The following is a 72,089-nucleotide window of genomic DNA, read 5'->3' as shown; positions in this document are numbered from 1 at the left end:
ATCCGTTTGAATTCATTACAGTCTTTTGCACATCTTTTGCACACACTTTGATAGTTCTAAGGAGAGATCTAGAATGGTTTTTGCCACTATTTATGCTAATTTGAGTGGTTGTCTTTGCTTTTTCTTCTGGAATTTTATCCAGTTTATTTCTGACAAGGAAGCAAACCGTTCATTTACTTGTGGATGCGTAATATGTGTCACAACATCACATCACAAGGTTGAGGTTCATTTGCAAGTTATATCAAAGGATTGCCATTAAATAAAAAAATAATAATGTAACTTATAAATGGACTTCAATCTTTTGATGTGATATTAAGACACATATCATGCATCCTCAAGCAAATGTTAGAAATGAACTAGATATCAGTCTAATAAACAAAGATTTACATAATACTCACTAACAGTGTGGGCTTCCAACTTCTTTGACTGAAACCTGGGATCAAAATTTTTAAATTAGAAAAATTCACCAGCTGATTAGAATTTTAAAATTTTTTTTACTCAATATGATATATTTTTTTAAAAGTTTTACTCAAATGGACTCTACTTTTGAAAATAATTACAAAATCTTAAATTTTATGATTTTATTCCGTCTAACTAATATTTTACCATGAACTATCCAAATTACCCTTAATCTTTAAAAGAAGATGTTGTCGGTCCTAGAATTGCCAAGACTAGAGATTAAAGGAATTGATAAATGTTTCTCATAAGTTTTTATTTAAAAAACTTGAAGATAATTTATGTGGTTAATGCAGAATATTAGTTGGGCGGAACAAATGATCACAAATTTTTGTATTTGATAATTATTTTAAAAAATAAAATCAATTTTATTAATATTTTTATAAAAATACTTATTAAGTAACTTTTTTTAAATTTGACCATCTAAACAAATTTGCCTTTTAAATATATCTCTTATGCTAAAGCATTGCTACGTTGACAATTCAATATGCTACTCTCTCTTTTGTAGCTTTAATAAATTATTACAATTACTAAAGCTGTTTTTGGTATCAATTCTCATTATCTATTATGCCTTTTTAAAAGAAATAAGTATAAGAATTCATTATTGATCAATAATGAAAAATGGTTTGGTGAATTTTGTCGAAAATAAATTATGAAATGAAAAATAAGTTTCATGTCTAAATAAAAAATTGTTAGAAAATGATAGTGAGCAAGTGAGAAAAGAGGAGAAAAGTATGGTTTGTATAAAATAATGTGTATTGACTATTAACTATAAAAACTTTAAGTAAACTATTGTAATTTTATTTATTTAAAAAATTCAAAAAATCTCATTTTGATTAATCAATTGTATCTTTTCTTAATGGACACCTAAATTGCTAATAGGTGTTTCTCTTGAGAGGCTAGTTTGGTATCTAACAAACAAGCCTTAAGGGAGGGGATGTGTTTCTTGGAGACAACCCTTAATGTTGTCTTTTACTTTCTTATATAAAGATGAAAGGGGTCGTTTATTCAGGAGGTAGACGTTGTTTGAAGTTGTTTTTAAAAATATGTCAATAATGGATTGGTGAATATAGCTTTCAAATCCCTTAGTTTATCGTTACGGAGTGCACCGTCTACGATGGAGGGGTTGATTGAGCTTGGGGTGAAAACCCGCTGAACCCGTGTGCACTATTCGAGGAGTTTAAATACCTTAAAGAAAGTGTTGGACACCATCGACACGTCTCAACTCCGCCAACTTCGTTCGAGTATCACTTGATGGATGTGTGCAACAGTGTTTTCAATAAGAAGACTATTCATGCCATTTGAAAGAGATAAGTTTCATATATAATACTTGTTATTCTGTTTTGTCTTATATGGTGGCCCTTGACATCATATTTTCAACAGTTTTAAGGTATTTAAAAATCGTATAAGATGGCTCTTTGTATAGTGGTTGTCAATGTTGTTAATGCTTCCACAAGTGGACACAGGTGAAAAGAATCGAGGAAGAGACACTTTGGCACTCTGGCCGAATTACTAAATCCCTCTATTATTATTAGTTTTTATCTATTTCTTCACTTTGTCTTCTTCAAAGTCAAAGTTCAAACCCTCGCTTGGTGTTTTACAACCATGGAAAAAAAACTTGTGGAATGAATGAAGAGAACAAAATTTCACCATAATCCATAATAGACAAAAAGTGTATTATGAATTTTGGAGGTTTTTTTATTATTTAAAATAAAAATATAATGGGATAATTACTTTTGCCCCCTTGTACTTTGATTTTATTACTACTTTATCCCTTGTACTTTTTAAAATTACTATTCCAACCTTTAACTTTGTCAACAATTACTAATGCCCCCCTACCATTAAGCTCCGTCAGTTTAGTGATGATGTGGCATCTATATATTTTTTCAATATCCCAAAAATTAACCCTGCAATTATCTTTTTTCAAATTATAATACTACCCTTAATAGGAAAAAAATTAACTTTAATTTCACTTTTCTTTTTTAAAAAGAAACCACCAAATAAAGGAAAGATGTAATTAAATAGAAATTAAAATATTAAGAAATTATCAAATTTAATTCAAAGCTGAAAATTGAAAATCACCTAATATATGCTTACCATTATGTATGTTACCAAATTTTCTATCAATTAGATCTTATATGCTAATTTGTTTGTAAAACTTCCATCATGGTGATTATGAAAAATTTAAGTGGAATGTGAAAGTTTCAACAATCATAAGTATGTCGTCCCACCAAATCCAAAACTAATTCTAAAATATAAGATTTTAAGGATATAATTGACATGCAATATAGTTTCTATAAATGAGGGTAATGCCATATTTTTTACTTCTTAATTTTAAGGGCAAAATAGACATTTTATATTTGATGTTAACAACCACTTAACACCTTTAAAAGTGAGGGGGCAATAGTAATTTCACAAAGAAGGGGGGTTTGATTAGTAATAGAACCAAAGTATAAGGGGGCAATAGTAATTATCCCAAATATAATTTATAATAAATGCCAAACAATTTAAAATAATAAAAAAATTTTCATAATTGATAATGATAATTGATACCAAAAAGAGCCTAAGTGCCAATAAGGTTTTCGTGGGTGGGGTTTGAATTGGAAGTCCAAGTCTCTCAGCGTGACCCATCAAAGAGATGATAAGTTGAGTGGTGCATGGGTTGTTAATATTAGTTTTGTTTAAAAACAAAAACGCAAGATATACAGCTCTTGACCATGAATGATAGTTTAAAATCCTACTTTTTACATGAAAATTTCGAGAAAATACATAGTTTTTATGATTTCTTCTTATATATAATTGATTTATCAATAATCCAATCTTACAAAATATCAATTCCGTCTTCTGCCTTTACAATTGTCTGTCACTCTGTCTCTTGAATCTTTTACAACCTTTACTTTGTTGAATCCTTCTTGTGAATTCGTGTAGGAAAAATCAAATTCAAATGTGCGTGTAATGGCTATAGTGACCTAAGATATTATTTATAGCAGGTTCCCTAACCCTAATTAGTTCAATGATAGTAAGGCCAGTAATACCCTTAGCCTAAGTGTCCCTAAATGAATATGGACTTAAGTATTGGAGTAGTGTTAGGTAAGCGCACAACCTAACATGTTCATATTGCATATACGCTCCGTCAGTTACCTAATAAAAAGCCCCCTAGTTTGTGTCCGATGGTTAAATGAAGTTCCTGCTAGGGACAAAGATACGTTAGAAAGTGGCCATGTGAAATCCAGTCAAGAAAGTTCCATTTGATTGAAACTTTTAAGAGACATCTCAGAGGAAAAAGGTATCATATAGTTTCGACGAAGAAGCCCAGCATTGTATTTCAAACAAAATATTGTTAGATTGGAGAGGCTTATTAGACTATTTTACTAATGACTACGTTCTGGCATTTGGATAAAATTATAAAGAAAAACCATTTCGAAGGGTTGGTTGCTTAGGGAACCATTTCAATGATGCGTTCAATAAATGGAATGCTCAAAAGTCCTGCATACAAAATATGATTGGACGAAGAACATTCATAACATAGGTGTTATTCAATTTCCTTATTTTGGTGGAAAAAAATCATAAATAATAAATGTAGATTGTTTGTTAGTATTATAATGGCTACATTTCTATCATACTACTATTATAAAAGCACAAATAACAGGGGATGACCACATTTTCTTACCTAACAAATACTTACTCATTCACTTTATTAGACATGATTAAATGATGTCTAAAAATGTAATTTTATATTTTACATTAATATGAATGAATTGAATTAGAATTAATTACATCATTTTTTTAAATATCATAATTAATAAATTCATTTTGTAAAGCTTTGAAGGTAAGAATCAATATCTTTTTACTTTCCTTAGTCATTGTACTACTCTTACTTTTTTAATAATTATATATACTCACTCTACATATTTTAAAAGAATAGTTACCATCTTAACTCCCTTATTTATCTTCAATCAGTTCTTAACAAATCTAACTCTTTGTATTTTAAAAGTCCTTAACCATTTGTTATTTTGACTTTAAATCTTGTATTTGATTTGGAAGATGGACCTACACCGATATATATTTGGTGGATGATTTGAATGATTTGTTTGCGGAGATTTGTAATGAAAATAGAGGTATATTGGAACCCATCATTGATCTTGGTTTGTAGAGGGGGTGCAGGAGAGTAGCCCCCGCGGTACGGTAGGACCCATGTGAATCACGTTAAATTTTTGTGTGTTTTCGTTTTTGCTTATTTTTCAATTCGCTATTTTATGGTGTTTGTTCTAGTACCATTCAATTTGCATACCATAGTAAATAAAACCTACAGCTGTAATTTTGTTTTATAATATAATAATAATAAATATTAATTGCATTCTCATTTTTAGTAATATGTAATTAATTGATAATTAATTGTTCTTTCTATATTTTTTTTTTCTTCCTGAAAATTGATAGCTTATATCATTAGGGGGTGGGGATTATTACATACATTACAATGAGTATGAAATCCATAACTTCTTCACCAAGGGGTATCCGTCATTACTTACTGAGGAACCTTCAATGATTAATTTAACTAAATTTGATTTTTTAAACCAAAACTAAAATACCAATAAACATTGAAAAACCATCTAAATTTATTAAAGTCCTCTTATGAGGTTAACCAAATGCCACAATAATTCCAATATAGATTCACTCCACAACAATTATAGAATTATAATTTTAATTTTCAATTAATTCTAATAAAATAATACTTCAAATTTGTAATTTATGTAAAAGAAATAACATGTTAAAAACCAACTAATATGTATATTAAAATATATACGATTTTGTAATTGAAGGGCTTGCATAATCATTCAACTCATAAAAAACATATAATCAAATTTAGTTTATATATTATGAATTAGAAGGAAAAAATACCTGCAATTTTCTTTTTGTAAGTTATTAATATTTCAAATGCCTCCAGTATATCAAACTCATTCTTTAAAAAAGAAGATTGATTATTGAAAATCATTATGGTAACTATATCCAAATGCATACATAACTAGAGAAAGTGACAATAGTTACAAACATTCTCAATTGTCTATGCAAATTTTGTGTGACTATTTATTATCCTCTATCATGCACAATGTGTTGAAGAGAAATGAAATGCCCTTAAAATGCCTCACCTAATTAGCATTTTTAGTATTATAATTCAAAATATTATTTACCTCTATGGTACATCCAAAACCTTATAACTAATGGTAGCTAACCTAGGAATATCATTTGAGTTGAGATTTGGCCCAACTTAATTTTAACAACTTTTGCTTTCTTTATCAAGATTAATTAGGATATACCTCGAACAAAGTATTATGAGATCTACTAGTTTTTTTTTTTTAATTCAAAACTAAAAACTAATTAATTACTGAATCATATACAACTCTTTTTTTTGGTCAACTATCATATACAACTCACCTCATTTGTTTGATACTTTTTCTGCAGTCTAGATATAGCAACACATGTATATATGAGTGGAAACTTATTGTACAAATGGAAAAACATATTTACAAGTAGGCCTGTAAATGGATCAGATTTGGCTTGGATACACCACTATCCAAATTCAAATCCGATATCCAAATTCGATCCGATAACCGGCGGATATTTTTCAAGGGTATCTGAATTCGAATCCATGACTCTATCAGATATCCGTTTATTATACGATCCGCAAAACTATCCGATTGCTGTGCCATTTTCTGAGTTGCGGTGACTGCGATTGGAGAACCTGAGTTTTGGTAAAGTGGTGAAGATCATCCGCTTTGAGGGCTGACCCATCAAGCACAGCCAGACTATCGTCGGCCATTTTCGATGTGTTCAAAGAGCATCTAATAGAGGAAGATCGCCGGCTTTGAGATCATCCAACAAACACAGTCAGGCCATCACCGTCGGCCATTTAAGATGATTCAAAGACAGCCACAGCCACGTTCTCACCGGCGCCATAAGATGAACAAGAGCCCATGAAACGGGAGAACAGTAAGGGTTTGATTAGAATCACCAATATAGGTACCTAAAGATGCAAAGCCAAGTTCTTACCGCTGCCGTAAGCTGGTTGCTGTTACTTGCCGGCTACTGCTGCTGGTTGACGGGAAGAGTTGAAACATGAGGTTTAACCATTTCGATTTTTTGAGCAACGCCGTCTGGATTGTTCCCAAGCCAAAAAAGCTAAAAGGAGAAGAAAAGAGAGACGACAAGTCTACAGCCCACACAAGTCTCCTTAAACAATGTTTCTGGCTTTCTGCTAGTGGTTATCTTGAAACTTTATTTTTTTAAACTTTTCAAAATTCAGCCATTGATGCTCGTGAAGTCACTCGAGATTATCCAAAAGTATCAAATTTTTAATTTAAGTTATTTATTAATGTGACAAGTGATTGTCGGTAATGGTTATGATGAAAAATTGTTTTTAAAAACACAGCCCTTAGATGCTCGTGAAGTTAGTCGACCTTATAGAAAAATATTAATTTTTAAATTTAAGTCATTTAATGATGTGACAAGTGATTGTATACAAAACTTTTAAAATGCGTGAAGAAATTGGTAGGAACTTTTTGCAATTCATAATCATCTTTATTAATTAAACTCATCAAAAATATTTTTTTATTATAAACGGATAATATACTATCCGGTCCGTTTAGTAAATATCCGAATCCGAATCCGTTTAGTAATCGGACGGATACGGATATTTTCCGATAAGAAAAAATTCGGATTCGGACATTCTTAAACGAATACGAACACCAATTCGGAGACGGATTTCGGTTATCCATTTACAGGTCTATTTACAAGTGCATGCACACTTTTGATTTAGACCGTTGAAAATAATATCAATGACATGACAAGCATCTAACGGTCGCAAAGTTGCAAACCAGGCTGCTACAAAACATAAATAATACGATAGTAATACTTACACACGAAATTTATATAGTTGCAAGCCTAGCTAGGGCAGAACAAAAATTAATTCATGAAATCAAGTATGACAATAATACTTATACAAAAAATTTACCTTATAATTACCATCAATCTACCTACCCTAACTTTCTACTTGAAGAAATGGTAGGACCCAGGCCTAGTACAAATTCGGAATTATCTATGAATGGAACATAATTGGTTTGACTGATTATCAATTAATAACAAACTACAATAAATGACCTTAACTCAACTCAATTCTATGAAATAATCGCCTAGAAAATTTCTCTGAGTGAATGGACGACGATTTATAATCAATTATAAATTATTCAATATTCACATCTGTAAAAATCAAGTGTGCCAAAGACGAATCTTCATTTTTAAGATTTTATTTGAAAATGACTTTTGTTTTGAATACCCTAATACTTTTTGGCACCATAAATAACACATTGTTAAATTACCTTACATTAAAGGATTTTATGAGAATCAAATTCCAACTAAAAAGCTTATCCGCCCTAGTAAATCCCTCTTGAACTATACTGCCTTTTATGTCAATAAAAGTGCCAAAATTGAATGTAAAAAAAAATCTTTTGCAAAGAATTCGTAAACAATAAAATTATCAAAATTTGATACGAAAACTGCCTTCTAGTAAATCTAAATTCATGGAAAAGATAGTAATAGGACTGCCTTTACTATTCCTTTTGGATATTATAGATGAAAGTCAAGCCCTTTATTGTTTGAAAAATGCCCTAATAAATTCTAAAACATAATGAACAACATTATAAATCTCTATCAACATTTTACATTAGTTTATATTAACGATATACTTGTCTACTTCCAAATCTTACTAACTATAAACATTTTATTCACAAATCACAATACAAAATTAAATAACAAAATTTGCAAAAGAAATAAAGAAACAGAGAATATAAAATCAAATAAAAAGAATAATAAAAAAAGGAGAAAGAGAGAAACGATAAATAAATTGAAAAACAGAAAGACTACCTAATTGTGGAGTATATTTTTTTTTCAAATTTTCTTAACCCACTCTTATAGAAAAGGAAAAGAATAAATAGAAAGAAAAGAAGGAGAGAGGAGATGGGCTCATGGGAGAGAATAAATAGGGAATCAAGAGTTACTAAGTTAGCTTTAATTAGAAATGAAATTTTGAATACCTAATAAGATTTTTTCCAAAAATTTCTTTAACCCACATTTATAAGAAGAAATGACACTAAATAGAAAGAAAAGATGAGAGAGAAGAGAGGAGAAAATAAATAGGATTTGATGAAGTAGTTTTTAATTAGGAATGACATTTATACCCATTAGTTTACCTTATAAAATTGTTCTCAATATTTGGGGGGGCAAATTGTGACAATTCACATATGAGAAAAGAAAAAACTGAAAAATTAAGGAAATTTATATAAAAAATATATAAAAAAAGAAAATAATATTATTTTTTAAAAATCCTGGGGGCTATGGTCCCGGCCCCTTCATAGATCCGCCTCTGGATCTAGGTCCATTTTTTTGTGGATGTGTAATATGTGTCCAAACATCATATCAAAGGGTTGAAGTTCATTTGCAAGTCACATAAAAAGATTGTGATTAAATTAAAAAATTAATTTGATGTTATTTACAAATGGACCTCAACCCTTTGATAGTTTGATGTGATGTGAAGATACATGTCATGCATCTTCTTTGTCAAAAATGAATTGGATATCAGTCCAATAAACGAAAATTTACATATTACTCCTTAACAGTTTGGGCTTTCAATTTCTTTGATTGAAACTCAAGATCAGAATTTTTAAATGGGGAAAAATTTACTAGATGGTTAGAATTTAAAAATGATTTATTCAATAAGATAATTTTTTTTACTCAAATGGATTATACTTTTTAAAAATAATTACTAAATCTTAAATTTTATGAATTTTCCTGCCTAACTAATATTCTACTACGGATTATTGAAATTACTCCCAAGTTTTTCATTGTAAACAATGAAACTAATGAATTATAAGAGTACTAACAAGATGTTGTTGATCCTAGAATTACCAAGACTAGTGATTGAAAGAATTGATAAGTGATTCTCACAAGTTTTTATTTAAAAGACTTGAGGATAATTTAGATAATTCATGGTAGAATATTAGTTGGGCAAAAAATATCACAAAGGATTTGATAATTATTTTAAAAAATAAAATTCATTTAAGTATAATTTTTATAAAAATACTTATTGAGTAAATATTTTTTAGATCATCTAAGAAATTTTTTGTTTAAATATTCCTCTTATGAGAAGGGCGATTGGATCTATGTTGACAATTCTTTTGTGGCTTTAATAAATTATTACAATTAGCAAGTGCAATCAAGGTTTGCCAAGTCTATGGGTGGGGGTTTGAATTGAAAGTCCAAATCTATCATCAAAGAGATAATAAGTTGAGTGGATGTGTTGTTAATATTAGCTTTGTTTAAACACAAAAACTAAAGATATATAGAGCTTGACCATGACACTTTAAAATTCCATTTTTTACATTAAAATTTTGAGAACTCATAGTAGAGAGAAAGAGCTTGAGATAAGAAAAGTTCCCCAATGGAAAATACATAGTTTTCATGATTTTTTCTTAAATAGAGTTGATATATCAATAATCCAATCATACAAATATCGATCTCTCATGAATCTTTTATAGCCTGTATTTTCTTGGAATCCTTCATTTGATTTTGCGTTGAAAAAAGATGGCCCAAGATGTTACTTATATCAAAAAACTCTAATCCAAACTATTCCAACGATAGTAAGGCCAGTAATATTCTTAGTATCCTGAATGAATAGAACTTAAGTGGTGGACCGGTATCAGTTAAGCCCACAACCCAACATGTCCATATTGTGTACATGCTCCATGTTAGGGTTAGGGTTTAAGCACGAGGTTGCTTAAAGCATTACACCTTGAGTATCTAGATTGGAATACCCAAACCGCTGCTTCCAGCTAGTTTTTATAGAATAAATACTAAGTTCTATTGGTAATTGGACTCTCCTACAAAATCCCATTACACCGTTAGATCGTAACTAATTTGATGGCTCATATTAGAACATAAGTTGAGTATGACTCAAATACTTCAACAATAAGTTGGGTATAACTTGTGTACCTCAATATAAGTTGAGTATGACTCAAATACCTCAAAAGTCTCCTCTTATATTCTAGATATGGCTCTAGCGTTAGTCCCAGAAATGTAATGTTTAAATTCAATACATAATTATTCATAACTTTTCAAAAGAGAATATTATTCAATAAAATCCAAAAGAACACTTTGAATCAAACATTAGTTTTTAGAATAAATCTAAACCCAATCTAATTAGAATTTCTTTCTTGGATTGAATTACTTATTACAAAGAACAATACAATTATTCCTTGCATCATTGAATGATTTACTCTTAAAGTGAATCTTTCCTATCGAGATCCATCATGACAGCTTTTAGTGATTTTACTTGTCAAGTAAATCTTTCCATCAATCCAGAGGATTGGATTCGTTACTCCATTTTCGCCATCCATTGCAAATTTATCAAAATATGAATTTCATAATATATGAATTCAATCATTTGCATAAGTATCTAGCTCAATCAAAAGAACTTAGTACAAAGCCCCCCGATCTGCTTTAGTTGGTCATATGAAATTCATGCTAGCGACTGAACAGGTACCTTAGGAAGTGGCCATGTGAAATTCAGTTGAGAAAGTTCCATTTAATTTGGAAAATTTAAAACACATCTCAGGGGGAAAAGGTATCATATAGCTTCAAGAAAGAAGCCCAATATTGTATTTTAAACAGAAAATTGTTAGATTGAAGAGGTTTATCAGTAATGACTTAGTTTTTGGCATTCCAAATGCAGTAGCAATTTATTAAAATTATAGAGAAAAACCATTTTCAAAAGGCTGGTTGCTTAGGGAACCATTTGAATGATGGCATAGAACTTCCTGGTAGAAAGGAAAGAGTGTAAATGGAATGTGCCAAATATGAATGGACGAAGAACATTCATAAAATAGGTGTCATTCGATTTCATTATTCTGGAGGAAAAAATCATAAATTTTAAAATTATTAAATATAATTTAGTGTTTATTGTTATTATAATGATTATATTTATATGATAATATCATATTATTACTCTTATAAAAGTACGAACTAAAAGGGGATGACCACATTTTCTTAACTAACATATATGCTTATTCATTCACTTATTAGATATGATTAAATGATGTCCAAAAATGTAATTTTATATTTTATATTAATAAGAATGAATTGAATTAATTAGAATTATAATTAATTACATCCTTTTTTTTTTTTTGAAAATCATAATTTATAAATTCAATTCATACTTAACCATAAGTTTTAATTAAATATTATTAATAAATTCATTTTGCAAAGCCTTGAAAGTAGGAATCAATATCTCTTCACCTTCCTTAGTCTTTGTACTGTTCTTATTTTTTTAATTTTTTTTAATAGTTATATAAATTCACTCAACATATTCTAAAGGAATAGTTATCATATTAACTCCTTTCTTTTTCTTCAATTAGTTCTTGCAAATCTAACTCTTAACTATGCCAATGATGGGTTAGTCAAGTGGTTAAAGACCCGCCCTCCCATGGGTAGATCCTGGGTTTGCACCCACTCAGCAACTTATATTAGTAATTTAATTCCTACCTCATAGTAACAAGTTACCTTTCAAAAAAAAAAAAAAAAAAAACATTAACCATTCAATTTGCATAGTAAGTAAATGCCTAAATCTGATTTTTTAAACCAAAATTAAAATTGTATATATTATAATATACATAGTAATTTTGATTTAAAATTTAATATTCTTTCAGTGATCAATTTGACTAAATCTGATTTTTCTTAACCAAAATTAGAAATACCAATAAATATTGAAAAACCATCTAAATGTGTTAATGTTGTCTTATGAGTTAACCCTAATGCCACAATAATTCCAATACAGTTTCACTCTAAAACAATACTTCAAATTTGTAATATATATATATATATATATATATATAGAAACCACCTAACATGTGTATTAAAATATGTACAATTTTATAATTAAAATGTTTGGATAATCATTCAACTCATGAAAAATTAATAATCAAATTTAGTTAATATTGTTGTGAAATGATAAGAAAGAAATACCTGTAATTTTTTTTCTTAGAAGTTAGTAATATTTCAATTGCCTCCAGTATATCAAACTCATTCTTTAAAAAACATGATTGATAATTTGAAAATCATTGTGGTAACTAAATCCAAATGCATAGATAATTAGAGAATGTGATAATAGCTATAAATATTATCAATTGTCTATGCAAATTTTGTATGATTATTTATTATCCTCTATCATGCACAATGTGTTGATGAATAAAGTAGTTTTAAATCACTAAATGCCAAATAGAGAGAGAAATGAAGTACTGTTAAAATGCCTCACTTGATTAGCATTTTTAGTATTATAGTTCAAAATATTATTTACCCCTATGATATGTACATCCAAAAACCTTATAAATAATGGTAGGTAACCTAAGAATATGACTTAAGATGAATTTATCTAGTTGAGATTTGGCCCAACTTAATTTTAACTTTTGCCTTCTTTAGCAAGAATTAGGATATACTTCGAATATAGTATTATGAGAGTTTTTTAAATACAAATCTGAAAACTAATTAATTATCGAATCATATACGACTTGCTTCTTTGTTTGATACTTTTTCTGCACCCTCAAATATAGCTACACGTGCATAAATGCATGGAAGCTTACTAGTATAAATGGGAAAACATATTACATGATTTAGACCATTGGGAATAATATCAATGACATGACAAGCATCTAATGACAACACAGTTGCAAACCAGGCTGCTGCAAATAAACAATATGACAATAATACTTATACAAAAAATTTTGGATAGTTGCAAGCCAAACTAGGGCAAAACAGAAATTTAATTCATAAAATCAAGTATTACAATAATACTCATACAAAAAAAATTTACTTCATAATTACCGTCAATCCATCCACCCTTCCTTTCTACTCGAAGAAAACGGTAATACCCAGGCCTAGAACCTTCGGAGTTATTTATGGATGAAACATAAATGGTTTGACTGATTATTAAATTAATAACAAACTATAACAAATGACCATGGTAGTCAATGCTTACCAACTCCGTAGAACAAATGGCCAAGCCATTTATATGTTGTTCGTAACAAAGTTTACTGGTCAATTAATAGGATAGTGGGATTATATTTTCACTACTGATCAACAATGGAGGTTCTTAAGATTGTCCAAAACATTTTATTAAAGATCCGTCTTGTCTGAAGGATAGATTTCTGAACAATTATCCAATTTATAATGTTAACAATTTTATTAAATCAAATCTCGAGATAATGCGAATTCTATATTTCGGAAAGAAAATTTTCTTATAAGATTACCAAGTGTTTTTTTTTTTTTTTGAAAAAATCAAACACAGATCAAGAAAAAACAACAATAGAGAAATACCTTACAGAAATCTCACTAATCTAATACATGAAAAAGCCTTTGCTTTTAGGTGTCAACATGAGATTATCAAAACAAATCCACAAAGAATCCAAAATATATAAAAAAGAATTAGGAAGATTATGTGAACAATTTAGTTTTGACCCAATAAAATAAAAAAATAAAAAAAAAAGAAAAAAAAAAAAAAAAAAGAAAAAGAAAAAGAAAAAACGAAACAATTTCCTAGATATAAAGATAAAATTAAATCGTTAGAACCCTACTACAACAAATCCCAAAAAAAAAATCAATAAAAAGGAAAAAAATAATAATAGCCAGAATAAACTGTGAACAATCAGAGATACTGTTCTCCAATTGTTCACTGATACAAACAGTTTTTTTTTGCGTTAGAAAATGAAATGAATACAAATTTAAGAAAAAAAAAATAATAGCCAAAATAAACTGTTTAATGGAAATCTTTCAGATGTAACAAATTTAACCATCTAGTAAAATATTATTGAGTTGCCCAAAAGGTCAATCTTGTAATTGATGATGAACAAATCAGAGACACTGTTTCTCCAATTGTTCACTGATACAAACAGTTACTACCCTAAGAGAGAGGATGATGAAATGAAAATTTGAAATATGGAATAATGAACAATACAAATCTCAAAAGTCTATCAAATAACCCTAAAGCTATATTATTTGTGTGTAATTGTAGGAATAGAAATATGTGTGAATTATAACCAAAAAAAGAAGAAAATAAATATGTGTGAATATTATAATGCCAATAACATCAAAATGATCCAGAATGAAAGTGTTCCAATCTTTCGTGAATTCATTGACAAGGTTAATGTTCCAAATCTTAAAACACAATATTTGGAACAAGCCAGAGAATCTTTATTATCCAAACCTATCCCAAATCCCAACAAAGAAAACAAATTATGACACAAATAGTATTTGTGACAAATTTACAAGATCTACCTCCTAGTCCTCCCTAATCTCCACCCAAGATTCTAAAATCCAACAATCAGAAGTAACAACTTCTAACATACAAAGAGAAGTTGAACAAATCAAGCAATAACTCACTCTCCTTAAAGAAACAAGTCCCTAGTACATCTAATCCAAATCTCCTAACTGAATCCTTATATCCAGAGAGTCCAGATTCACTTTGATTCATTGAGTGATATTGCGATGATTTTAGGTCGGTTTACCATACCATGGTATGCAACAGAGGATGTCTGTGACATCCGAGACTCATTGAGACGGTTAGGCCAATATGGACTTCATCATGTTGTCCATGAGTTTAATGTTGGAACAGATTTTTTGGCTGGGCTTTACCCATCTGTACATGAAATTTATTTCTCTCTTCATTCTTTACCTGAAGCATTGTCTCATATTATAAAAAATAATGCTAAAGGGAAGACTTATTTCAAACTGTAACTTTTTGTTTTCTTTCTAATACACATCTACCTTTTTAAAAAAAAAAAACACTAATTTTGTTTAGTTAATAAATAAAAATACATTGTCAACAATGGTACCTTTGAATAAATCTTGTCATAAGTGAAAGTTTTCCAACCTCCACGATTGCTTAATAGATTCAGATGCCTCTTTTAACTGCATAAAAGGACTTATCTAAACTCAATTCTATGAAATAATCACCTGGAAACTTTCTCAGAGTTAATGGACAAAGATTAAAAATCAATTATAAATTATTCAATGTTCACATCTGTAAAAATCAAGTGTGCCTAAGACAATTCTTCAATTTTATCAGCTTCATCCTAAGACAACCATTCTTAGAGATGATTAAGCCCTTCACCATCTTTTGACCAAGGCATCACTAAGCTCCAAGGAAAAGAAATTTTTTTTTGAATTTCTAGAAAAACCCCAAAGCAAGGGAATAAATCAATTAAAAAAAAAAAAACTATCAAACAAAGAACAACATCCTCAATTCTTAAAAGAACAAATAAGTTATAAACGTACAGAAGAACGTTAAACTGAAACAAAAATTTAACATTTTGAGATTTGATTTGAAAAGGAATTTTGTTTTGGGTTTCTTAATGCTATTTGTCACCATAAACAACACGTTGTCAAATTACACTAGATCAAAGGATTTTATGAGAACCAAACTCAAAATAAAGTGCATGCTCTCCAAATGACTCGAGAATTATAGGAGACCTGCAGAAAAGAAATTGATGATCTACTAGATAAAAAGCTTATCCATCCCAGTAAATCCCTCTGGAGTTATGTAGCCTTTTATGTCAATAAAAGTGCCAAAATTGAATGTGGAACCCAATGTTTAGTCATTAATTATAAACATTTAAATGAATACAAATATAGATGGTATTGATCCTAAAACAAAGTAACATTTTGGAAATATTTTCTTTCTCAATCTCGTTTGCAAATTGATTTCATATCCTTTTGGTACCATGGCCAAAAAGTAAGGGATGAATTAGGTGAGACAAATACTAATCCCACACCTGCCCTTGGCCTTGTTTCACCCTCAGACAAAATCTTGAGTCCACTTGTACCAACTATAGAAGGGAGAGGGATTAACTTTCTCTACAATTTTGATGCATCGTAAGGTCTGCTTACCTTGTATGGATGCATTTCTCATATCGGAAGGGCAATCTAGCAAATTTGTCATCCAAGATTCTCTGTGGTGGTCTCTGTAGCCAACCAGGGACTGGGCTCCCCTATAGTCAAGTAAGGCAGGCAAATCAAATGAGATAAGTGAAAATAAAAGCAAATATTTGGCACCACAGAGCATTGAAAGAATTTCATCTTTTTATGCATAAAAATCTAGGCAGTACACAATCAGAGCAGCTAAGGAACAATAAAGGAACACCAAATGAGGTGTTAAATAAGGCAAGCACTTCCCAGCAGACAATGTGGAAGCAGGGAAGGCCGAACAATAATACATTAGATGCCATGGGTTGGTTACTTGCTGATTTGTTTCCCGCAGGTTATGAATTGTTAATTTGGGATTAATAATCTCATGTCCCTACAGCAGCTCAGTTCACTCTCTCCGTTTGGCCGTCTTTGTTCTTTTCTCTCTTCGGATCAGCATCATGATCCCCATCATGGGCTTTCAAACCCAAACTTAAATCCAGATTAGTTTCACTCAGTTCTCGTTGTGCTGAATGGTCCTTGTCCTTGTCTGATGCCTGCAATTAAATTTAGAACCAAAATTGGAAGATGCAGATTAATTGGAAAATACCTCAGGAATAAAATAGGATATTTCTTCAAAGATATTTGATACAGAAGGCAACAACATTAAGGGTGTTCTTTAGTTAAATAGGCAAAATCAACATTATAAGAAGCTACCGATCAGGACCAAGACAGTACAGTAGTTCGAATAAACAACTCCAAGGGCATGTGACTTATTACTGAAGGAATAGACTTATAATACATGAAACCCATAGGTTTTATCCGCATTCTCTTTAGTTTTATACTCTTCCACAGATGAGATGATAATGTAAAGGCAAAATTTGGCAGATGAGAGACTCAATTCCGGATCTAACACCAAAAAGTTTGTCTTGAACCCTGGGGTCAAAGCAGCCAGCACTGCTCCTGTCAATACCCTTTATCAATGCTTGCCCAATCTAGCTGCTACTAGGCTGCATTGAGATTAGCATCCAAGAACACAAGAAAATGGAAAGGAGGAGCTACAACAGAACAATTACTGGACTCATAATGGATAACTGATGGAATTTTATATACAGGTAGAAAGCAAGACAAGATGAACTGGTAACAGGGGCTGCCTAGATCTCAATCTGTATTTCTAGATCCTTGGGTTAACTCCAAAGTCAAGACAGGATATACATGAATATCCATTTCAATGGCAGTCTGATAGATACGTAAGATTTTATAATTCCAATAAAGGACAACAATTCAATCGCAATCCAGAGCAGTGTCTAGCTTGGACCATCAATCCAACTCCCATCCCTTGAATCCTGCAGGGAGGAAAACTATGAAAAAAGTTTTGGTTTGACTTTACCTGAGCTTCTTCCATTGGCACATCATTAATGTCAGGTTTTCCATTGGAACCATCACTCTTGGACTCCGCCCCAGCAGATGGATCAGTGTCGCTGGGTTCCCCCTCCTCCTTGGCCTTTTCTGCTGCTTCTCTATTCTGTTCCTCTAGTACAGCAATCTGCATTATCAAGTACCAAACAATAAACAAGAATGTCATAGTCATCACAAATTCAACTGACAAAGAGAAATTATGAGCATCAATACAAGAAACATTATCATTGTAGACATTCTAGCTTCTCACAGGAAAATCCAAATGCCATGCTCCTTTACAAAACATAATTCTTAAGGATTACCACCACTATGGAAATTGAAGAGACCACGATATACATAGGTAAAAAAACTGAAATCTGGACAAAAATTTTGAGAGTCAATCTTAGAAAAGATGCTTAGCATTACTCCAATTGGTACTGGATTTGACCTGTACTCTAAACAATAGTTCAAATACTCAATTGAAATCCAAAACTAAGACATATATTTCAGTCTTGGTACTCATTGAAACAAAATGGCGTGCATGTTGAGGTGTCTTAAATGTTTCGTTTTTTCACTGTAAGAGCCAGAAGTTCCTTTCTACCAAGACTTAATCAAAACCAAAATCTTAAACCTTGCTCAAAAGATGACATAAAAAGGCAAACCATGGAGTAGTCTAGAGGCACATGCAAACCAAGTAATGAAATAGATTTGGGAGAATAATAAATTATGTATTAAGCGAAGGCACAGCCATGTTCTATCTATAGTTAAAGGAAAAAATAGCAAATCACAAGTTTACCTCCAAAAAACAGATAGTTATGAGTAATACCAGAAATATATATTAGACCCAAATTACAACACTTCCCCTTAAGTTGGTGCATGGATGTCACACATCCCCAGCTTGCAAATGATAGAAGGAATAACCTTACTACTAAGGCCTTCAATTAAAATATCAGTCAACATAACTGGACTGAAAAAGCAGGATATAAGGATATATTTAACTCCTTGGTCTTCTTCTCCTTGATGAAATGACAGAATATCACCACATGCTTCATCTTATGTTGAAGCAAATTCTGGTAATACTGATAGTAGACTTGCTACCATAGCACAATATCATGGGAATATTGGAACCAACGCCAAGATCTAGCAAAAGACCCTTAAGCCATAAAAACTCACATATGCCATGTGCCATACACAGAACTTTGCCTTTGGGCTTGAAGGAGCAATCACATCCTATTTCTTACTACACCAGATCGCAAGGTTTACCCCTAAACACTAGCCAAATACGGATCTTCGATTATCTGGGGATCCCTACTCAGCATCTATGAAGGCCTCTCTATGCACACAATTCTGAGGAGAAAACAGAACCCCTTTCTTTGGAGCCGACTTTGGTATCTTAGAATACGACACACAACTTAATGAGTAGACTCTGAGTCATCCATATTCTAAATCACCAGACTCCAGCAAGAGCAGCGTTTGCTCGAGTATGGGGAAGATATATCAAGCTTCCTCCAAGTCATTGATAGCCTTCTTTGCCCATTGCAAGGTTCATAGTCTTGATACCAGAATCAATTCAGTGGATCCGTTGAGGATCACCCAAAATTGAGCAAAATATGACTTTTTGCCTCTCTATTTTGTTTCTGTTTTTTTGTTTTTTAGACTCTTTTTTTTTAACCTTTTTACCCTTGTCCATACAGGAGGATCAGATCTGATCGGGGATCAATATTAGCCAATACTGCTTCGATATGAGAAGAGATCATGAACCCTGGGTTACCACCAGCTTCCCAGCTAAAATATGTGGTAGCCTCAACAACCTCAATAGAGATATCAACAGGACAGCAACCAAGCATCTCAATCTCAGTAAAGATCTCAAGTATATTTCCTGTGAGAGTGGAAGATTCCCTTGAGAAAGCATGCCTTTCCATCTCTAGTATGCCATTGCATTCTCCCAAGACTGAGAAAGAAATAGAAGACAAGGAAGACACGTAGAACACAATAGGAGGACAAAGGAAATCCTAAGACAACATGAGAAATAGGGTGTTTAGTACAACTCCTCCATTTTCAGAAAAATTCAAAGATCAAAATCACTAGGAAGGACCAAAAGATTCTAGGTTCTGATGAGGTAATGGTCGGTCCTGGATCTGATAGAAGTGCTTGGCAAGGTGGAGCAGGAGTAGTAGTTATACTTGTTAAATCATCATGTGTACAGCTGCAAAGGAAGTGGTTTGCATTGCCAGCATTCAGTTGTTATCCCTCCACAGAAGGGGGTAATCAAGTTCACGGAAGAGACAACGAGTGGCTGCGATGCAGATCCAGCACCCATCTGAACTTATCTTCCTTAAATTAAGCGTAGAGTTGGTTCACATAGCGATGGCCATTTGTTCCACGGTTTTACTGTTAAGCTTATTTGTTAGCTAATTTCTAGTTTAGTTAAGGCTCAATTGTTTTATTTCTTGGTCCAGTTTAATTTAGGTCACTAAGGTTATTTTATGCCTTTATTAGCTTTTATACTTAGTCAGGTTGCATAAGGATTCACACTACCATGCAAGAGTTGGAAACGTGTCTGGTTAAAGTTGGTTTAAGTTGTTAGCCAGTTTCAGGGAGTTAGTTCCCTCAGTTTTAGCAGTGAAGTCTCCTATTTTATTTTCATTCAGGTTTTTCTATTTGTAGTTGGCTACTTAAGCCACCTATCTAATAACCACCAATGGGAGAAGTAAAAATAGAATTGTTTTGTTAAAAATGAGCTGATTGCAAGAGTTGCTACTGCTTTCCATCGTGGGATTCACCTAGTGAGTCATATCTAGGTTGAACTTGGTAATAAGATCCAAGTTGCAGCTTACGTGAGCCATATACAATCTGCTGAAGTCAGGATCTGGAAAAGTAATATCCATGACTTGTTTTGGCTGAGGAAACTGTCTTCTAATCAATCAACCAAGCTTGATGCGATTGAAGAACATCAGCTGTAGGTCCAGTTGAAGGATCCATCCTTCTCATTCCCTACCCCAAGCATCTTCTCTTTTTCATTTCACTTTGGCATATACACCAAATCATTCAAACCTAAGTTCCCCATACTTACGTTCTATTAGATTCATCAACAAGTGTAGCAAGGAATGCCCTCCAACAGCAAGCCCATTTGATCCCCATTACAGACCCTTCCTTTCAGTAAACAGAAAAACTAAGCTCCATTAAAATCCTAACAGCCCAAAACCAGCAACTTCAATTTATTGCATTCTTCCCATCAGAATCTAGTAATATCTAAAAGGAATCACTACAACCCCCCCCCCCCCCGGAAGCACCATGTAGTGGTACATTCCATTGACCAAAACCCAGCCACAAACTCCCTTGCAACCCAATTGGCAACTGTTCACTAGACTTTCACAAATGCCCCAAAACTTAGGGGTTCAGATCCAGATGTCAGAATAGATTCAGCCGTCTCCATTTGAAAGCCGAAATTCCTAAATAGTGCTGGTACTGGATAAAATGTTCTGACAAGGCTACATCAACCTGTCAAGAGGAACCATCAAAAGTATGTCGTAACTAGAAAGCTCCTCCTAAAGAGACACCAAGAAGAACAATAAGCAACAGACTCATGAAAATAGCATCCATGGTGACAAACACATGATAAGAAGGCAGATGTAGCACTTAAAGCCCTTCTGAGTGGCAGAGTAGCCAGCAAAGTTGCATCAAAGCTCCTGTCAGTCAACTCAACTCACAAGGTGATACAAAAACACACACAACCAAAGCTTAGGAAGGGACAGTAAAGGAGGAGCAGTGCCAGAGAACATCCAAGGATGACCAGGAACCTAGCACATGAGAAGGCATGCGGTTGACTAGGGAAGCAGCAGGACTGCCTCACTCCAATATTGTTTAGGGAAATGCATTCAAACATTGAGTATTGCGACCTCCAACAAGTGGTGGTTTTTGTTCCGCAACACCATTTTGTGGAGGAGTATACGTACAACCAGTGTGATGAACAATGACTGCAGCAGCAAGAAGAGACTCAGACAAACTCTCAAAACTGAGTTTCAATCACACTTTGAAAATCTGAAAAACAATGAAAAGTTTCACTATTACGGTGCATCAAATCAACCTAAGCAAAAAGAGGATAACAATCAATGACAAACAAAAACCAATGATAACCATAAGTGGAAGCAAAATGTGAAGGACCCAAATGTCATAGTTGATTAAAACAAAAAGTTCAGTAAAGAGGATAAAGCAAGAGTTTGCTTGGCACAGACACAAGCATTACAAAAGAAGTCAATAAGGATTATAATCTGAAATAGGCTGGAAAAAAACACAGATAAATTTTCATAGGTGGGTGGCCTAAACCTTGATGCCACCAATGCAGCTCGCTAAAGTGGAAACAGAAGCCATAACAAATTATTCTAATTGCTGTGCTTGTGGATGAAGAATTGAAGTTGTAACTTTTGCCCTCCTCATCAGGTCCTAAAATTATTAGAACTACCCGTTGTAATCTTATACATAATCCCCCTATTTAATAGAGATGAATATAGATGGAATACTTGGATTATTTCTCAGTTTTTTCTGCAGCACTTATGTGTTTTGCTAATCTAGGTACTATTTAGTGTAGAAGGAACCTCCAAGGTGCAAATTATGTAGGGTTCTTGGTGAATTCAAGTCTTGATCCTGGTGTGGCTGAGGATTTAGCCTTTGAAACTCCATTCCAAGTCCTCCACAATCAACTACAAGGCTGTCCCATCAATGTAAACTTGAGTTCCAGATCCCCCCCCCCCCCCCAATTTATCACTTTTTTCCCTTAAATTTTCGGATTCCCTAAAACCCCAAAAACAAGAAACTCCATATCTTTCAATTTAGCCATCCAAATCCAACCAAACTAGAAGGATCTTATCCTTGTATCATTACTTACATGAGCTCCAAGTTTCATCCCATTCTAACAACCCTAACCCTAGAATCCATAAATTGCTAGAAACCTCATTTCTAGACTTAAAAATCAAGAATAACTTCACAGTCAACCATTGAAATCCTTTAACACTTGGTGGGCTCCATCCCTACCATAAACCCCCACTCTATCCATGACTCATCAAGTTTCGAAACCCATTGGTCATCACCTCCATGTTATGTTTGCCCCAAATTCAAGTACCCATATTGAAGATTAACCCATTCCAACATATTTAGTGGTGATCCGAATTGAACCTGTGATGGAAGCAAAAGGCTTGATGCGGTATAACCTAACATGATGGAACAACCTATTTACCTGTTTGGTTAACTGTTTATATGCCTCATCGTTATCTTGTAAAGCCATTGTGATATTTTGGATTTTCCGACTCAGGGTTTTGGGTCTAAGTTCATAACACCATTTTGGGTATCTTGAGAGATCTCCATTCTAATACTAGTTGAGACATCAGATCTTTGTGTTGTCTTTGATCTGTTTTCATTTCTATTCATTATTTTGTTGGTGTTTGCATATCAAGAAACCCCCTCAACTAGCGAATAAGCCTAACCTAAACCACCCCATCTAAAAACATTTGAACCCATCCATCTCATCAATCATCATTCACATCTACATCACTAGCCACATACAACAGCCTATTTGAGATAACACAAAGAAAACCATCCATACACCATAAGTAAACCTACCTACACCAAACCTATTGTATCTTTATAAGTTGGTTTTGATCAAGATCTTTGAAGAATTGGTACCTAGTTGATGATCTATCAATTTAGGAGATACACTACATTAAAGTGTCTATTTTATCGCTTGATGAAAAAAACAAATTAGATTACAGTATTTTGGAACTCTAAACAATCCCAAGATCTGTAATCAAGTACCAGGTAGAGTAAAAAAGAAACAGAGAAATTAAGGGTGGAGAACAAGGCTGGGCGATAGAATCTGTGTGTCCTACCATACCAGCAAGCACATATTTATAATAAACTGAAATAGGATTACAAAAGGAAACTCAAATATAACTCTTAGCACTTACCTTATTAAACCTAAATCTTAATAGGAAACTTACTTAGAATAGGACACTAATAACATAGAACCAATAAGGAAACCACTAACACCAAAGACCACCAATAAGGAAACCACGATAGGGAGACTCCCCCCCCCCCCCTATTGTGTTTGTGTTACATCATATTTACTTTTTTTGGATGAATGAATAATATATTTAAAAATGAAAGAAAATACAACAAAGCCTCAATGGGGGAGACTAAAAGGAGGAAGTGAGACCCCAGGATACAACAATGTGCCTGTTCCTTGGGGTGTCATCTACCGGGGATGGGGGATAGAAGAAACTCTAGCAGAAACATCAAAATAGATGGCTTTCCAAATCATATCAATAGAAGAGGATTTGGAGGTCCATCTTCTAAGGTTGCGCTTCCACCAAAGGTGATGAATAGAAGCACTGAAGACTAGCTTACCAATGCGGTCACATATTTACTTATTATCTCTAACAAGAAAAACATGGACAGGAAGTAGAATGAGATCTTTACAGATGGGACTCTATCATGCACACTACCATATAGAAATTCCAGATATTAAAAATGCCACATAGGTGTAAGCATGGGAATCACCATATTTGTCAAGGCATTAACTAGGCATCTAGGCAGAATTTTTTTTCTTTTGGGGGGGGGGTGGGGGGCGCCTATGCCACCTTTGTGGCATTGAACACCTTGCCTTATTTATGCCAAACAACACTTAAGTAAATGCTTTTATATTTTTTTATTTCATTTGTTTCATATAATATTCATAAATATTATTTTAAAAAATAAAAAAACTAACTTGAATACAACAAAAGTTGTTAAAAACAAATTTCAGAAAGGACAAGAAGTTAACGGCCCTATTATAGGTTGAAATTCCCAAATGCTTAAGTTTTTCTCAAATTAAATCACATGTAGGTAGCTGCCAAAATGGAAGTGTGGAATATTCAGATTTGCCGCCGCCTCAAAATGACAAGCTTGCAATTCTCCTCAATTAATCAAATTTAAGCAACATTGAATATGTTGGAAAGCCGGTTAATATTCCATATAATACAAAAGGTCTCCTAAAAAAATAAAACCAACTGTCCAATCAAACTTCAAAGATAACAAAATTAATTTATCTAAATTAAGGGCAACTTAATTAATTATGGATAGATTATATGTTCTAAGAATAGTATAAGCTAAATGCAAGACTGATTATAACAAGAAAATGGCCAATTCCAAGAATAATATACACCAAATGCATGCTTCATCTTCCAATCGTTTGCTTCTTCAGTTCTGCTACCTTTTATCTGTGTTGAGGTTGCAGTATTAATATTATTGACTTAATGTTGATGATTCAATGTGGCTTCTAGTAAAACTTCACGTGCATATGCACGTAGTTTTTGTTATTTCCTGAAAATAAAAAAATTAAGATTAAGGTTAAATTATCTCTTTTTCTTTTATGGTTTTTATATTTTTAAACATTTACGATTAATTAATGTTAATTGATGTGGCAATTGTTTAGAAATTACCTTTTTTCCCTTCTTATTTTAAAGGTGATTTTTTAAAATATAATATTGGATAGACTGTTGGGGTTTGAAAAAAATACAATGAGAGTTTTTTTAGTTGTGAATAATTGTTTAGGAATTTCATTTTTAGTTGTTTTTGAAAAAAGAAAAAGGGCGGACTTTTATACGGTGCAAAATTTTTAGTTGTAAATAAAATTTATTAGAGAAAATAAGGGAGGTGGGAAGGAGACATAAGGTTTAAGGTAAGGGGGTGTTAGTTGAAGGGTGTACCTCTTGAAAGAACCTGTTAAGGATAGGTGAGAGGTTTCGTTGGTGGCATGATTCGATGAATATTAACTGGATGGTTTGAAATGATTTGTTCAATTAGGAAAATGTATATTGTTTTGGAGGAAGTTTATTTTGGTCCAATGAAAGACTAGTCATAACTAATTTGAGGTTTTACATTTATATAGTAGTATGAACAGGTATAAATTGTAGCTATAAATCAGAGAGTAGATGAAATAGAAGCAGTGCCTAGGAGGCCTTGCTAAATCGTGTAAGCCTCCTACAGCCACAATCTTTATTTACAAAATGGGATACAACAACAACAACTCTAAACAAGCGAAAGGAAAAAAAAAATGACCCTTTAAAAGATATTTAAAAAATAAAAAAATAAAACCTCTGAACAAGAAACTTAAAATAAGGAAAGAAATCCTCTAAAGCTCAACATTCTTGAGTTAGCACTAGTGTTAATTCGAGATTTCTTCTTTCTTTCCTTTTTCCAATTTTGCCCTCTAAAACTCCCCAAACATGCCTAGCTTGTTACAAATATAATCAAACCTCACAACCGATAAAGACTTTGTGAGCAAATCTGTGAAATCTCACACCAACCCTAATCTGAAAATCTATGTTGTATGTCCGAAGACCCGAAGTCAAGGTAGAAGACAGCTGTGGATCCTCTCTGTTGAATCTATTGGCTCTAACCTTGAACCAATGGAGATAGATAGTGAAGATCCCATCTTGGAAACTTTGTGTGATTTTGGAAGATGTAGCCTAAATGATGACAAACTTGGAAGATGGACCTTGAGTACAGTGTTGACATCTTCGAGAGGTCCTATGGAGTCAGGTAAGACCCTTTCTTCAATTGGTTGAGGACCCAAGTGGGGGTTTTGGGTTTTGGAAACCAAAATTCAGCAATTTGCAAGGGGGGAACCCTTTGGTCAACCCCTTTGGTCGATCCCATCGACCAAGGCTACCAACCAAAGCAACCTCGAGGCAAATTTGTCTATTTTGGGAAATTTTGGGTTTTGGAGCCCTATATTTGTATGTAACTTCGGATTAAACCTAACCACTTTGCCTCTTAGACTTTGGTGAACGTGAGAAGAACCCCAAAGCCTCCTCTTCAAGCCCAAGGTTGGTTCCAAGCATCCAAGAGAAGTTCCTCCATTGATTCTTCTTCTACAAGGTTAGTATTTCATACTATACTTCATTGATCTATTCTCTCTACTGTTTCTACTATTTGTTTTGATTGTGAGGAAGGTCTTACACTACTGTAATGGCCTAGTCTCTGATCCTCATAGTCTTAAAGTGAATTCACATTCACTATATTCTTTCCTTAGACAATAAGGTGTGTTTTAAATGTTTTGATCTAGCATGAGACCATGATTTACTCTTCTTTGTAGTTATTTGATTCTAATTTATGTTAGATCCATTCCTAGGTTGTTTTCTATGCATGATCTATTGTTTTCTTATCTTTAGAATGAATCCTCATTCATTCTAGCCTTTCTGTGAGAATCTGCGGATTAAGCCTATTAGATGATTTATTGGAATTCCATTCCAATGGCCTTGTTTGATGTTTAGATCATCATAGATAGTCTTAATTTCGAGTGTTCTTGATGTGATTCGAAGAGTTTCCGATCAAAGTTGGAAGTTACTGTCCATACATAGTAGCTTTGGTCGATCCCTTTAGTCGATACCATCAACCAAGTCCATCAACCAAGGTGTGCCTAACAACAACTTTTCTCCATTTTGCCTCCATTTCATCTCCGATCATTAAAGTTTGTTCCTTATACTCTTTACACGTTTGTTTAGGGTTATTTTGGCGATTTTGGACTTGCTCTCTGATCTCTTACTTGAAGTTTACAAAGTTGAATATAAGGTGACTATGTTCACTCACAATATGCACAAATATATGTTTTGATATGTTAGGACTTATATGCATGTGTTAGCTACTATAGTTGTACTTTTTCTACGTTGTTATACTTCTGTAATTACAATAGGCTATTCATGACATGATTTACATACTGTTATTGATTATGAATGATGTGATTATTAGTTGGACTCTATTGTAATATTTATCATGATGTGTTGTGATTGCCTAAGTTGTGATTGGGGAATGAGCAATGCTCTTTTGGCGTTTCTATCATTGGACATTAGTGGAGGTGGTATGGGACGTTTTCCTATGATGCCCCGTGGCGCTTTCCCTAATTACTAGATGACATCCTTAGGATTTGGTCTAGATGAGTTTGGCTAGGAAAACCTTATCATATCTAACCCTATCGGAAGGGGAATTGAGACCGAGTGACCCATGGTAGCAATGGAAATTCTCAAAAGACGAGCATCAGAGCCGTGAGAGGACGTAATTCACACTGTGGGGGTCATTCATTGGTAGGGTTGCACATAATAAACCTGGGCTCATGGGCGCTCAAGACCGGTAACCAACCCGTTAGAAGACATGAGAGCTTCCCGTTTATTATACATGGATGACCAATAGGGTTGAGAGTCTACGTATCCGAGAAGGCGACGGTGACTCTAGGGAGGGAGATACCAGAACGGACTGCATATGCACAGAAGGGAGGCTATCATACCATAACGTATTGTCTAGTGCACGGAAGGGAGGTATCCGACTCCGAGTAGATGTGACTTTGTAGATGACTTGCATTAAGCTAGGTATTAACCCTGACACGCGCCAGTACTCAAACCAATGATGGTGAACGATAGTGTTGACCTAAACCCCAGCCATGGAATGTCTGAGATGGATGCAGGACCCAATTACCACCGGAGAACCCAAAAGACATGCATCAGAGCCGTGAAGGAGAGTGATTTGAGACCTACCCAGAGGAGTATGGTGTTGTATCTTAATGCGTGTCTGCCAATAGAGACCAGCATACTTTGTTAGAAGCATATTTGCATTCATTGTCTCATATCATTGCATCTCGTTTTCTTTCAACCGCTTGCAATTATTTATTGTGTTTGAACTACTTACTGAGTTCTTTTGAGCTCACCCTTCCGGGAATATATTTTTAGATGACTTTACAGTTTCGGAAGAGATCCCGTACTAGTAGGTTCGGAAGAGATCCTGTGCACCGGTACAGAGGACCCTTCCCTATTTGATTCAGCTGCGGACACAATTGGACAAGATGTTAACCAGTGGTACGACTAGTACACTGGTGTGGACCACACTGATGGCTCCTATTGATAACAGCAGACATCATCTCATTCGCCGTTGGGATCTTGATTTTGATGTCGATCCAAAGTTGCAGGAGCATAAACCCAAGGTGAAGAAAATGAAGATTGAAGAAGAAAAAGAGCCTATGGAAGATTTAGAACAGTTTTATTTATTGTCCTTCTAGACTTCTGTTTCCGTTGTAATAGCTTTAGAGTTTTGATCTACTCTTCCGTGTTTGATCTATGGAGTTATTTTAGCTATACTCTATAGTTGATCTTTTGATTGGTATCAGTTTATTTTCCGCACTCTGATTATGTTCCAAGATTATCTATTTCATTTGTTTCTTAATAAAGTTAAGCATTGATTATTTGTTGCTCATGATTGTGTTAGTGAATGTGGAGCACACATGTCACTGGACGTAGTATCCTGAGAATTCTCTCTAGAAACCCGGAAAACCTACGAAAAGGTGTCAATAAGGTAGACACTTTGCCACCATTGAGGATTTGGGATGAAACTGAATCAAACTCTTCCCTGAGCCCCCCCCCCCCTAAAAAATTAATAACAGCAAGTTACTCACGCAGGTTCAGCATTTAGTAACATTAGAAGTAATTGGAAGTATGGAATTAAGCTCGTCAGACATCCTTTTGAAATCCACAAATTATTGGGTCAAATGAAAACCCCTCTGATCAACTCAATAAAACTCTTGAGATAGCTCATATATGCAGGAAAGGTTGTTTCGACCAGAATACGGAACATTCAAGTAATCCTATAGTCCCTTGACAGTATCAATATGGATAACAAGGTCCCAATATTTCCCCATAGATTCAGAATTTGACCTAAGATAAGGGCAGCCACTGTTTCCCAACTAGAGTTGTAGAATCAGGCTTTTTGGTCAAATAATCTTGTTGCCCGCTCCCAATAATTACTACCCTAAAATTTTCCTACACTGATGGAAGTCGGTAGCCCCTTCAAGTTAATCTTCAGTAAAATAATGGGAGGAAGAGAACAAAAACTCAATTCTGGTATTTTTGTTTACGTTCTCAGCTTCAAACACCAAATCTTTATTTATAGAAAGGAATACAACTAGAACTCTGAATAGGAAACTAAAAATGGGCAAGGAAATCCTATACAGCTAAGGACATCACCATTCTCAAGTTAGCACAAGATTTCTTCTTTCCTTTTTTTCTTCTCCAATTTTGCCCTCTAACAGTAGGCATACTGAATAACACCAGAAAAGAAGGGAAATAAAAGATAAACGGAATGCCTTGGTTGCCCTGGCAGCTATCTCACCATCTAGGAGTTAAATCCAGATAGTATATCCTAGGACAAGTTATCCACGTTAATGTGGATCTGACAACAGAGTATGGGTAAAGGGACATATCATTAATAATTTATATACAATTTCCAAATAAGACAACAATGCTTAAACCTAATACCTAATTCACAGTTATATACTCCCTGCTTTTTGCTAATGATCAGACAATTTCTGATTGAAGTCATCCAGGAAGACTAGAGGGCACTCCTTGCTCTCTAATGACATAAAGCCAGATGTGTATAACTATTCAAGATAATTATAAAAATATTCCAAATTTGAGCACAATTTTTGGAGAAACAGAAATGATATGATTATTATAATAGAAGATCAAATTATCCCAAAATAACCATTTGTATATCTTGGTTAAACCATAAGGAGAGGGAGACAGAATCCTAATGGGTTAGACGGTAGTGGAAAGAAACTTTAGAAGTGATGTGAGGTTACCATATTTCAAAAAAATTGAAGGCTAAAATATATAGGACAGCTATAAGAAGCAATGGTGTAAGGAACGGAATGCTGGGGAACAAATGAACAACTTAAACTCTAGATAAATGTCAAAAGGACGTTGAGATGGACAATTGACAAGACTAGGAAGGGTAAGATTAGAGGTGAATACATCATTAAAACTCAACATTTGCACTGATAGGTAAAAGGATAAAAAAAAATCAGTTGATAATGGTCTAATCACGAGTAATAAAGGTCAAGGAATACGCTAAAAATTAACAAGTCATCCAAGTTCAACCATACCTCATATCTTCGTTGTTATTTTGTATTATATATCAGAAAAGAAAGAGCTTACACCATACAAGAACCAAATTAATAGTACCATAACTTGTATTGAAATGCATTGAACAAAAGATAGAGTTTCCACGCTTTGATGATTCCCGAATCCCACCATACAAGAGCCTACTCCATCAATTCGTGGTAATCCCAAACTGTGCTTGCTAATATCTCAACATTGCTTATGTTGCATAGTTGTAGAGATGTCTCACAAATCATAATTATCATGATATAATCATATATGCATCTCAAGAACTATAGTTCACACAAACCCTAACTACCGAAACCAACGCACATTATCATCAATGTTTAAACACACGAATCCATGTCCCACAACAAATAATTTAGCAACAAAGAAACAAACTGCAAGATCATTGTCATTACCGGAACATAGCGAAATTTCCTTTGCGGTGGCTCTTCCTGTGAGACAGCAACAGCGTTTTCGTCCTTGGAAGTGGTCTTATCGCCATTGTTGTTGTTGCTATTGCTCTGAGAGAGAGGAGTCCACTTGTAGAGGAGAAGATGGGAGCCGTTAGTACCGTTGGCCTGAGAAGAATGATGATTCGTAGTATTAGACGGTGACACGTGGACCCACTTCTTCTTCCATTTCCTCACTGGACCACTGAACACTGTCGTTGGTCCACCATACCGAGTCGACGACCTTCCGAGTCGCGCCCCTACGCCCTCCATTTCTCTCTGCTAACTTCGGTCGATCGCTCGGCGGATTATCCGGCGGATCATAGGCGAGCTCTCAAAATCTCTATCCCTCTCTCATATCCATTCGTTCTCTGCTGCGATTTTATAGTCTTCTCTTTCTCTCTCTGCTGTAGATTTCAAACCTCGCCTGTCATCATAATCAACGGTCCAGATCAAGCCATCGAAGAAGCCATGGTTTCATCTTACGGTAAGTACCACACTTATGGAAGCTACACAAGCTTCAACCATGGTTGAAGCTTCATAGCTCTACGTTCCTTCTGTGGAATTTCCATCTTCATGCTGGTCATTGTGGCAGAATTCACAAGTATTTTCTTGCTTTTATTAATCCATCTCATGGGACAAATCTTGTTTATCCAGGTGGGCTAGGCCTTGGAAGTTTAAGGATCATGATAGAACTAAACCATTAAAACCAGAACAAACCAAGCAAGTTAGCTTACTTTGCTCAAATCCAGTTCGTTGGGTCCATCTATCACTTCGGTGGGTCCATCTATCATTTTTCAACAGCACTTACAGGAGTAGCACTTTTTGGAGGATTGATGGCTTTGGATGGCCCGGCGTATGGAATTTAGGCGCGGAGTCGCGGTGGGCAAATATGCGCGGCGTCGGGTACGGGTACTTAAACCTGCTTACGGAGTAGCACTTTTTGGAAGATCGATGGCTTTGGAAAACACTTCTCTATGAGCGCCACTTGGTGTGAAAGACTTTTGGATAAACCTTGTCAAGCACCGAGAAGCTATATCTCCGCAAAAGTAATGTTTAAGGGGATTCAGCGTATCTTTATCCAAATGTCAATTAAGACATCAAATTCAGCATTTAATTATCTGGGGTTCATTAAATGTTCAGCTCTTATCAGAGACTTCTCATTCGCTCAAGTGTCATGCCTTATGTTTAGTCTGCCAAAGTAAGGAACTGATGTCACATCCACACCTACGCATGGGCGAACAAAAACCAATTACCTTGATCACTCATACATAAAGATGTTTATATAATATAAGGAACATCTTAAAATATGGGTTATGTGATGATAAATTAATGTCAACTAGAACAATTTACAAAACCTATATAATCTTCGACTGAACTTCTTATGCATCAAATTAAAAATCAATCAAATAATCATGTTATTAAGATGGTACACATTTGACTCATCTAAGTGGCTCCATCAGTGTGAAAATCTATAGGAATCTCAACCAGTTTCTTCTTTCTATTGGTTAATATATTATCAGCACTATTCTACCCAACAACCTCTTAACAAGATGAATTTCATTTAGAAAAAATAAGATGTTATAAATGATTATCTAGTTAAAAAAACAAATTAGATATATCGATTGGTGATGATTTAATTGTCACATATATTAAATTTAGTGTTCCTCCAATGATCAATACTAGATTCGTTTGTAAATTGCATGAATATTCTAATAATGTCAAAATTATTTAAATTACAGAATGTTCTTAACAATTTGTATCAAAGCAGACCACATAAAATTAGAAAGAAAAAAAGTTAATTGATTGTATGTTTATTATCATCTTGATCATTGATTTCCTGTTTTTTCTATTATAAATGAGTATATAATTTAAACAGATTTTGTTTTGTTACAAAGAATGCTTCCTAGCCTTCTTTACACTATAGCAATGCACTTGATGCCAACTGTTCTAGTTGTATAGCTATCACATAAGAGGATTATTTCCCTTTAGAATGTTTTTATGTATTTCATTCTGATTTAGCTCCTATATGGATACTAGCTCATATGAATAATGCAACACAATTCAAATAACCTCTACATGGAATCATACGCTACTATGCAAAAAAAAAAAAAATAAAACCTCAAATGTAACCTACTTTTTAGGGTCTCCAGTCGACCCAAAACAAGTTGTGTTCCATTTGAGAAGGTGTTTTTGAAGCTCACCCAGAGCCCTTGGAAGCTTCAAATCATTGTTCTACCCTCTTTGATTGCATTTGAAAGTTCACCATGAGTTAACCACATTGCCTCCATCCTTAATGGCCATTTTTCGACGAGGACCCGTACAGGAATAGAATCAATGAGAATGTGATAATGGTTAGACTCAAGGTGAAGAAGAACCTTAAACACGGCTTATGAAAGCATAAGTGTTCAATCCAAAGAGCAAAGGCTTCTATATAGTACCTTGAATATATAATGTAGACATTCTACTTTGGTCTTCTCTCTGTGAATCTAGGCTCTAAAAAGTCCATATCTATCAAATTACACTTGTTAATATTTTCTTTGAATTTCGTATATCTCATTGTTGATATAGGTGCACCACCCTTGACTTCATACATTGACTATGTCATTAAAATCTCCTATCCTTGGAAAGCACTCATTGCCAAGTGCAATTTTTTGGAATATGGCTCTTTGGAGCATGAATTAAGGTTATTTTGTGGAAATAAGTGCATGGAATTATTATAGACAATTAGGTATTTCAAATCCCAAGGATAGTTTATGCTATATAATATGTTAATGAACATTTGGGCTTTTGATTTCCCAAGCATTATTCATTAATGGAAGGTTATGGGACTTTCATTTTCCAAGGAACTTCTCATTTTCCCTAGTTTGGTTATAAATGATCAAAGCTCTTCATTTCCCAAACTTGATTCATTAAGAACCAAAACTCTTCGTTTTCAAGTTTTATTGTAAATGACAAGGACTTTTTGTTTTCCTAAGCTTGTTAATGAGACATTGACGATAATATGGTATGTTCATTGTACAAACCAAAGACCTCCACTATAAATTGGGATCCCCCTTGATGAAGATAAGTCCTTTTGGGTTTTTCTCTCTTTTGATTTAAGAATTGTACTAAGTTTGCTTGGAGAGTTTTCTTAATATTTTGTGAGTTCTGTTAATGTTTTGAGAAGTTTGTCAATTTGGATTTTACGGTGATAGAAAGAAGGCACATATCAAGTTCGCATAACGGTCTACTTTATGCTAAGTATGTCATTGTTCGTTGTTCTATCCTAGGAGACAAACATCCATTAAATCCTAAAACACACATCAAAGGGGACGAATCTATTTTAAGAAAAGCATCTGACGTGCCTCGACAATTCTTCCTCTTTGTTCTATTGCTTCCGGTTCAAGTTCCATTTGAGTGTATTTCAATTTCCATGTTACATAGCATTGATATATTCTTTTAATTGTTATCTCTTCTCATTTACTATCAATTTGGCCAACACAACTCATGCCACAAAACTTGTGTCTACGCTCTACATGCTCATGTAAATGGTAGGAAAAAACCACGTGCAGTTTGAATCATCCCCAACTTCCATAATAAGAAACTACGGACAAGATTGAGACAAATATTTTATTTTCATTTAAGTTCACACACTAAATCCCTTCCAACATGCCGCCTGCATCACTTCTGAAATTGTTTTTGTCACACACGAGATGCCTCAAGGCTAAGTATTTTCCCAAAACATCTCTGTTTGACCCTAAGGTGGGAAAAAAAAGACTGGTTCAAATTATTGGAATAAACTCACAGAAGATTTTTCTTTATCCTGCAGGTATGGTCACTAGGAAGGTGCGGAATGGCTGTGATACCTCATTTTGGTTTGATCCCTGGGTTCCATCAACCATGGAGCATAAAGTTGGAGAGGTTCATACCCACTTCCAACCTGGGGAAGCCAAGATTGCTGATGTTGTGGATAGGAGATCCTCTTTAGTTGAGGCCTAATAGCAATACTTTCACACCTGCTATTGCTTCTGCAATCTATAACATCACATTGTCCCATAAAAGAGATTTGTGCAATCTCTGCTCTCCTCCAGTGGATGCTTCTCCACTAAACTTGCATACAAAGAATTAGTCTGCAGACAATCACACATCTTGCATGATAGTTATACTACTTGGTGGAAATTTTTCTGGAAAATTGTATTTCTAAGGTTCAAAAGAAGGAATTACCAATTACATACGATTGGGGGCAGTATATTGATTTTGGTTGAGTTTTGAGAACCTTGATTCATAGAGACAATGTCTGGATTATTGTTCAACTGTTGCATGGAGTCACACTCTTCCAAATGTGCAACATCCAGGTTGCTTCTTGTGCAAATATATTTATTTGATACAACTCATAGACTGTTCCTATTACTTCAAATTAAGGTACATAACTCTTTCACGATACAGACCAAATGTTAACTCACATTCCACTGCAAACCATGACTCACAACTTGGTTGAGATGGATTTTCTGTTGCGTTGTAACAGCATCATTAGTGGCCAGAATACCTCCATTCTCTGAAACTCTCGTGAAACCTGTGCACAATGCAAATGAATTATCATACTGGTTAGTGATATAATCTCTTTGTTTCAGAGGTTCACTGGTGAAATTAAAATCCTTTCACTCACCTCCACAATGAAGTGAGCCCAAATCTCATCAGCACGGGTTTCCAACGCCCCTTTCAGAATGGTTAACTCTAAATGTGCGATTACTTGTGCAACTTCCAAGAATAAACCGTGTTCCTGGCATAACATCTGCAGTAATTGCATAACAAGTAAATAAGAATGTAATTTGGTAATAGTAGCTTGGAATTTAGAGACCACCTGGATTTAATATTCTTGCTAGTCATGAGAATCATAGTGTTCAAAAAAGCAGAATTGGGGATCCAGACCAGTACTGCCAATTCTGGTTGGATCCGGGATAGGGATCAGCCTCAACCAGTCAAATGCATCCTAACTCTGATTTCCATAAAAAATATATCTGACTCAGGTTGTTCAACATTGATTGATCTAATCCAATTTATAAATCTCTGAATCATTCTGGACAGACACAATGAAGGTGGCTATCATGGTAGTATGATACTACCAAAGCATGAAGAACAGTGATTTAGGAATGGATTTTCCAAAGGGTAAATAGTGCAATATGCAGGTCTCATAACCCCCGTTCTAGCAAACAACCCCCCCCCCCCAAAAAAAAAAAAAAAAAAAAAAAAAAAATATATTGCAACATACCTCTATGAGCAGGTGTCCTGGATGGTCAAGGTCTTCCACGATGATGGGAGGTACCCCAAGTTTGCTTCCCATCTCATAAGCCCAGCTCATGCCATTCTGGTTCCAGTCAATTCTACCAGCCTACAGAGACCAGTTACCTTCAGATTTGCAAAATCCCATATATATTCAGTTAAAAAAAAGAGTGACAAGGAGAGGCCATGTGCTCATGCATTGGGATGCAATAGTTTTATTTAGGCAATTAAATGATGTGCATGAACTAGTGACAGCCAATGGTAGCTGCTTGTCAGGTGCAATTGTGTTTAATTCTTATTGAAGCCACTCTAACATTGACAACAGTCAAATTTTTTAAAGAAAAACCATCAGATCAGTGAGTACCATCGTCAGTGACTTCCATTTGTCACGGTAAGGGTAGACTTCTTACTGAAGCAAGATATGGGCACAAAAGTGGGTTTTCTATGATGTGCCAGGATAAACATGAACCTAAACATTCACTGATCCATACAGTTCACTCATGAATAACATGTAACATGAGCATGATCAACTACATTATTATATATGAAGTGGGAGGAATGGAGAATATCTCAGTCAAGAGGAATCACTTGAATTGGTTCAAACCCACAGGTTACAAAAAGAAACATCATAAAGACACGGACCTTTTCATGCATACAATGCCCCAACTTCTCAGCCTGGTCGGTAACACTTCTTAAGAACATCATGTGTTTAACAGTTTGATCCAACAGAGCATCAATGCTACACTGTATTTTCAGCCGAAGGAAATTAAGTGAATGAAAAACTAGCATATATAAATAATATAAACATATAAGTAGACATCAGAACCTCACCCACCTTTGCACCATTTGGTACAAGCTCCCGCAACTCCTTGACACGGTCTTGGATCATCTGTCTATCCCTTGGCCTCAGTCTTGGCTCCTTAGTTTTATAAGACCTTGCCTTCCTAGTAACACGAGATAATTTTGCATCTTTTACACCAGATTGTGCATATGCACATACCTTTTTGTTGTGCTCTTCATCCATGAATGAGCTCTTCATGCTCTTGAATGAAATGCCAGTTTTATTGATGGCTTTCTCAGCAATAGTAACAAATTTGGAAGTCATGTTATTCAGTGAAAGTGGACTGCTGTCAATCAAGATACTTCCTTCAGATTGATTTTGTGTTTGGCTAGATGCTGCAAATTGTCCTGATGGGGCAATTGGTGAACTGATAAGATCAGGTACATTAGGTGTAGCATTATCTGAATCACCCTGCACATTTGCAACCACAGCATTGAGAAGATGTCCTGCATCTGCACCCTTCTGGCACCATTCAATGGATTTCCTAGCTGACAGCTCAACACTCACGTTGAGATCTTCATGGCACATATGATCCAATAAGCTGTCACAGACAACTTCCTCAGAACAACTGGGGCTGTACAGAAATCTGTTGCACCCTGTCTTGCAAGGTTGAGGGGCTTTGTGTAGTTCAAAGTTCACAGAAAATCCCAATAAACCACTGGCACTTCTAGTATTCATCTGATTAATAGTCCCTTCTCCAGATTGTTGCTCTGTGAAACCTCCTATACGGTCAAAAGTCACGTCAGTTTGCTTGGAAAATAACCCCATGTCAAAACAATTACTATCAGAAGCAGCCTGTAGCCCTTTCTCAAGACAAGTAAAGACGTCTTCCCTCATCTCCAAATTGTTAGAAGTCAGACTGGAAGTCAGAGAATGATTCTGCGGAAATGATATTTCGGCTGGACCAACAGATACAGCACCAAAGCCAGATCCCCCCACACTTCCTGGAATTGCCTGCAGATCATTTCCCGGGTTGTACAGGTTCACCGGAGCTGTGAAAAGTGGTGTAAGCTGAGGACCTACTGTTAGAAGACCATTCTTGGTTATCTGGATACCATTGAGCTCAACTGGATCTTTTCTCACCAATGACTCCAATGGGACTGGATCCAGCAGATTACCAATAAATGGAAATGGTTCATCTAAGTTATCCAAGCAAAGATATGTCAGTGATGAAGGTGGATGAACTAAGAGATCACCGCTTGTCACAAAAGGCATAGAAATCCCACCACCGTACTGAACAGTAATGAACATATCCTTGATATGAGTGACTAGCACCGGATCCTCATTGACCTGCAATAATTCAAGAGGGAAAAGGCCAAAAGTAAGAACATTCACAAGCACAAGTATCAAACATACTCGTGCAGTAACCTTATACATCCATCTAAGCAACTGAAAAGCTCCAAGCTTGTGAGCACTTTTGCTTGAGTGAGGAGGCCCCATATGCATGAAATTGTAATGAGTTGAAGAATGTTAGGCAAAAAGATCACCCTTATGGTACCTAATGATATATGTCCTGGTCTATAAAGAAATGATAATTCTATGAAGGTAATGGATGATACTGAATTCAAAAAATTCATCTGCAATAATATATATCAAAGACAACAATATCAGGGACTGCATGGTTAGAATGAGGGAATGCAAAAAAAAACAATAACAGGTGATTAAAGAGCTTTCAACACCATGTAACCCCATTGGGGCAACAGAAAATACCATCACAGGTGTCTCTCAAGCTAGCTGCGGATTGAGGCATTTATTACTGTAACATTATTGTTATAACAAATCTACGAAGCTCATCATACTCACGCACCGTCTCCAAAGAGCCAAGCTGCAGTACCCCATGGGGGAGAACAGGTACAAGCAAAATAGTCTGCAAAGAAATTACATCTACAGTTAGCTTAATCATCTTCCAACTATATGTATGTAATGGTCAAGTTTTTACATAGCTTATGACAAGTCAATCGAGTTCCAAGGAATCCAAGCAAGTTGTGTAAAGGTCTCATTTCCAATATAACTAGCAAGAATTTTTGCCAACAAATACCAGACAAACAGGAGTACTATCCAACTTAACACTACGTATAAGTTTAAGTTTTATCTATTTGAATAAAACAGGCCATTAATAATATTAGGTGAAGGATTAGCAAATTAAATCATTCTAATGTCAAACAATCCATATACATATTAATGGATGGAATTGATGGGGGAATATCAGTGAAGCCAACAATAAATGTAGGAGGCAACAGCTTAGTAGGCATTCAAACAGGTTTCCATAAGTCAACTACATCACCAGTATCGCACTAAATTTAAGACACAATACTAGAAAAGTATAGTCCTCCTTCATGGACACTGGTTCATACAAAGTTAAGTATATGAATGCCAATTTGCCATGGAGACAAGTCTAAGATGAGCCATCATTAAGGTAGGCCAAGATTTTGATGCAGGGACAAGACTCTATGCATGTGAGTTGGGAGGAAGATGAAATTGATAGTTGGATCAAGCAGCAAACAGTCTAAAATAGCCAATGGTAGACCATTTAGGCATTTGAGCTGTACCAAAGAGATTTAGAAGTAAACCAAATCACACCCCTCATGCAGCAATGTCATCTAACAGCCCCAACAATTGATTGGCAAATGAACCCTCTTGGGGGCTGCTTTTCCTTAATGCAAGAAGTGAACCAGTACGTGGCAAGGATGAGTCTACAAAAGGTGATTACACAGCTGAAACTGGTAGCATTTATAGACATGACTCTTACGGCCAACCTAGAGAATCCCTAGCTGAAGGATGGTCAGTATATGCTGCATCATCCTCCACATCAAGTCATCGACCATGGCCCATCGTCTAGTAGTGGTAAGCCCCCTTTCAACTAATTGTAGGGAGGGGACACAGATTAGTTAAACAGTATATAGCACTAATACACTATGCTCTGTTTTCACTAGCCAAAAAGTAGCCTTTTCAATGAGTACTTCATGATGTCCACATCTCACTAGCCAAAAAGTAACCTTTTCAATGAGTACTTCATGACATCCTCCCTTTTTCTTTCTTTCTTTTTTTTTTGGGGGGGGGGGGGGGCCCACAACATCTCATATAGATCCAGTAGAAAAATTACAATGACATCAAAATCAAATATTTTTTCTCTCCTCACAAAATGGAGTTTTTGCACTAAGGCTTGTTGAGATTGCTGATGATAACTTGCATGTAATTTTCATTAGGAAGAACATTTCATCTGTTTATATAGTTCATGGAAACAAAGGAAGTGATACTAACTATTTTAAGAAAAAAAGGAGCTTCCGTAATAATGATTGTGTGAAATTTTAAAACTTACCAAACTAATCAAACTTTTCAAGTGGATTTTTCAAATCTAAATACCAGATTATGAAAGTTTTCTAATTAGCTACAAAATCGGTATTGGTAGTGAGTATTAACATAAAATGAGTTTCAAATTCCTCATGTAACTTAATGCTACTTCAAATCAGATAACCAGATGGAAAGTCATACTTTATTTTTATTTCAGTACAAGCAAACTTAATAGAAAAACAGTAGCCTATTGTGTTGAGGGAGTTCATAATGGCTTCATAACTACACATATTGCATAGTAAACTAACAATATTTAAAAAGTTATCTTAAACAGTAACAAATGCTTGTAACAGAAATGTAACTAATAACTGCTAGCATATTGAAAGATAAGGATTTGTAAAGTAGGTATGGGTCATTAGTCATGCATAGTGCAATGAATTTCACCCCTTGAAATTTTACTTGCAATAGGCTCTGCATAGTTTCAAATTAAAACCATAAAAAATGAAAAGTTTCAAGCGAAAAATCCTGACCATTTGCACTGAACAATTTCATCCACTCATCATCTATCCTAGTATTCAAGGTGGTAATTGAACATATGGTTTCCCATGTGCACCAAGATTTCTTCAAACACATGAACTATTTGAGTTTAGCCATGTACGGGGATGATTCACCAATTTGGTACCATCTATTTAGATGTCAGATGTGTTCCAGGTGCCTGATCCTCTCATGCTATCATTTTTGGTGAAATATGCTAGTCATAATTTCATCTATTTATCATCTATCCTAGCATTCAAGGTGATAATTGAACCTTGCATTAAAGGTGTAATTCATTTCTTGTCAATTAAAATGATAAAATTAACTTATAAGAAGCCAACAAGACAAATATGGCTAATGAAGCTAATAAGCATAGCTGGAGATGCCACCATTATCTTTGTACCAGTATCAACTGATTATGGGAGTAACCTGGGATAGAATTGCCCACTTCATGTGGTGGGGTTGTGTTAGGTGGTTATTACAGGTCATTCAGCCCTTTCAATTTAGCAATGCCTTGAGATGTGATTTCTACCTCTGTGGACATCTGGTCTATGAATGCAAGTATGAACAGCCAGAGCCCACTTGAGGCCAGCCTTAAAGTTTCAGGGCCTGGGCAGGGCTTCTGAGCCAGTACTCAGGACCAAGGTCGGGATTTCCAGTCCTGTGGATAAGCCAGGCCTTGGCTTGAGCCGACCTTGACATAGACTGAGACCAGACCTACCTATGTATATATAGATAGCCAAATCATACATATGAAACTTCGGTTTCTATTTAAAATTCTCCATGAAAGGAAGCTACCTTGATCCCTGCTGCAAACTGAAGTAGCCACTCATCTGGATACTGTAAATGAAAAGAATTGCATCAATCCGGTCCTTTGACTCGTACGGTGGAAAAATAGTCATATTGCAAAAATTCAAAAATTTTATAGCTCAGTAGATCACCTCAGGAATTAGCTCAGAACTAATATCAGCGAACACACTATCAGCAAAAATCCAACAATACTTTGAGGTAGATGCCACTTGACCAACAACCCTGCAGATCCAAATATTATTGATCATGTAGCTACAGGAATCATGTTCAAGACAGCTGAAGTCTAAAGTCCTGCTCCCACAGCTAGTAGATATTTCTTGGCATAAAATTGAATTCATAAAAAGCTTCCCAGCCATACGGGATACTTTAAATCTTTATTTTGCGAAGATTTCATATTAAGTACAAACTCAATCCAAAGTAATATTTACTCTAAATTAATTAGTGTTAATGGAAAACCATATCAGAATCATAAAATACTTAACCCTACAAAGTTCACCCACCATAGTGAGTATTAACAATTGTCATTATTTCAAATCACCATTACTTGACAATTAAATTTCACATGCCATTTAACAGTAAAGTTAAGATGCAACTAACTGTTATGGTTATAATCCCTAACTTTTATGGTTATAATCTTCAAGGGAAAGGGAGGGGGGGGGAAGGTCTTGTTCTGCAAGATTTCCTGACAAGTGTAACTTGTGTTACACATTCACATGTTGTGCCATAAGGCAATCACTATCTGAAAAAACTATTTTCAATCACATGTTGCTTGGTCCTGTCCCAGACTCCCAGTCATGGTTTCTAGTATCACAATCAGAACAGGCATGGCTTGGGCTACTATACCTAAATCTCACATAATCAGCTTTCCTACAAACTAGGCCAGGCCAGGATTGGTGGCATCAGCTGAGACAACTCAATGTTGGATATAGATCCAGCAGATACAATCTAGGATCCTGAATCCTAAATCCTTAGTTTCACATTTCCTTTGATGGTTAAACACCTAGTGAAAGCTAGCAGAGGTAACCTTAGATATAACCAATAAGATAAATCACATGCACTGCTTGTTTTGCATTTCTACAACACCAGTTGATTTCCAATAAAAGGCAACATATCCATCTAGCACTCAGTTGAATTGTATTTGACAAGATTATAATTAGAATATCTGGACAGTAAATAAAAATTCAGAGAAGAATGAAGGATAAGGTTGAGCTGGAGCATCATTGTTCCTTGCTAACCAGCATACAAAATAAACTAGAATACTAGATTCAGCTGAAGGATTACTAGGCCAAACCATAGTCTGAGAACTCACAATTTATTCAGTTTTCCCAAATGCCCAGACAAGATATAAGGCAAATATAAAAACTACTCTTGGCTGAGTCGAGACCTCAGTTCACCCAGATTTTGACCCAGCTCTGTACTTAAAACAGTCCAAAACGTTGAGTTGAGACTTGAGATATCTAGCCCCAATTTGATCAAGTTTTTGCATGTTCTGATGGAAAATGTCTTCTTCAAGTCCTTGGTTGCTACTAATTGATGTAAACCAGGCATTGACCATAGGGTAAATTGGTAATTCCCTAGATTTTGGATTTACCCAGGAGCTTCCAGCCACAGTAGAGGGGTTTTAAGGTCTCAAGGTGGGTCCAGAGCGTGCTGAAACAAAATTCCAGATTTGAATCCTTTGTATTTGAATTTCAGATTTTGAAAATTTGAATCCTAAGGCAACTAGGACTTGGATTAGGGTTTCAGTTAGGGTGAGGGAATGGCTCTAGGGTTTCTGAAATTTCAGATCAGAACTATTGTCAGTTGATATTCTTTCAACTAGAACCAAGTCCAGTAGATAAAACTTCAATCAAACTCAACTTTCTGTAATTCTGAATTTTCTACTCAACCAATGTAGAAAATGAGGTGCAGGTTTTGTTAAACTTCAGCAACTGGGCAGACTTGGGAAAACTGAAATTAGGGATGGACTCTACATGTCTCTGCGATCCTAGAGAGGGTAGAGAGGGGGGGGGTTAGGGGCTGGGAATTGTGAAAGCCTAATGGGACTGGGATACGGTGCCGCAGGTAAGAGGGAAGAAGGGGGAGGGCTCCAGGGTTTGATGGAGGGACTGGGGTTGCAGGTAATTGAAAGGGAAAGGGGCTGGGACTGTTCACAATGGGGTTAGCGGTAATTCTAGGTCTCAACAAGAAGGTGAAGGGGCAGGGAAGGGCTTCTTAGGGTTGCATGAGCAAAGGGGAGGCATGGGGATGATTTGCAACTTACTTGGGAAGGTCTGGAACTTGTAGATAGCTGCTGGAATTGGTGACTTGATGATTCTGAACTTGAAGATGGATTGCTTGAATGCTGGAATTGTACTTGTAAAGCTCTCAAAGACAACCATAGGGTCCACCTTATAAGGAAACCTCCACATTAATCTCAAACAATTTCTTAATTCATCAAATCCGAAAAATAAATTACACTGAAAGGCTATTTATAGCCTAAGGAACTAACTCTGACTCACCTTAGGAATTCCTTATTAGATAAGGATTCCTTTACAAGACAAATTGGATTTTTAATTAAACGAAATAATTATTACTAAATGAGATAGGGAATCCTATCCTAACTCAACCTGGACTCTTGGACTCTTTCAAACTTAACTTCACTCACAAGCAACTACAATAACAACAACAATAAGCCTTGTCCCAACTAAATGGGGTCAGCTACATGGATTCTTGCCTTTTAATCAGTTTTGTTTGAGACCATGCTAGATATAAGGCCTAAGCTATACATATCCTTTCTCACCACTTCTCTTAAGGTAATCTTAGGTCTACCACTAGCTCTTCTAGTTCTTTCAATCTAGATTATATTACTTCTCCGTATAGGGGCATTTATAGGTCTCCGTTGAACGTGGCATCATGGCCGTGCCACCTCAAACGACTTTCTTGAAGCTTATCACTTATTGGAGCAACTCCCAAACCAACTCTAATATAATCATTTCTTATCTTATCCATCCTAGTTTTGCCAACTCCTAGTTTTGCCACTCATTCATCTTAGCATCCTCATTTCTGCTACACGAAGTTTATCTATATGATTCTTTTTAACAGCCCAACACTCTGCACCATACATCATAGCTGGTTGAACAACGGTCCTATAAAATTTCCTTTAAGCTTTAATGGAATACGTCGATCACACAAGACCTCGGACACACCTCTCCACTTCATCCACACTATTTTAATTCTTTGGGAAACCTCATCCTCTAAATTACCTGTTTTACTTATGATTGAACTTAGGTACCTACAACAATCACTTTGAGGAATCTCCTTATCGTCAAGTATCATCACCTCATCGTCTGCCCGATCATGACTAAAGTTACAAACTAGATATTCTGTCTTCAATCTACTTAGTTTAAAGCCTTTTGATTCCAAAGCTACTCTCCATGATTCTAATTTGGTATTAATCCCCACTTGAGTCTCATCAATCAACACAATATCATCAGCAAAAAGCATACACTAGGGGACCTCATCTTGAATGTCTTTGGTTAATTCATCCATTACAAGCAACTAAAAAGGCAAAGATGCCTAAATTACCCCTCTAAGGAGATTTCGGCCAGGTTAGGGAGGCCTCTTTGATCCATCTTGTGGGCCCCACTTGGTGTTTCAATTGGGGGGGGGGGGGGTTGTGTTCACATCACTAATCTAACTACTGTTAGTGCTATAACCAACCTAGCCTCCTTTGGGTGCCACATAGACAATTTGGCTATCCCTATGCATCATGTCTTTTGAATCTGATTATCAAGGTAATTAACTAAGCAATAATTCAGAGGTGTGTTGCCCACTTGCCCCGACTACTTTAGATCCCCATTACAACCTCCTTTTTTTTTTTTTTTTGGGGGGGGGGGGGTCAAACAAACCATACCCACCTATTCAACAGGCTAGGGCTGATAAGACTAACCATAGTTCCAAGATTTAGTTTAAAATGACCAAAAATTTATCAAAATCTCAGTTTCCTAAAAAACCGAGATGAGATATGTGGGTCAAAAAACAAATTTAACCAACTCACTTGAGTTGCTCAAATCTCAACGGAGATGGACCAACTCAATTTGTGTTAGTCAAAACTAGTTTCTAACGTGACAGAAATCTCGTGAAATTTTGCAAGATTTCAGGTATCTCAGGTCTCACTAAAATGCGATATCAGCAGAAGTTGACTGAAATTTTGATTCCGTATTTTGGTGAAATTTTAGAACTCACGGTGAAATTTAAAGAATTTTACGAGGCTATATGTAATTTAACTTTAACATAGTATATACATAAACTCATCAAAATTTCACTTGAGACATGGAAGCTCCCACTCTAGTTTCATTTTTTGATTTTCAACCATTTTGACTCCGCTCTTGCTCAAATCAAGGGGGAAAGTTGAGATCCTGCATGCGTTTAATGCATGCTTGACATCAAGGTTTAAAGTGTCGGTATCAAGTATCATATCAATCAAGCGATTTTAAGTGACGTATTGTCTCGTATCAAGTATGGTATTGTATCGACCAATAAAATTTGGTGCAATCAAATACATTCCCTCAATAAATAAAAATAAACAAAGAGAAATAGAGAGAGACATCAATATGTATCGAATAGACTACATCCAATATGGATACGTATTAACTAGTATCATATCATATCGTGGATACTTTAAACCATGCTTGACATAGATGGGTTACCTTTAGTAATTTTTGGGACGCATATGTGGCACAATAAGAGCACAATGCACATCAAGTCCGGACTTAATAGTGAGATTGAGCAAGGCCGACATAGTAGCTTCTATTAGCCTAGGTCTTGAGGATTTTCTTTGGTTTCGTATTTTTTATGAGTTACAACTTATTAGTTGGTGATTTGGAATTTGTAAATTGTCAATGAGGTTTGACTACTTCTAGGATGTTCTACTTATGTCTCGTATGTTTGTTATGCGCATTTAAATGAAGCCCAAATGTTTTCTTGATTATCAATCAAAATTGCATCTCATTTATGTCAATTTATACTTCAACCATATTTAGATTTGTGAAAAATACAACATTCAATTTCCTTTGCATAGAACCAAGCATGTACAAATCAAAAGGGCCATTTGTGTTATGTTTCAGTCAAAAACATTGGAAATGTGTTTATTGTCCTTAAGGTAGGCTGTCCACCAAAACCCAGGTCAAAATCAGCCTTAAAACCCACAGAAACCTAGCACAATCTTGTACTAGGTTTCACCAAAATTTTAATGTCTTGATCCGGTCAAAACAATGAAACAAAACAAGTTTTCAAACCTATCTTTTTAAGTGACCAAAAGTCACCTATCTCAACCATAAACTCACAAATGCTTTTCTTTTCTTTTCTTTTTTTTTTTTTTTTTTTGGGGGGGGGGCACATGATTTTGGTTTAGGGTTTACATCTGGCATTATTGTATTCAAGTACATTAAAACTTGTGTTTGTTATTGTACACCGCAACAACAAGAAGCCTTGTCCCAATTGAATGGCATCGGCTAAATGGATTCTTTCCTTTCAATCAACTCTGTTTGAAGCCATACTTGATACAAAGCCTAAGCTATGCATATCCTTTTCTCACCATTTCCCTTAAGGTTATCTTCTTAGGTTTGCTCTAGTACATTAAAACTTGTATCTGCCATTGTATGTTTCTAACTAAGCTAGTAACCTAATATTCTAATTTCTGGCAAACAATGGGAGACTTGGGTCAAGCATCATATCAGTGAGTTATTTTATTGAAAATATCTCATTTAATGTGTTTGGAAGTCTCTCAAATAGTATGATTTAGGTGTCGGAACCACATGTCAAGATGGGGGAAAACCCCCCAGTTTCAACCAGGCTTCCCAAGATCTCGATCAGATCGCAGTTTCTGGCTGGTTGAAGCCAGCCTTGAATCTGATATTCTTAACCATGGTACTAACTAGATGTCAGTATTCTCAAGGCAAACATAGTTTGGTTACCGTAGGTTATTTTTCATCCAGTTTGCTGATGATAGTGCAAATTTTCATCATGCAGACACAACAAGTTCTATAGCAACAGTATGACACGGGAAACCTACTTAGTGCATCCACTGAATGCCTATGTTCAAAATGCAGAGTAATGTACTTAGTACTTGCAGGTAAACTAATTCACTGTAATTTTTAGACATTTCTATTGTTTATTGAAGTTGTTTTACATGAAATGCAGGATTTTATGACTAAACTATGTGTAAAATATGGAATCTTAAACTTGTAGCTCATCACTGTAGTTACAACCTGTGGTCCAACATCAAACTCTTATCTATACTTACTTCTTCATAAATCTATCAATAGAGAGAACTAGTAAAGAGTGAAAAGCATAATAGTTCCAGGTTAAAAGCTGTTTGCAAATAACATACCCCTCTCCCATTGAGTACAGCAGACATGACATATTTGCCACTGCCAATTGCATTGGATACCGATCAGAAGTTCCATTGTCTGAGTTTGTTTCATTACCAATGAACACATTCTCATCCATCTCCCTAATGCAAAAGCTCTTTAACAGACTTTGTAAAGGCTCTCCACATCTTGAGCAATCACAATACCCATCCTCCCAAGTCAAGAGCCTAAAGAAACAAGAAATAATGGGAAAATCATCAGAACAGTACTCACAGTCCATAGAAGCATATCTCATCAGGAAAGTGCTTTTAGAACCCATACTATATGGTAAAAATGTACATGTCCTCATCAGCCACTCAAATGCTATTTTATCCTTTAGTTTCTTTTGTTTTCAAAATTCATTTGGATGGTTCTATTGAAAGAAAAAAAAATTCTCACTTTGAAGTTGCTTCTCTAACCACACAGCACAACAACAACAGCAACAACAAGCATTATCCCAACTAAATGGGGGTTGGCTTGCTTCTCTAGCCATAGAAATGTTAAATCGATTCCCCATAATTTTCTGTAGAAGATAAGAATTTTCTTTCTCGTTAAAGAAAGTCTAAGAGAAGTACCGGCACCACACCCCCCCCCCCCGCGGCCACATAAAACGTCTCACTGTACCATGTTTCAGGGATCAACTACAGACATCAGAGTTAACATGAGTACTTTCAGTTATTTAAAAACTGCAGAGATCTTTAAAATGGGATACCAATGTTAAAGCATATCATCAAAAAGCACACAGGAACATTATTAACAAATAGAATCTAAATTATTATTTTGTATAAATTTTCCTAAATTCTCCTTTAGAAGACATATCTCACATTCATCCATGCTTGTACCTCTGAGAATCATATGTAATTTTGCACAACTGGGGTGGGCAATAGTTTAACTATGTTCATCATTGACCAACTCACAAGGTTTCCTTTTTCGGTTAGAAATTCTTGTAGGCTCCATTTGTTTCAACATAAAATTTTACCTGAAAACATTCCCCATAATTTTTCAATTAAAAAAAATCAACATCTAAAACATTACTTTTCGAGAAAGATGTTTCAAATGTTTTTCTTTAATGAAAAATAGCATAAAAACTTCAGTCTTCTTTTCAAGTCGGGATCCTCTACCCACATCTACCCATGTGGGTAGAGAGGAAAATTTTCAACCCACATGGTTGGGTTGGATTATTGACATGTGTCCAATCTCAAAGCAAGATCTTTTTTCATTTTTTAGTAAATATTGATTAATAGTGTTAGTTTTATTTTAATTAACTTACTTTAAAAAAATTTTGAAATTTCCTGGGGGTGGGGGCAGGGATTCCATCCAAGGAATTACAAGGATGTAGACCCGGCGGCCCTTTCCTCATCAAGTCAAATTTGCGTGGCAGAACGTTTCCCAAACAAACAGAGCTGAAACAAATTCCACCTTGGTGGTAAACTCGTGAAACCAGGAGAGCACAGCATTATACCGTCAAAAACCAGACACACCAACAGCATAAGTGGTTGGGAAGCAACTTACATTCGACTGCACTGCTCAAGCTTCCAAAAGACTGCATAATTCCACAGTGAATTGTGGCAAAGATTCATCAGGAACTGTTTCAAGGTGGAAGGTCCCATCACATGGGTGCAGAGTAAATAATCCACAAGTAAAGAAAACAATAATCGCCAAATTAGTAGCACACGCTCCCCTAGCTGCCTCTGTACGAGCCTCGCCCCGCTTGTTTTATGCGTAAACCAGCTCTTCGTTTTATCGGTGGCCCGGTAAAACCGAGCAGTACAGAACCCATTGCCGTCCCCCTTCCAAGAAGACAAAATAAGGCGGCTCTCGTTTATGCTATGAGCTATTTGCAGGACTCAAACGAGTTAATGAACGGAAGAAATGTTAGAGAGCTCCGCCTCCATTACTTTAGCAGCAAGGAAAGAGAAAGCCATCAAATTACAGCTCACTAAGAACAGCTTATACTTCCAGAACCACCCAAGTGAGTAGGATGGTCACTGGAGACTTCGAATCAGTAACTGCAACTCAAAATTCACGTCACACTATCTTCTCAAACATAACTGCCCGATATCTCATCAATTTTAATAACTTCTCCTCAGAGTAATACCAGAAACAAATCGTTCCCAAGGTTCTTTTCAAACGGCAACATTCTCGCTGTTATAAAATTTTTCTTAACTAAAAGAAATGTATATCCTCAGCGATCTCAGCAAAGCACCACTGTCACAAAGGAACAGAAAAAATAGAAGCTAAACAGGATTAGGGACATGCAGGATACAAAAATCTAAAAAGCAGAGAAACGTTACGAAAAGATCACGATCTTCACCTTGAATGTTTCAGCTCTAAAGAGCATCGTAAACCGTGGAAATATTCTACCCGATCAACTCCTTTCTGGTAAAGAAGATGAAAGAAGAAATAAATTCTTGCAACGTTTGCAGATTAACAGAAAAAACAGGAGAATCTTATGACCTTCGAAGAAAGAAATGAAATCAACCACCTAGAAAATCTACTACAATGCGATTTCGAAAGATTGGATCAAGAAGATTCAAGAGACGAAGAAGAAGAAGAAAAAATCCCTATCACTTCCCACTCCCAAGTCCCAACCCCACTTGGTATTTTTTGGTCAAATGGATAATAGCGAGAGTGGAGAGAGAGAACCGAATGCTTTTTGCGATTACACTTTATCGAGTTGTCAGAGATTCATTGCCCAAACTTATATATATTGCTCTCCAATGCGTGCGGATTTCAAATTTTGCAAAACTGGATTTCATAATGTTAGGTTTTTTATTAAAATCTTTAATATATATATATTAAGTTTGTGCATTTTTTTTATTTAATTATTTTGTTAGTGTGTGGGACCCATGAGGTAAAGGTGGTAATGAGGCACCATGAGAAAGGAGGCCCCAGACCGGAGAGGCTCTTCATGACATGGCATGGGCTAATGGTCTGATCATGGTGGTGTGATGGGATACTTGAAAACTCAATCAACCTGACCATCAATCTCATTTCAACCATGGCCAACCATGAGTGGGGTTGAGGTTATGAATGGATTAAATCAAATTCATTGCCTTAAGAATCCTAAGGGGTGTAAGGTGTGGTTTGGGCCTATATAAACCCAACATTTCCTTGCATGTGATGCATAATTGAAACATTCCTCACACTTGCATAATTTGTTTTACAAAGTTCATTTCTTTCTTTGAATTTGTCTAAGTGTTGTGCCAACTTGGCTCCTGAAGGGACTAGAAAACTACCCATCTCAGTTGGAGGTTGCTTTATCTTGGAGGTGGGGGGAAGAACCCTGGAGAAGGGCATCAATACTAAAGACAGCACCAAGAGACTCAACCTCATTGATCGGTGGTTTGTTCGGTTGCAACTTCAAGCTCTCCGGATTGGCTAAAGATCTTCATCTCTCAATTGTATTGCAATTTCATTTTAGTGTGTTTGAAGAATTTGTAATACAATTACCCCCAACGCATGATTATACTCCTACAGACGGTCAGTGGGATTCCGGAATCCGGACCCACTTCGACTTCAACGACCAATCACCATCAAAACCGCACCTCCACGTCAGCATCGACCGGTTCAACATCAACCCAGTCACCGGCCAAATAAATTTTTTTTTACATAATACACAATCTACTAGATTTATTATTATTATTATTATTTTTTTTGTTCTTCAATTTCTGGAAGAGGAGATTTACATTAATTAGATTAATAAAGAACAAAATAATATTTCAAGGGTTACAAACTTTGTACCCTTTCACCCCCCCCTTTGGACCATGAAGGTTACAAAATATGATATCTTGCACCAATTAAAGATAGTATGGATGATATGGTGGCGCAGTAGCTAATAGTCTATGTGATATTTTCAATTTCTTTCACATCAAGGTGGTATACACGTAATCTATCTATGTGCATTATTATTTTTAATATAATATAATATAATATACATCACCTTGCTCCAAACAAAAAAATATAAATAAGATTTTCATTAAAATATAAGCAAGCCAAGTTATACTTGGAAATTTCGACGAAACTTCATAATCACATTCTATTGGCTGGAAACTTACCAACTACACTTGCATTTGACTTTTTAACTTGACACAGTCTTTAATATCTAATACACTTGGAATCCTTTTTTACTTGGATTCCCATGTTTTGTTTCTTCTTTGGTATCAAAACATTTGTTTGTAATCGTTAAAGTTTTGTATTTTTTTAAACTATGATAATGTATGATGATGTATGACGATATTCAAGAGGAAACAACTTCTAAATGAAAGCTAGTTCTTATAATAAAAAAGTCTCATCATGTATGTATTATATATAAAAGAAGCCATCTTCAGAACGTAGTCGAGGTGCACATAAACTGGCTCACATAAACTTCACATCCAAATAAATTAAATATTAATAATATTAATAATAATAATAATAATTCCATTTTGACTTAAAAGCTCACGAAGATTAATACTTTTGTTACAATGACATTATGCAAAGGAACATACTAATGAGTCCTCATGATAATTACTTGCATTTATATTTTAGCTATATATGTTACGTCGTTAATCGTATTGAATGGATTATCTCACTAAATTCATAATTTATTATCAAATTCATTGCCATTAACTAGTTTTCAACTACATAATTTGTTGTATTAGGTTAGATGATTAATCAAGGGATTATTTAACCATATCAATTTTATTATGGGCAATCTTTCTTCTTTGATAAACTTATTAAAATGTACACAATGCAAAAATATAAACTTCATTATACATCATTTCACATATTAAGTCAACAGGTTTATGCTAATATTTCCATTTTAGGTTTCGTGTGGATTATATCATTCTTCTCACCACCATTGTGTGGTTTGGAATTACTCCTCACTCAGGCATCTTGAAAAGCTTCTTTTATTTAAATAAATAAATCATGTTCAAGGTTTTCAGCTCAAACTTATGTCATTACATGGAAAAACTTCCTTTGAGTACATAAAGTCTCCGCATCATTTCACTATCTCAAAAGTCGACAACCTTTGCATATATATATATATATATATATATATATATATATATATATAAACGGGCCGAGAGCGAACCCTCCTCCGGCCAAGGCCGCCACAACCAGGTCCGGATCCTTCCCGGGTCAAGGAAGGATGGCTGTCCCCCGCCGCCTGGTCTCCCGCCGCCGGACGGGGGGTGGCCCCCATGCATCATTTGTGCCCCGCCCCGAGTTGGCTTGTCACCACCGGACCGTAGCTCCTCACCAAATCTCCGCTTTTACACTCGGGGCCACACAGCACATGTATATATATATATATATATATCATAAGATAATTTAATACCAACTATGAATGAAGAACTAATGCAAGAAAATTCAATAGACCATAAACTACCATAGAGAAAATCCTCAAGTATATTAAAAAGAATAGAATCCAAGCCGCTAAAATCATTGGTTGCTAAAACCAACCACTTCAACATGAAGACAAATACATTCTTTAATATTTTACATATTCATGTTTGTTATATTTAACAAAACAACACAAAAGGGGTAAGTTTCCACACCAATAGAATGTGATTATGAACTTTCGTAGAAATTTCCAAGTATACTTGGGCTTGCTTATATTTCAACAAAAGAATTACCTACTCAAATGTATCCATCCATGAGAAAAAAGGATGTGCAAAAAGACGCAGACAAAATGCAAGGAGTAGAATCTAAAGAGAGCAAAAAGAAATGATTTTGTTATCAATTCAGAGGAAGTTAAAAATATTGTCTTTCTTAAAGATAATCAATTTTAATATAAGAAAATAGAAGATGGGCTTCCCCTTCTAAATATGTGTTGAACGAGTGTGAGAGAAACAAATTTCGGACTTGACCCCATATGCTTGTAAAAGACATTACTTTGATAGAGTAGGCAATCCCTTTAGTTTCCATCCAAACAAGATGTGTATCATAGCAATATCCATCTTGATGGGACCCTAATAGGACGGCGACGGTTTCCATAGGCCAATGACACCTCCAAGGTGGAGTGCTAGCCACTCTCTCTCTCTCTCTCCCTCCCCACATTTGCAACCCTTCCACTAAATGATCATATTTGCAAAATACAAGTGTCCAACAAACCTAAATAGTAAAGATGATTGGAAATGGAGGTTCCTATCTCCATTCACAATGTGGTTAAGGACATCAATTTCATAGCCTCTAAATCCTTAGATTGTGTATTTGTTGTTTCTCCAAGGGAGACTAATAGCTATGCTAACTCCCTGGCAAGGATGATTGTCTTTGTGCCAAGCATAGTTCATTGGCCAAGGTCCACTTCTTGGTTATCCAAGCTTTGTATCTCGGATGTTTGTTCTTCTTTGGTTGAATGAATTTGAATTACCAAAAAAAAAAAAGATGATTGGAAATTAAACCAGCCACTACATGTAGGGAACAATGAAAAGTTTCATAGCATTCCTCAACAAGAAAGTGAAAATGTATGATACGAACTCGGAGAATATTAGAGAGTAGTTATATATTGTAACATTACAGTTGTCATTTATTCTAAGCGTCCATCTAAATATTAAGTCCTAGTCTCACATTGAGTTAGATGATTCATTTTTTCAATCTTACTGTCTACCATGGTATCACTCGCTTGGGTGGTCCTCGCTAACATCGTGTGACTTTTCTCAGTATCTCTGCGACGTCACTTTCTTGTTTGATTATTTTCTCTTGTTTCTTGGTTTTCTAATTGATTTCATGAAGTTTCTTGAGTTTTTAGCTTTGGTTTCTTTCTATAATGGTGTTACACTTGCCTTCCTTTGAGATTCAGTTGCTAATTCCCCTTCATCTCTCTCATTTTCTAACATGCATCGTTATCTCTCCATCAAAATCTCTTCATCTAGCTATTTGATTTGGAGATCTCAATTTCTCCCTTTGATATGAGCTTCTGGTTTTATGGGATTCATCAATGGATCTCATCCTTGTCCTCTGCCATTTTTGGAGTCTTAATTTGATGTACCATTTCCAAATCTAATTTTCTTTACTTGGCAAAAGGAAGATCGGGTTTTGCTTAGTTGGATTTTATCCTTCCTGACCGAATATGCTCACTCTCAAGTAGTTCAGTTGCCGACCTCCTTTGAGGTATGTTGTGCTTTGTCTACATCTTTTGCTTCCTCCTCTCATGCTTGTGTGATGCAATTGTGAATGCAGTTGCATAGTATCAAGAAAGGGGCAGATTTTTGTTGATTACCTTCTTTGAATCAAGAAAATTGCTAATGCCATAGCTCTTGCGTTCTAACCAATTTAGACTCTAACCTGGTTCTCTTTGTTCTCAATGGACTTGGATTTGAGTACCAAGCTTTTATTTACCTCGATTACTATTCGTGGGACACTAATCAAACTATCTGGTCTTCACGGTCTCTTGCGTTGTGAAGAAATTAAGCTTGCCTTTACTTTTCAAGATTATGAAATCCCTTGGATTTCTAACTTTTTAACCCATTAGTTTCAAGATCACAAACCCGGAGTACAAGTAAAAGACAACCCTGGACCATATGAGTTGAGTCCTGGGTGTTCAAAAATCTAAACTATGGAGGTGGATGATCATGATGAAGATCCGATCACTCTAATGGATTTCAAAATATGGAAGATCAATCTTGAAGGCATAAAAAGGAGGTTTTGGCATGTTTGTAAACCAATGTTAGAGGACTTGAAATTCGAGGTAAACTATACCAATGATCAGCCCTTGAAAGGACCTTTTTACCCTTCGTAGCCTGTAGTAATCGGCCTTCTCATGAAGGAGATATATGGCCGGTTGGTCGGAGGCGGTTGACCAGCTGGACCAACCGCCCCTACCCAGTTTGGGGGCAGGTTTGGAATTTCGGGTTTAAACCCATAATTTATGATTCTCTAACTCCATAAACGCATTGTTTATGCAAAAAGGAGGTTGAGAATGTGGAGAGAGAAGGAGAGCTCGTGATTTTGAAGCTTCTTTACTCATTGGGTGTTGCCAAAGTGCAAGAAATAAAGGAAATTGAGTGATAAGGTAAGAGATTCAAAAACCCCTTTCAAAACCTCTCTATTGAATGCAATTATGATGAAAGCTTTGCATTATGGTGGTGATTTTAAATTTTGGATTACATTTAATGCTTCCTATTATGCAATTAATGATTTACAATCTTTGTGAGAATTGGTTTATGCAATCCTTTGCATTCGAAATCAATTCAAACCCCTTAGAGATGCCAACGGGTAGACATTGAGAGCCTAAATTGGGGGTTTTTGTTTGAGAACCAATTGAGGTGTTTAAAAGGTAGTTTGGGGATCCTAATAATGTCAAACTGAAGACCCCAAAGTTCCGTTTCAAGTTGAGATCAAATTGGGGACGAAATTAAGGTTTTGGGCTGGAGCCCTAGACTAGGCAGTTGACCAGGACCGGTCGATCGGCCTTGTATGTTCCCAACCCCCTGCCCTCTATTGGGTGTGTGTTTTAGCCTCCTTTGATTTTAGATGATTCTAAATTATTGCTCATTTAATTTCTTATGTTTCTTGAGTTATTTTAGGTTAATTGCACTCTTTTTTGTGGATTACTTTGGTATTTGGAGATTTATGTAAGCTTGAAAGGTGAGGGAATACTTAACCATATCTTGTATGATTGATGGTGTGATTTAAATCTTCATATTTGATATCTTGTATTCTATTATAAATTATGTGTGACTTTGCACGAATGGAATGTACGATTATTTATGTTCGTTTGTACTTTCAAATTTCATTTATTTTTTTTGTATGAGAGTGGTGTGAATGTGTGGACTTGATTTGGAACTATGTTGTGGGTTCTCCCATTACCCTAGTGACCTTATATATATATATATATATGTATAGGCACTTAAACTTAAGTACATGAATGCTAGGTGTCTATAAGGGTTTGGTTAGATAATCCCATGAGTACTACTACCCTTCCGGTAGGGGTATTGAATCTAGTTAACTCATGATGTTAGTGGTTGAGTCCTGTGAGTATCAAGCAGGCATATTGCCATCATGAGATGGTAGGGTTGCATTTTTTATAGAGTTTGGGCTCATGTCACTTTCAAAGCGATGTGCAATTTCCGTGGGGAAGCCACAAAAGTGTCCACTTATATATATGTGGATGACCATGGGGTTGAGATATGAAGTCCAATAGATACTTCCTGTTGAGGATCCCATTTCTAGGTGGATAAGGATATTGAACCACGACCCCCGGAGGAATGAACGACCATATGAGTACGAGGGGAGCTAGGCTGGGCCTAGAGTTGTCTTTAATACATGCCAATTCTCATGCCAAATGGTGATGTGAGAGAGTGATGACCTATATCCCCAGCCATGGATTGATACGACTTGATCCAACAACCAAAGAATCCAATAAACATCTTTTATTGAGGGAGAGTGACTAAGACCGCCCAGAGGAAACTGGTGTATTGCTCAATGCGTGTCTACCATAGAAACCTCATGATAGAGTTGGAAGCATAACATTATATTCATTCATTTGTCATATTATCATTATTAATCTCATATGTATGATGTGGGAATTTTGTGGATGAATGCTTGGTATTTGTTGAGTTTATCTCACTGAGTTCGTTGAACTTATTCCTTTTATATGTATGTTCTGTTAGATCTTACTGCAAGTTATGAGGACTCCAATAAAATGGAGGATCCATCGTCGGCAAACTATTTTGAGGTAGCAACTTGTGAGGAAGTGGACTCCCATGGAGCTCCATGTTAGTGCTAGGAGTAGGTTCTAGTAGAAAACTGGAGATGTTTTGGGATTCAATAGTGTCCTCCATAGCACTATTTTACATTTTTTTTTCCTTATATCATTCGTGAAGGGCGATGACATCTTTAATCAAGACAATTAGATTAATTTCCACTACAAAAAAACGATTCTTTCTTTTAAACTCTGATGTCTAGTCTTGTTGCATTTGGATTATACTTTTAATCCTAGTTGAAGGATAACTGTATCCTTTTGATAATTCAATTAATAACTTTAGTTATTAGTTATGATTTGTTATTGTCTTTTGATTATGCTATATCATATAATTTATGACTTTGTCGTTGAACCGTGATTCTATAGTGTATCATCCTACGGGTATTCGGATATGACCAGATCTAACTGGGTGGAGTGTGACAAAGATCTTACAAATATTACAGCTCAAGTTGCCAACACTTCTATTGGATTCTAATCTGGTGACTTCAAGTATTCTCACCCACATGCTCCATGGAAAGGTTCTTTTCCTCGATCTACTGGTCAATCTAGTGCTCGATCTAATGAATAATAGCTTGGTCGTGGTGGTCGCAACTCAAATAGAACTTTCTTTTGTCAGATCTGTAACAAGTTTGGTCATGTTACTCACTTTTGTTACTAGAGGTATGCTTCTGAAAATCCTCAAGCCAATTTTGCTTGGGCATCTACCTCCCATGGTGTTTCTTTTTGGCTCCCTGATTTTGGAACTTCTCATCATATTACTGCTGACCTCAATGCAATTAGTTCTCCTTTGGAGTATCAAGAATCTGATTCTTTAAAAATTGGTAATGGATCAATCTCCGTTGGTGATTCTTGTTTTTGACTTAAGAATGTTCTTTATGTTCCTGGTGCTTCACATAATCTCTGTCTTTTTGCAATTTTACTGCTAATAACTTTGTTTTCTTTGAATTCCATCCGCATTGCTTTCACATAACAGCGGACCAATATGCACAAAATAACGTTCTGATCCATCATTTAATTCTTCAATAATTGGGGTGGGGAATTCTCCACACTTACAAGAGACTCGAACTCCATTGCATTAAATCACAATCAGATTGGGGTAGGGAATTTAGAGGTTTTTCCACTTTTCTTTGATCTTGTGGTATGATGCTCATAGATATGCTCCCATCCGTCCGAACAAAATGAGAGAGTTGAAAGGAAGTATCGTTAAATATTGAGATGGGGCTTAATAAGCTTGCCCGTCGGGATTACCTGCTTTGCACTACAATTCATGGGGCTTCTCGTGTCTCAATTTGATTTTACTATTCATAAACTTTACAAGAGGGGAATAATTGACTACATGTTTATAAGTATTTGTCTTGTTTTCTTTCTATTCGCATGAGGTTAAACATGAGTGACTTTACTTCATTCATCAGAGGATAAAGCACTATCTTTAGTATGGAATCAATTCTACAGTAACACTGGCTTTTAGTAGGGAACGAAGCACGACACGCGAGAAGAATACAAGCAAATCACATAAGAGGGATTTAACTTAGGATCGGCAAAACCACTACGATCAAGAAAAGGAGTTCCACATTGGAACCGCACCACTCTACACCCACATTTTAGATACATTATCAAACCTCGTTCCAATCCCCTCTCTTGGCGTTGGCACACCATCTCTGGGATTGGGGATAGTCCCAAGTGGAGGAGCTCCTCATTGGAATGATGGATTTCATGAGCAATTCTCATTCCAATCACTAGAAGACATTGGTTGTTTGCCGAATTAAGTGGGATGGGAAAAAATAGATTGGGAAAGTTAATTTTTTCATGAAATTTCAAAATATGACTTGTAAAGGTATCAATTGGTACGGTTTTGGTACTGTACTAACTTTGAATACCGAAAACCAAAACCGTGCTGTACTGAATTTACACAATATGGTACAATTTCGGTATTTGCAAAAACGGATTAGGTATGGTTTCGGTATTAAATTAGTAAGAAAAACGGTTTAAACACGGTATCTAGTGTAGTACACTTTTGGTACAAACAAAATTAACAAACCATGCCACTTTGTTATTAGTTCATTAAGATCCTAAAAAAATTGTGACCAAATAATTCATAGAATTTGATATTAACAAAGACAAAGCAAGTAAATCTAAGAAGAGGAGTGAAGGATGAAACGAAAAACTGAAATAGGGAATTATGGATAGGGTAAATGTAAAGTGTTTTCATTCTAAAATTACATTTATATCCCTTAATTTGGTAAGTACCAATTTGGTATAGTTTCAGTACATACCGGTGGTATGAGTATCTAAAACCGGAACCGTATCGAAGAAATTCAGTTTCCGTACATACCGTACAAAATTTTGAATGGTACTGTGCGATGCGGTTTTAGACGACGCGGTTCGATACGGTTAAAACGGTTTCAATACGCAATTAACACCCTTAATGACTTGTTTGATTTAATAGAGTGAAAAAGTTGACAAAAGTCGACACACAAGCTAATATGATATTTTTTTTCCCCATCTAATTCACTTTAAAAGATCCCTCATATTTATTTACACTTTTAAAAACAGTGAAAGGAATAAGCAAAGTGAGATGCATCTTTAAAATCTTTTTTTTTAATTTTTTATTTTTATAAAATCCATCCTTTTCGTTTCTCATTCCTGATTCAAATACGAATCCTATGTTTTTTTTTTTTTTTTTTTTTTTGAATTGTTTTATTTCTCCTCACTTCTCTAAACAAACGGATCATATTAAGTGCTTTTATTTTTTATTTTATTTTTTCTCAAGTGGTTCATTCTACAAAGTTGAGTGCAAGACTGATCAGAACCAATTTGACTCTCTCGTAGATTTCACACGTGTGTGTGCTGGATGGTGTATTTATTTATGTTTTAAAATTTTTATTTTTTATACAAAAAAAATCTCGCTTAGAGTGGTTAATTAGGTAAGGAAGAGGAAATGAAGGAAACAAGCTTGCAAGTTATGTTGGCTTGTTCCTCGCAACAAGCTCATCAAATAGGATATCATTTTCATCTCTCAACACAGTCGAAACCGCATGCCATGGAATCTTGCACTGGTAGCAAAAGAGTTTCTTGCAGTTGAGACACTCTGTTCTTGTTACAATATCTCCTTCACACTCATTCAAGACTAACATCGAGCACTCGGTGAACGGGTAAACATACAAGCTTTGATCACGCGACCTAACAACAGAAAACTCACATAACACATCACACCATTTCTCGAACAATCCGGCTGAGATAATTGATTGGCATGAGAGGGGATCCAGGAGCTTATCACAGTTGTTGTCAGGGCAAGACAAATCTGCTATGTGCTCTTCATCTTAGCTTCTACATACTTGGCAATACAATCTAAGGAGAACGGATGAGAACATCCATTTCCGTTGTTAAATTTGTTGTTCTCCCTCATGGGCTCTAAACAAATTTCACAATGAAAAAATACAACCCCTTCATCTATTGACTCATCGACGGATAAGTAACAAGATTCGTCCGTAGAATTTAGATCATGTCATCCATGGCGGTTCTTGCTTTTGGATTTTTTTAACTAATTTGGTTTTGTTCAAATTCAACTCCGATGGTTCAGTCGCTTGAAACAAAAATAGTTTATTCTCACTTAAGTTAATGTTTAGTGCACATGCTCATATTGGACAGTGGAAATTTAACCTAAAAATCAAAATTAAAATTCAATCGTTGCTACTCAGAATAGTGCTCCCAAGCAAAATCCGTTACAATGTGCCAAGTTATTCAATTCTTTAGTAATTCATGAATTTCTCAACGTTTCTCGTTCTTGTTTCCAAAGATCACACTTTTCCTCTATTAAATACAAACAAACTCACATTTCTGGGTATTGGGACACTGTGTCCCATCTCTTTGATCATTAGTTGCAAAATGGGACTTTTCCCAAGTTTGATGAATCCTATACTATTGTTTGAAATAAATGAATCAAAAAGCCCCAATAAGTTTTAGTATCTTTTGGAGTCATAAATCTACCTTGTCTGACATCTTGATGGAAGTGTTGGGATATTTTATTTGCAGCAGCCGGCTGCTGCCGTGGCACTGATTGTGCCACGTCATCAGAAGATGATGTTGAAAACCAAATTGTAAGGGTGTATTTATAAATATATTTTTATATTTTTATATTCAAGGTTTAATTTTTTTATAAATTTATAAAATAAATCCTTGGATCTACACTATCCAAAACTCCTATTTCCCAATTATGGATGCTCTTGCCGGCCACCATCCATGTCTGAACACCCTCAAAATTAGATTTTACCGTTCCTGTATGGAAAGACGGCAACGCCCACCAGTATGTGACTCACATTACTCAAGGTTCTCCGACCATAACTCGTTCTAGATCTCAGAGGTCCTTTTTCAAGGCTTCACTACCACTCCACCTACCTCTCCCCATCCTATTTCCCAGTCCCTTGTCTTTCCATCCAATGCGCCGCTGCTGGAGCCATTGAAGTTGGGCTCTGCAACAACAACGACGACCAAGACGACGATATCTGTCATGTATACCCACAAAACACCCTTTACCCAGAAGACCTCAGTTGGGGATCTTGTAGAAGATGTTCTTGATTTCTCATTCTTTCACATACAAGGCTCCAAACCCATCACCAAAACAAGATTCCTCTTCTCTTGTGCCCCAAAATTATTGTTGGGTAGCTTAGCCAGTGGCACCCAAGAAATGTTAGGCCTTGGAAGTAGCCGAATCTCTCTTTCATTGCAAATCTTTTGGATTCCATCGAAAATTCGCCATTTTCTTGCCGTCGTCGAGGTCGTCTCAAGGTGTTCTGTTTTTCGGTGATGGGCCTTATATTTTGCAACCTGAGATTGAGGCCTCAAAGTTCGTGATGTACACTTCACTGACCACTGCAAATTCTGACGAACAACGAGTTGCAGCTTTAGATTCCTCCACAGACTATTTCATTGGAGTGAAATCCATCAAGATCAATGGAAAATTAGTACCCTTGAATGCTTCTCTGTTATCATTAACCAAACTAAGGTTGTTCCGTACACTACAATGGAAACATCTATATTTTTTGCTGTTACAAAAACTTTCAGAGAAGCAACGATAAATAACTTTAACATGACTCAAGGACTTTTTTTTGTAAATTTATAAAAAGTTAAACCTTGAATGTAAAATTAAAAAATATATATTTACAAATGCACTCCGCCTATTTTCGTTGCTTGTAGTGATTTATCGTTCAATGAATGACTAAAAAAGGTCCATCGTCATTATCATTAATCTGATCATAATCTTTTTTACTTTGTACATAGTACATAAAGTATTACAAATCTTAGGCTTTAATCTTTCTACCCACACAGGGTATTTTTCTATATTTCAGAAAACTCTTTCAATACAATACCAGAATTGTGGATAGGGAATTATCATAGTGGCCTACTTAATTTATTTTAGTAATTTTTGGGATCAATGATTGTACCATGCAAAATAAAAATACCTTTTGTTGGATAAAGGAACAAATGACTCGATCAATTTCCCTATCCATCGTGATATATGTAATAATTCGGACATCTATTTCACAGCAGGGTTATGAAAATTCACAAGAAGCGACTGGGCGTATTGTATATGCCAATTGCCATTTAGCTAATAAGCTCGTGGATATTGAGGTTCCATAAAAGGTACTTCTCCACAAATTGATTTTCAACCATTGGATAATTTTCCAGTGGATATTGAGGTTCCATAAACGGTACTTCTCCACAAATTAATTTTCAACCATTGGATAATTTTCCGATGACATGTCACAATCAGTGCCATTGGCAGCAGCCAGCATCTGGGGAAGTAAGCAGCAGAATTTCTTGTGTCCATTGTATAATCCACTCATGGCACATTGAACACAAAATATGCTAATTAAATATTTTCAAACAAAATATTTTGTTATACTAGTTGTTCAAACAGTTATACAACATTGAAAAATTAACATAATCGAATGTTTACCTGATAATTCATGTGATTGATTTCCTCAAATGTCTTAAGATTGCAATATCTCATCATTGTATCTTGTATTATAAAAAAAAATAACATCTAAATCAAAAATAAAAATGATAATCTATTCTTAATATTTTGAATAACAAGTTGTTATAAGCAGATAACATGCAAAAAATGTGCGTTATTTTTTCATTAGAAATAGGTGAAAAATGAAACCTTTACATTTTTATTTTTTTAATGAAAAACCAAAAGCTTCTATTACTTAAAAATGCAAATAGAATCCTTCAATGTTACAATGTTCTTCGAACAAAAAAAAAAAGAGTTGTTACAATGTTCATCTATGTATCATATTAGATGGGCCTAAACCTATATTAGTTAGACATTTTAACAAGAAGTAGATTTTAAAGCACTGAGTACCTTCTACCAAAAGGGGAAAAAAATGAATACCTTATATTCAAAATCCTATTAGTTATGTCTACCAATAGAGGAGTAAGACTTAAGGGCCTGTATGTTTATGATTTGGTAGTAAATCAAGGAACTCTTTTGCCTCCTGCCAAATTTTCTTGTAAAGTAATCTAAACCATGACAAATGCAAAAAATCATGGCCTTCAAAAAATTGTCAATTTCTATCTATTCCATTATTCAAATTTCAAACGTAGAGAGACTAAAATAACCCTCAAGTTATTTAATACATGGTGTTAATAGATGGTTTTAAAAAAACATAATTGGTCATTAAACATTAATTATATAATTAATATATATATATTTTCAAAAAAGGATGGAAACAAAATAATATCCCAATGTATTAAATAACTTGAGGGTCACTTTGATCCCTTCACGTTTGAAATTTGAATATAAACAATAGCTAACGGTGTTCGGCTAGTTAGGAACTACTTGTAATGTATTGCACTAAGAAGACCCATTAGGAGACCCACACGCTAAAAAAACTATCTTTTTTAATTTCTATAATTCATCAAATAAACAAAGACTAGTATCTAAATACATAACTCAGGAAGTTTAGAAAGACCTCTTCCCTAACAAAGCTAATAGGTCCATTGTGGGATTGCATTAACTTAAAAAACTCTAGTTCAATCGAAACAGGTAAAAGTTTATCGAAAAAAGAAGGTCCTAAATCACCATTTTCACTGAATATCCCGTTTGACAAGCAAGTAATTTCTTTGATGAAGAGCTACTGTCAAAAATTCTATCTGCTTGAAAATTACTTCCCTTATATAGATGAATTGGCATGTTTTTCAATGGATAAAACAACAAACCCACCACCAGTGTTTAGCTCAGATGATTAGAACCCTCAAATGACCAAAGTGTAGCTAAAAAGATAATCAATAGATTGTTCAATGAGGCTTATAATATGTGATTAGAATGTATCTATCTCCTCCTCATAGATAGCCAAATAAGAATACTTTTGATAGCCAATAGATTGTCTAATTTTGGTTTTACCAAAAAAAAAAAAGATTGTCTAATTTTGGTTTTTGACTTTAGTGTTGCACAACACTAATCTGCCTATGGTTAAGATCAATTATGGTGGTCTTTTTATTTATTTATTTGTTTATATTTTTTAAAATTTTTATATACTTTTTGAACTATACCGATTGAAACCCAAAAAAAGTATATAAAAAATTTAATCCCAAAACTGCTATCCATGGTAATCCCAAAATGGACCCCCTTCAAATGTGAGTTGATCCATTACAATTAAAGAAAAATGCAAAAGAAATTCTTCATACAGAGTTTGACCATTTACGAGTAAATTTTTTTTCCACTCATTATTAGTGACTCTAAATTCAAACGTACCTGGTTACCAACAAGCAGAAAATACAAAATTCTTAATACCTCAACTACAATTGAAGAAAAGATGCAAAAGAGATTGCAGAGTTTGACCATGTACGAGTAATATATATATATATATATTTTTTTCTCCACATTAATGACTATAAATTCAAACATAGCAGATTACAAACAAGCAAAAAATACAAAATCCTTAATGCCTCAATTTTTGTAATCGATAAGCAACATCGTCAACAATCATACTAATGCGGCAAAAAGATTCGCTTGTATGGTTGACAGCCTTTTGAGTGGTTTTTTATAATTTTCTTTCTCTTTACCAGCCTCAAACCTTGGTTTTCAATTTAGATCCATGGTGCCTCAACAATTGAGAAGCCAAGAAGCAAGTAAGAAAAGTCCCATAACAATTAAAAAAATGTAATCGCAGAAAACGGTTTCGTGGGTGAATGTAAATTATCAGTCCACAAATTCCTATCAACTTACGAAACTTAAGCGGTTTCTTTAGTTGGTCATTTTTCTAAACTCTTTGCTTAGATGGATTTCTAACTGCTTCTGTCATATGTTTGTTGTAAAATTATTTCTAGCTTGAGTAGTGAATTTAAAACTACTGCCCCAATTCTCCTATAATCATTCACTATTACCTCAAAATATTTTGTTATAATGGTCAAATATTTATCGAATAATTCATTTAATTGATTTCCTCCAATGTCGCATCAGTGTAAAACCTTCTCATCTTATTATAAAAACCTAACATCCAAATCAAATGGAAAATTTTTTTTTTTATAGAAAAAACCTCAAAAATAAAAAATAATAATATATGATTAATATTTTAAATAATAAATTCTTATAAGCACATAACATGCAAAAGATGCCTGTTGTTTGTTCATTAAAAATTGATGAAAAATGAAACCTTTATCCCAAAAAAACAATAAAAAATGCAACCAAATTACACTTGGCACCTTAAAATGGAGGCCTTAAAACACTACACCCCACTTTATTTTAAAAACCAAAAAACCCCCAAAATTTTTTTTTATTTTTAAAATTTTTAATAAAATTTTTTTTGAAATATTACCACAGGAGCAATCGTATAAGACAAATAAAGCATAATCATAAATATAAAACTTATCTTGTTTCAAACAGCGTGAATGATCTCGTTGTCGAAAAGTGGCAGAGTTGAAACGTGCTGGTAACGGCACTTTCTTTAAGGTATTTAAACGCCCCCGAATTGTGCACACGGGTCAATAATGCATTTTCACCTCCAAGATCGGCCAACCCCTCCATCTCAACGGTGCACTCCGTAATTGATGGACTAAGGGATCCGTAAAGCTACATTCACCAATTCGTTTTCTATGACACGATTTAAAGTAAACCAATTATTTTTCAAAACATACATGCAAAATAACAAACTCCTCCCACCTTTATATAGGAGAGCAAGAGACACCAACGAAGGTTGTCTCCAAAGGTTATATCTCTTCCCTTAAGGCATGTTTGTTAGCAAAGACACCTATTGGCCATTTAGGTGTCTTTTAGAAAAAGACCCAACTTTTAGAAAAATAAATTGTTTGAATTTTCAGATAAAACTATGAAAATTACAACAATCCCCCACAAAATTCAAAAATTTCGAGAAAACAAAACACTGAACTGGTGAACGTATTAGACACAATAGGACACATCGTTATAGGTGTCTTTCGGACTTGAACCTATACTAGGTCTAATGAACTTCGCTACAGAGTATGGGTGAAGTCAGACTTCTTGAACCTTTCCTCAGTGCGTAGCTGACAAGCTCATCAACCATATCCTATCAGTTGACTTTACATGATAAACCCTTTTATCAAATTTATTCTTTTGGACATTTTTTCCTCTAATAAAAGAGAACAGGCCATGTCCCAGATCTCAGTCTCATGGATGTCTAGAGAATTCACCTATATAATTCTCATTGGAAAGCGACCTTATTTCCTACATCCACTTAGGTTAGCCAGTGTGCACCACAATTAACACACCCCCACATTTCGTAGGCTTTGGCTAATTAAGAACATTTTGCTCAACCTCTTTCCTTGTGATGGTACTACTTTTCTTTAATATTAAAATGAACTTAGTAGTACTTCTCAGGTCATCCAGTGATTTCGTTGTTTACCCTTTGAACCTAATTCAGGATTGAAACCTCTTCACATAGGTTGGGTGTCCATCACAAGACCTTGGATAGGCTTTCATAGTTCATTCCTCCAAATAACATCACATTAGTGATTTTGAGGCTTTACTCAACTTTTAGTCAAACCATTTTATTGACTATACATAGCGCTATTTTGTCAGCCTCAAGAGACATATGTATAAAATATAACGTCCCTTCTATTTATAGATACATGCTTCTAAGACACAATGTCTTACTTTCTCTATTGATCATGTCATTTACAGTTAATGTAAATGCTTATTCCAATGGTCACCATTATGTATCTTTCATTATCACCTTAGCCTTGTGGCTTAGGATTTGACAAATTTACAAAACCACACATATAGGTACTTATAACAGTCACCTACCAACACATATTTTTGCATGCTATCTCTTCGAGTTTTCAACCTTCTACAAAGGCAAAATCTAGTTGGTGAAATCTGGTGGAACTTATAATTTTAATTAAAAACTCATTCCCCACCACTAGTTTCCATATCACCTTTAAATCAAAATGGCACCCAAATGCATCTGAAGCATATACCATTTTCTTTTCAAATAAAATTAGCCATTTTACTATAAAATCTCTTGAAAAGAGACTCTACACATAAACTTACAGGACCCCCACAATTTCGGGTTTACCATGTATAAAATTCAATGGCCACTACTATGATGTTCTCCATATTTAAGTCACCGCCACCATAACACATAGTACTAATTGAAATACATATAGGAAACTATGTCATTAACAGCCAATTAGGCCTGGCTAACTTTGACAATAGCATAACATACTCATACCAAATTCTCATATATTTCTATGTAGATCAATGACATGACCGTGCTCACAAGCAAGATTAAGAGCCTTAAGCTCATGATCCAACACGAATGTGAGCCTTGTAAAAACCTACACAAGCCTTCCAATGTTGGAACTAAAGTTGCAGGGATGCAACACCAATGAGAAAATTGCCACAGTATTCTCCTATATAGATTTCATTTCACACTGGAATCCCAACGGATAAGTGGCTAGATTCCATGATTAGGAAATGACTTCACAGCCCTGTTTACCACCAGTTTTAACTTTTCTAGTCAAACTGTGTATAACTGAGCAGTTTTCTCTCAATCAAATATCGAAAGAACTTCTTTCATGCTGAGATTGTTCTCTCTCATTGGGTGAATAGTCTTTGGTGGCCAACATAGTGAGGAACCCAATAAAAGAACCATTAAATATGTTTAGATAATATGTTCTTACCTGAACTGTTTCCATGGTTTTCAATCCAGCTGTTGTGTCCCATATTGTTGTTCTAAAAACCAGGGAAGTCATATCAAGAGCCAATTTTGTTGTTGTTATGGGCTTTAATGATCCATTCTTTTCAAGAACACACAAAGATCTCCTTAGGTGAAACTTAATGACATCATCACTGGGCTTCTGATCTGGACACATTTGGATGTAAGCAATGCATGCATGCTCATCTCAAAGGCCCTTGCTCCATAATCATCAGCAGCTCCCGAAGCAAGTGTACAACAACTTGGGCTCCAGTGTTCCACGTCTGGGATTTCACGAGCATTTTGAACAAGCATAGGCCCGCTTAATGCCCCAAGAGATGATCCTAGTCAGACAATAACCTTAATGCCCCACTTGGTTACAAGCTCAAGCTACTGAGCTCGGCTCCGTATATATTCTTTTCTTTTCGAAAATTCTCATCACATCATGGCTCTCCTAATGTATTGCATCATAATTAACAGTCTGTGAGACACCAGATCCTTTCATATTTGGTTCCATCTCTATTCCATCATCTCTCCTGTTACAAACTATTGGATATGATGAAGACCTCTCTTATCCATATATGGTCTCTCCCGTGGTGGACATGTACACTGAGTACCCACTTTCTTTAATGGATCAATTAGTTAAAATCTGCAGCAGAGAAACTCTTATACCATCTTTGCAATAGCAATTATAGATTTTCTGGGCATTCTAATTCAAGGTAGAACTCTGCTTATCCATCCGGCCGGTGATGATCAAGAAAAACGCATTTTAAAGGAGAGATGTCACTCAATGCATTGTTGCTTGAATCCTTTGTAATTCTGTTGTCTTGACTCTAGGCACTGATTTTGCATCCATCCTGATTCAATTGAGATAAGAATCCAAAATCTGCTATGCAAATTTAAGACTTTAGACGTTCAATGCGATTTCAAGTTCCAACCAAACAAGCTGCCTTTTTTCCAACACATAGAAAGATAGAAACATTAGGAAAGAGAAAACCAAGAGGAACTGCACAGGCGAAAGAGAAGACTCATGACTGCTCTTTCTCTCTCTACATTTTCTTGTTATCTATATGCTATTACTATATCGGATGAACCAATTACCAATACAAACAGATTCTCATCTTTTTTTTTTTTTTTAAAACAAGAGAAACTGGTATTGATTCACCATGCTCCAGGCAACACATGATATTAACCAATACATCAGATTGAACAATGATCTAGAAATTAATTAGACTCAGATTCAGGCATGATTGATATTGGGGTAGTAAAACAGAATCTGGTCACCATCCACTACTTCACTAGATGTATCAATACTCTCGAAGCATCCACACTATCATTGGCGTTGCCGTTATTGACAAGAATCAAAGTTCTTGTGGCTCTAAAGGAGATAACTCACCTCCTATGTGTTGCCCATGTGGCTTTCCATAATCAATAGTTTCTGTAATTAGTTTTGCATCATTCACAAACACTTTATTCTTTACCAATCTTAACAGGTAAGTCATCAAGGGAACTGACGCTTACTTGAAGGGTAGGAAGATAAACAAATAGGTTCAGGGCACCTAGTATGTCGTTAAGAACCAGTCTAACGATTCATTCAGTCAATCCAATGGTGCCTTAGAAAACACCAAACTTTTAGTTCACAAGTAAACCTAGTTTAATACAGGTTATGAACCAACAAAATCCACTGCAATGCATACCAGCGGACATTTCTCCTCCACAGTAACCTCTGCTACATTCATTTAAAATTCACAATCAGAAACTAATGTAACCCATAGATCTTTCAGCGTTAACACTTCACTCTAACAGTATAGCCATATTATCATCCTCTCTAAGGACATGTATGACAATAAATTTCCACTTCTTCGGTTTATCAACCGTGCATGACTATTAAAAACAGTATGGAATCAAGAATCAAACCAGCATGGCCACCATAAAAACAATATTGGACTTCTGAGTTCAGAGATGAAATCAGATCTGAAAGCAGTGACGAATCGACAGATGACGTTCTTCAGAATGAATAGAAAATGCTTTCAATTCTAAATGATTCTCGGTAAAAATACCCCACTAGAGTACAACATCCACAACAAAGATCAGCCAAGAAAAAGAACTGTAATTAAATAACAATTCTACGGTCTTATAGTACTTTTCAAATATGCAAGCGGAGAGACAAAACTGCTCCTGAAAATTTTCAAGATCTAATACTATTATCAGAAAACCCAAAAGTATACGGTGATGGGTTTTAAATGCCTCCTCTATTCAACCATTCAAATCTTATTTCAGTGGAAACCCAAGTCTTATACCATCATTTAAATACCTTAAACTTGTTTGAAATATATTACCACAGGAGCAATCGTATAAGACAAATAAAGCATAATCATAAATATAAAACTTATCTTGTTTCAAACAGCGTGAATGATCTCGTTGTCGAAAAGTGGCAGAGTTGAAACGTGCTGGTAACGGCACTTTCTTTAAGGTATTTAAACGCCCCCGAATTGTGCACACGGGTCAATAATGCATTTTCACCTCCAAGATCAGTCAACCCCTCCATCTCAAACGGTGCACTCCGTAATTGATGGACTAAGGGATCCGTAAAGCTACATTCACCAATTCGTTTTCTATGACACGATTTAAAGTAAACCAATTATTTTTCAAAACATACATGCAAAATAACAAACTCCTCCCACCTTTATATAGGAGAGCAAGAGACACCAACGAAGGTTGTCTCCAAAGGTTATATCTCTTCCCTTAAGGCATGTTTGTTAGCAAAGACACCTATTGGCCATTTAGGTGTCTTTTAGAAAAAGACCCAACTTTTAGAAAAATAAATTGTTTG

General features: G+C 35.2%; 2 protein-coding genes and 1 non-coding gene across 3 annotated transcripts; all 3 read right to left on the bottom strand.

Moving 5' to 3' along the window:
* Nucleotides 1-16,353: 16,353 nt before the first annotated feature.
* LOC149019152 (uncharacterized) lies at nucleotides 16,354-31,791 on the bottom strand. Its single transcript, XM_089153210.1, has 3 exons — nucleotides 31,229-31,791; nucleotides 17,846-18,001; nucleotides 16,354-17,012 (listed from the first exon to the last, which is right to left on the bottom strand). The coding sequence occupies exons 1-3, from the start codon at nucleotides 31,532-31,534 to the stop codon at nucleotides 16,860-16,862; spliced, it is 615 nt and encodes a 204-aa protein (XP_089009336.1). The 5' UTR covers nucleotides 31,535-31,791; the 3' UTR covers nucleotides 16,354-16,859.
* Nucleotides 31,792-35,106: 3,315 nt separating this feature from the next.
* Nucleotides 35,107-50,996, bottom strand: LOC149019151 (transcription factor LHW-like). Its single transcript, XM_089153209.1, has 11 exons — nucleotides 50,706-50,996; nucleotides 49,904-50,599; nucleotides 48,373-48,579; nucleotides 42,131-42,221; nucleotides 41,988-42,029; nucleotides 39,172-39,231; nucleotides 37,359-38,654; nucleotides 37,166-37,267; nucleotides 36,513-36,632; nucleotides 35,910-36,035; nucleotides 35,107-35,816 (listed from the first exon to the last, which is right to left on the bottom strand). Exons 2-11 carry the CDS (start codon nucleotides 49,999-50,001, stop codon nucleotides 35,727-35,729), a joined length of 2,232 nt encoding a protein of 743 aa, XP_089009335.1. The 5' UTR covers nucleotides 50,002-50,599; nucleotides 50,706-50,996; the 3' UTR covers nucleotides 35,107-35,726.
* A 15,246-nt stretch (nucleotides 50,997-66,242) lies between these two features.
* LOC149019150 (small nucleolar RNA snoR2/U65) lies at nucleotides 66,243-66,353 on the bottom strand. Its single transcript, XR_016173290.1, has one exon. It is a non-coding gene; the product is annotated as a small nucleolar RNA snoR2/U65 (small nucleolar RNA).
* Nucleotides 66,354-72,089: the final 5,736 nt, after the last annotated feature.

The sequence above is a fragment of the Hakea prostrata genome, chromosome 4, assembly GCF_041222555.1.
Source record: "Hakea prostrata isolate BN-2017 chromosome 4, UWA_Hpros_2, whole genome shotgun sequence".
NCBI classification, from domain to species: domain Eukaryota; kingdom Viridiplantae; phylum Streptophyta; class Magnoliopsida; order Proteales; family Proteaceae; genus Hakea; species Hakea prostrata.
Note: the sequence above shows the minus strand (reverse complement) of the source record. Positions and strands in the feature narration are given on the sequence as shown.

What these genes read in the sequence shown, in the direction of transcription:
- LOC149019152 (XM_089153210.1), bottom strand. Translation starts at nt 31,534, where the DNA reads ATGGAGGGCGTAGGGGCGCGACTCGGAAGGTCGTCGACTCGGTATGGT. An exon ending in GGAAATTTCGCTATGTTCCG is followed by an intron (nt 18,002 to 31,228) that starts GTAATGACAATG and finishes TTGATAATGCAG; the next exon opens with ATTGCTGTACTAGAGGAACA. An exon ending in TGCCAATGGAAGAAGCTCAG is followed by an intron (nt 17,013 to 17,845) that starts GTAAAGTCAAAC and finishes ATTTAATTGCAG; the next exon opens with GCATCAGACAAGGACAAGGA.
- LOC149019151 (XM_089153209.1), bottom strand. Translation starts at nt 50,001, where the DNA reads ATGGGACCTTCCACCTTGAAACAGTTCCTGATGAATCTTTGCCACAAT. An exon ending in CTTGAGCAGTGCAGTCGAAT is followed by an intron (nt 48,580 to 49,903) that starts GTAAGTTGCTTC and finishes TTGTTTCTTTAG; the next exon opens with GCTCTTGACTTGGGAGGATG. An exon ending in CAGGACACCTGCTCATAGAG is followed by an intron (nt 36,036 to 36,512) that starts GTATGTTGCAAT and finishes CAATTACTGCAG; the next exon opens with ATGTTATGCCAGGAACACGG.